This window comes from Panicum virgatum, chromosome 9N, assembly GCF_016808335.1.
Source record: "Panicum virgatum strain AP13 chromosome 9N, P.virgatum_v5, whole genome shotgun sequence".
NCBI lineage: Eukaryota > Viridiplantae > Streptophyta > Magnoliopsida > Poales > Poaceae > Panicum > Panicum virgatum.
In genome coordinates this window covers 12160299-12232387 of record NC_053153.1, presented here as the reverse complement: position 1 = coordinate 12232387, position 72089 = coordinate 12160299, and the positions used below count along the sequence as shown (strand labels likewise).

General features: G+C 44.9%; 4 protein-coding genes and 1 pseudogene across 5 annotated transcripts in view; all 5 read right to left on the bottom strand.

The window, feature by feature from the left end:
- Positions 1 to 4643, bottom strand: part of LOC120690352 (hydroxyproline O-galactosyltransferase GALT5-like) — a 7659-nt gene extending 3016 nt beyond the window's left edge. The window contains exon 1 of the mRNA XM_039972981.1: positions 3919 to 4643. Within this exon, the coding sequence (XP_039828915.1) occupies positions 3919 to 4576 (658 nt within the window). The 5' untranslated portion in view covers positions 4577 to 4643. The remainder of the gene's footprint in view (positions 1 to 3918) is intronic.
- Positions 4644 to 21256: 16613 nt separating this feature from the next.
- Positions 21257 to 25537, bottom strand: LOC120690350 (uncharacterized protein At5g01610-like). Its single transcript, XM_039972980.1, has 2 exons — positions 24950 to 25537; positions 21257 to 21676 (listed from the first exon to the last, which is right to left on the bottom strand). The coding sequence occupies exons 1-2, from the start codon at positions 25460 to 25462 to the stop codon at positions 21671 to 21673; spliced, it is 519 nt and encodes a 172-aa protein (XP_039828914.1). The 5' UTR covers positions 25463 to 25537; the 3' UTR covers positions 21257 to 21670.
- Positions 25538 to 28169: 2632 nt separating this feature from the next.
- On the bottom strand, positions 28170 to 32431 carry LOC120690349 (annotated as a pseudogene).
- Positions 31910 to 33379, bottom strand: LOC120688714 (protein WHAT'S THIS FACTOR 9, mitochondrial-like). Its single transcript, XM_039971099.1, has one exon. The coding sequence runs from the start codon at positions 33377 to 33379 to the stop codon at positions 32234 to 32236; it is 1146 nt and encodes a 381-aa protein (XP_039827033.1). The 3' UTR covers positions 31910 to 32233.
- Positions 33380 to 42102: 8723 nt separating this feature from the next.
- On the bottom strand, positions 42103 to 47235 carry LOC120690348. 2 transcript variants are annotated; one of them, XM_039972978.1, is made up of 9 exons: positions 46731 to 47235; positions 46290 to 46379; positions 45746 to 46147; positions 44927 to 45062; positions 44661 to 44823; positions 43796 to 43924; positions 42936 to 43130; positions 42689 to 42811; positions 42103 to 42608 (listed from the first exon to the last, which is right to left on the bottom strand). In XM_039972978.1, the coding sequence occupies exons 1-9, from the start codon at positions 46987 to 46989 to the stop codon at positions 42507 to 42509; spliced, it is 1599 nt and encodes a 532-aa protein (XP_039828912.1). In that variant the 5' UTR covers positions 46990 to 47235; the 3' UTR covers positions 42103 to 42506. The 2 variants fall into 2 exon arrangements, with proteins under 2 accessions (XP_039828912.1, XP_039828913.1); XM_039972979.1 differs by having other exon boundaries at positions 46290 to 46376; positions 46731 to 47234.
- Between the last annotated feature and the right edge of the window lie 24854 nt (positions 47236 to 72089).

Genomic DNA, 72089 nt, shown 5'->3' with positions numbered 1-72089 from the left:
AGCATACAAATGCTTGATGTGAGATTGAATTATACCATGATATTTTGCCAAGTGAAGAACACAAGCAATGAATGGACACACTAGATCAGAAAAGCATAAAATGTTACATTATCACTTTCATGAGAAGAAAGGAGAAGAAACAATCCATGAATTGCCTATACAAAATGTGCCAACTGCCCTGGTAAAAATGTTGACAGAGAACTCCAGGAAAATATAAGCTGCCCACATGGCTTGGCTATTCTAGAGGAGGCAAGTCCCGATTATCAAAGCATCAATGATAGCGCTAGGGATAGATGGTAGGGTAGCAGGGTAACAAACCCTAGTTCGCCATCCCTTGGAGGCTCTGAACTCTTTGAGGTTTATTATCTGCTTAATTGTCCAATGTGCCGGCTCCTCCTTTATATAGAGCCGGCCCTAACAAACCAACTAACACACCTTAATAATCTGAATTACAGCAAATAAAACATAAATTATCCTAGCCACTAGTAGAGGCCGCCTTCTTGTTACGATGCTGGAACTTGTGACCGAATAATCGGTCCACAACACTTCCCTCCCCGTAAGAAAACAGCTTGTCCTCAAGCTTCCTCAAGCTAGAAATCAGGGAACGACTCCTTGAACTGTTCTAGCGGCTCCCATGTGGCGTCAGCATTGGACTGCCCTTGCCATTGAACGAGGAGGTCCCACGAGGTGCTGGAGGGCCTCGCGCGAAGAACAGCAGCCGGTGCAGGAACAGCCCGGCCATGGACGATAGGAGGAAGAGGCACTGTCGTAGTTGCCGAATCTCCAGTGTACTTCTTGAGGAACACCACATGGAACACGTCATGCAGGCGGGACTTGGGCGGTACCTGCATGCGATAGGCCACCGAACCGATGCGCGCCAGGACTTGGAACGGCCCGTAGTAGCGCGGCGATAGCTTGGAGGAGGACCTGCCCTTGACTGATGCCGCCGCATGATGGTGGAGACGAAGCCAGACCCAGTCGCCCACCTCAAACTCCACGCGGCGATGGGTCTTGTCGTGATGCTCCTTCACGTAGTCCTGAGCTTGGAGAAGGCGCTCCCGAATGTCGGCCAAGAACGCGTCGCGTTCCAGGAGTTGGCAGTCCACAGCGACCACCCGTGCCACGCCAGGCTCGTATGATAGCAGGGTCGGCGGCGGCCGGCCGTAGACCACCTGGAATGGTGTCGTCTGGAGGGCGGACTGGTACGACGAATCGTAGCAGTATTCCGCCCATGGGAGCCAATGCAGCCAACTGCGAGGACGATCACCTGCGAGACAGCGGAGGTAGACGCCCAAAATACAATTAGTAACCTTCGATTGGCGGTCCGTCTGAGGCCGGAACGCCGAGCTGAGGCGGTGCTTGACGCCGGCGAGTGTGAAAAGCTCCGTCCAGAGCTTGTTGGTGAAGACCGAGTCCTGATCGTTCACAATAGAGCAAGGGAGACCGTGTAGCCGTACGATCTGGTCGAAGAAAATCCGCACGATGGACGTAGCAGTGTAGGGGTGTCCGACCGCGATGAAATGAGCGTATTTGGAAAAGCGGTCGACGACGGTGAGGACGACCGATTTCCTGCCAACGCGAGGGAAGCCCTCGACGAAGTCCATGGCGATGTCCGACCAGATCGAGCTCGGGACGTCGAGGGGTTGTAGAAGACCCGCTGGATGTAGATGTTCGGTCTTGTTGCGTTGGCAGACGTCGTAGCCCTTGACGTAGTCACGGACGAGGCGGCTCGCGTGCGGGTTGTAGAAGGAGGCGCAGAGTCGATGGAGCGTCTTTTGGGAGCCCTCATGGCCCACGCCGTGCGCTGTGGCGAGCAGCTGTGGCCACAACGACGACGCAGAGGGGACAAAGACGCGGCCGCGGTGCATGACGAAGCCGTCCACCACGGACCAAGCGGCGCCGGCCGTGCCTTCTGCGATCTCGCGCCGCTTGTCGATGATGTCCTGGAGCGTGTCCGCCTCCTTGCGGAAGTCGTCGAAGATGGCGAACTCCGGGGCGGACAGTGCTAGCGCCTAGGCACTGTCAGAGTCCTCGTCGCGGCGAGACAAGGTGCCTGCAGCCGCGTTCTGGCGACCAGGCCTGTAGATCACAGAGAAGGTGTAGCAAAAAAGCTTACTGACCCACGTGTGCTATGGAATAGTCGAGAGGCGCTTGTCGAGAAGATGCTTCAAGCTGCAGTGGTCGGTTCGGATGGTGAACGACCGCGTCCAGAGGTACGACCTCTAGTGACGGACGGCCTGGACGAGGCCGATAAGCTCCCGCTCGTAAGCGGCCAGCTTGGCGTGTTGTGGTGCCACGGTGCGGCTGAAGAAGGCGATAGGCCCTTGGCCCTGGTGGAGGACCGCTCCGAACCCGGATCCGGAGGCGTCGCAGTCAACGACGAACTCGCTGCTGAAGTCCGGAAGCTGCAGCACTGGTGCGGACGTCAGTGCGGCCTTTAGGGCGTCGAAGGCCGCCGTGGCGTCATCCGACCATCGGAACGCCTCCTTCTTGAGGAGGGCGGTCAGTGGCGCCGCGACGATCCCGTAGTTGTTGATGAAACGCCGGTAGTAGCCCGTGAGGCCGAGAAAGCCTCGTAGTGCCCTGATGGTCTTGGGGATCGGACACGCCTTGACAGCTTCAATCTTCGACTCGTCCATAGCCACGCCGGCGCCAGTGATCACGTGCCCGAGATAGGCTACGGAGCGCTGCGCGAAGAGGCACTTGGAGCGCTTGAGCACCAGGCTGTGTTCACGCAGAAACAGAGAAAACCGCGCGCATGTGCTGGAGGTGCTCGGCCCAGGTCTTGCTGTAGATCAAGATGTCGTCAAAGAAAACAAGAACACATCGGTGCAGGAAGGGGCGGAGGACCTCGTTCATGAGTGCTTGAAACGTAGATGGCGCGTTGGTGAGGCCGAACGGCATCACGAGAAACTCGTAATGGCCATGGTGGGTGCGGAACCCTAGTTCACCCTCCCTTGGAGGCTCTGAACTCTTTGAGGTTTATTATCTGCTTAATTGTCCAATGTGCCGGCTCCTCCTTTATATAGAGCCGGCCCTAACAAACCAACTAACACACCTTAATAATCTGAATTACAGCAAATAAAACATAAATTATCCTAGCCACTAGTAGAGGCCGCCTTCTTGTTACGACGCTGGAACTTGTGACCGAAGAATCGGTCCACAACATCAGGCATGTGAAGAGCACTTATTGTTGGCAAGAACCACAACAGTTGTACCAAAACAACTACACGTTCTTGGGCCAATTCAGTACGTCAATGCTCAAACAGTATGTGAAAGAAGATCAACTAACTTATCTTGTTTCACTCTTTGATGGTACCAGGGCTCATTATATCACTCCTCAAAAGAACAGTCATATTTATACTCTGAATCTCTCAATAATTTTCCAATTTCAAAATGACATGTCATTCCATCAATATAAGTAGCAAAGCTACCAGTAGCTTAACTAGCAGTCAGAATCGAGAAACATGGCCCGCTGTAGCAATTTTCCTTTTGAATAGTTACCTACGACCATTGATGCAATGCAATCACATTGCAAGCAAATAAACACATACTACGTAGGACAAAAGCTAGTATGATAATTAATGGAACATCAAAAAAGGCCCATAGGCGGAGCCTTTTGAGCACCAACTGTACGATCAAGGCCACAATCATATTAACACCTACTGTGAAGGCGCGATCCACGGCTCCCTTAATGCTAGCTAACATGCTAATTTACACGGTCGGGTACCAATACCATCACGTTTGTTTTACTAGAAGCTAGTCCGTCATGCATTTGGGCCACCACTAACACTAATCCTCCAGTTCATATAACAATATGTGCCAGTGTCACCGTGCAATCATAAACCAGACATCAACGGTTAAAAAGGTACTGGTACTAGCCCAGCAAGGAAGCAAGAGATGAGAGCACCGACGCACCGGTCTCCTCGTCCGGGCGCGACCGACGGCCCTCGCACCGGAGTGCGGGTCCCCATTGTCCGCGGAAGCGGGTGTTCTGCTCGATCACCGGCCGGCCGCTCCAGTCCCCGCGGAGCCGCGGGTTGAAGTGGAGGATCCTCGGGGCCACGTCCCCGTCCCCTTCCCCGCGCAGCTCCACCGCGAACCGCGCCACGTCCCCGCGGCGCCGCGGCGAGCCCACCACCGTCACGTGCGACCCCAGGGCCAGCCCGCAGGGCAGGGACAGGACGCCGCCGCCGCCGCCGCCGCCACCCGTGCCCCGGAGCCGCGCGCCCGACACCACGACAGAGGGCGGGCAGCGCGTCGCGCCGGCAGCGGCCGAGGGCGGCGGCGCGGGGGAGGAGAGGACGTCGCGGAGGAGGCGCCCGCCGGACCGGAACGCGCGCGCGGCATCCGCGTGGAGCGGCAGGGCGTCTCCTAGGCCGAGCGCGCGCGCTTCGAGGCTCGAGACGGCCAGCCGGTGCAGGTGGCGGGGCGACGAGGCCGGCCGCCGCGCCGTGATGGTGACGAGGAGGCGGTCGGGGGAGTGGAGGGAGAAGGTGGCGACGGACAGGAGCACAGCGAAGGGGAACAGCAGCAGCAGCGGGCGGAGGCCGCCGCCGCGGCGCGGCCGGCGCATGGGCGGCGCGGTTTTGGATTTTCCGGGAGGGTGGGGGAGGTGGCGAGGCCGGCGAGAGGGAGGGAAAAGCTGCGCGGCGTGCGTTCCGAGCCGCGTTTCGGAAATTTTGCGGGGGTTTAACAGGCTGCTTTTTTGCGTGCACGTCCTTTCGGAGTTGCTTTTTTGCTCTGGTGTAGTCTGGTCATCGCTGGAGGAGTGTACTCCTCGTCCACTCAGAATTCAGAAATCCTTTTTTTTCTTGTGCAGGAGTGTACTCAAAAAACGTTGGCATTCGTTTGGGGAGAAGGATGCGTACAAAAAATGCAGCGGTACAATAAATGAACGGTGATCAGGGAACGCTTAACTCAAATTCAAAGGTGGTATATCTTTTCATGGACAAGTAGAATGCAAATTGCAAAGCAGAAATCATAATCTAAGTTCTTCTGATATCCCATGTTTGTCATTATCTAAAACATCAGGACTGAACCTATTTAAAAACCGAAAACCCGCATCTTATAACTATAGGAATCTCTTATGATACCTCCTTGCAAAAGCAAATCCTTGGGAGCCAACTCTTGTTGCTTCTTAATTGTCCGTGGCATCAGGACAGCATGACGTAGGCAACTCTTGTTGCGTCTCAATTGTCTCAGTAGTATCATTGCTATATTAATTAATTCGGCGTCATATAAGATTTCTTGACGACGTGCCAAAAAGATTAAATAAGAGGAAGAATGATTTTACATCTTATATTCTTATGTTTGGCCACAAAATGTAACGCCTTAGGTCCAAATTCACACAATATATATTTGCCCATTGCCTTTGCCTGTAAATTTAATGAGAACTATATGAGGTGTTAGTCTTTGAGTATAACATCGTATTATACTTTATTGCTAAATTATTAGTTGTTTTGGATTTTTAGATACATGGATTTGGGAACGAAGAGACCACAAGGATTAGGCTATTAGTTAGAACTACTTACTGCGCGTTTAGTTCCAAAAAATTTGGGCAACATACAATACTAATTATGAGTATTAAATATAGACTAATTATAAAATTAATTACACGGATGGTCGGAAAATCGTGAGGTGAATCTATTAAGTCTAATTAATCCATCATTAGATATTGTTTACTATATCACAACATTGTCTAATCATTGCATATTAGGTTCATTAGATTTGTCTCACGATTTTGCTCGGGGGTTACGAAATGAGATTTGTCAATTATCCACATTTAATACTTCTAATTAGTGGTCAAACATTCAAAGTTACCGTAGTGCATGAAAAAATTTGGAAACTAAACAGGATCTTAAAGCTTTATATGAGGCTATGACAAATCTATATACAGCTTACCCAGTTGATAAATTTGGCATTTCATACATGGCAAGTAACTTGTTTGTGGCCTACTTCCTCTATTCTATTAAAAAAATAAGTGTTATTTTAGAAAATTTCAGACACATTATTCATCCTAAGAAACTGTTTTATTACCTCTAATTACTTATAGCAGTTGTGAATAAAGACCATGTTATTTTATTTAGTTTTCTGAATCCTCAACTAATGCATATGTATTGAAACGTTAAAAGTAACATCTACTAATGTATTTAAATGACTCTGTATGTTTTCTTTACAATATTTTCTTATTATTTGGTATTGTTTTAATGAAATGGATCTCGTTACAAAGTAAAACAATATTATTTTTGAATAAAATTTAAATACTAAAATAACACTTATTTTCGAAGAGGGATTATATATATTTTACTCCCCCGAAACAACAGCTTATGTTCAAATTTCTTTTACCTTCGACTCGACGCGTAGATCGTAGCAGTATAGCACCAAGTCATGCATCAATGCCGCTAACACGGCGCACGTACGCGCTCCGCGGACTTTGGGGGCGAGTCTATCTCCGCGCCGCCTGGAAGCTCAAATTTCGCAGCTCGAAGCAGACGTGGATCGGCGGGGCCGGCAGATGGCGACGGCCCCCGACGGACGCGTGTTACGGCGGCGGCGGCCTGTCGTGTACGACGCATGTCACGTCGCCGCTTCGAGGATTCGAGTCCTGCGCTAGCTAGGCGCTGCTGCGGACGGCGGCGCGTCGAGCTGGCCGTGCCGCCGTGTGCGTCTGCCTGATCCGATGAGGCGATGACACGAGTAGATCGAAGCTAGCGCAGCTCAAAGTCAAAGCGCCTGAACTCCGAAAGGACTCTTTCTCTTCTTCTTTAGAGGACGAATATAGGACTCTAGAGAAAGACTCTGAGGAAGAATATGATAGCCCAGAGAACGAATATAAGACCCGAGAGGGAGAGGGTGAATATGAAATCCTAGAAGACAAATATAGGGCTCTAGAGGAAGACTCAGAAGAAGAATATGGGAGGCAAGCGCCTGATCAATTTGATCAGGTCGTGTAGGAACAAGGTTCAAATCGTTCGTTCGTTAGGATACCTCAGCTGCATACATCACTGCACTTCCACTTGACACCTATTTAAATGGCTCGTCTCACCGCTACCTTATCCTATTTCCATACTTCTGTCGCTCCATCCCCGTATGGGTGAAGAACCCGTCGCTGTTGTTATTTGAACAAAAAGATCACAATAAACTTTTGGTAAAAGTTTTGTCTTGGTCGGAGTGGGGATATCATTTCTCTTCTGCATGTCTATGGAGTTTTGCAAAACCCAAACACCTCAGAGATAGATAGAGGTAGGAATTTGTCGAACGAACCACACTCCTTCGTAGACGTTAGGAGTCCATTGATGAAAAGGGGTCATTAGATCTGAATGCTACATGAAGAACATAAGCCTGATGACGGAACGCGGAGACCTAGGATGTAGAAGATCATAACATGAGCGATTCGGCAGATTTGGATTCATTTTCTATATATCCACTCATGTGGTACTTCATCATACGATTCATATAAGATCCATCTGTCTAGAGATCGTCATATACATCTAGAAAGCCGTATGCTTTGGAAGAAGCTTGTACAGTTTGGGAAGGGTTTTTTTGAGAAAAAAGAAGAATCTACTTCAACCGATATGCCCTTAGGCACGGCCATACATAACATAGAAATCACACATGGAAGGGGTGGGCAATTAGCTAGAGCAGCAGGTGCTATAGATCCTCTGTATGAATCGATATTATTCCAATTTCTTCCCGAAACTCCCAAGAAAAATCCCGAATTGGATCCAAAATTGACGGGTTAATGTGAGCTTATCCATGCGGTTAGGCACTCTTCAAATAGGAATCCATTTTCTAACTGCTCTTTGACCGATAGCTACATAAACACATATTACATCTTGCCCTTTTTGATTGAGAATTGTATATGTGGCTACTGCTATTTTGCCAGTCTATCTGTCCCCAATAATTAACTCTCGCTGGCCGTGCCCTATGGGGATCATTGAATCGATAGCAATAAGCCCTGTTTGAAGGGGATGAAAACTTCATTCTCGATTCTACGAGAATTTTTATGAAAGCATTTCATTTGCTTCTCTTCCATGGAAGTCAATTTTGGATCCAATTCGGGATTTTTCTTGGGAGTTTCGGGAAGAAATTGGAATAATATCGATTCATACAGAGGAAAAAGTTCTCTATTGATGCAAACGATGTACCTAGAGGATAGGGATAGAGGAAGAGGGAAAAATCGAAATGAATTCTATTTAATCATTGGTGTTGACTTTGTATACTATTCCGTTGTAGTTGTAAATACACGATCTTTTCATAGATCCATTGTAATCTTGAAATTCTATAAAATGGAAACAGCAACTTTAGTCGCCATCTCCATATCTGGTTTACTTGTAAGCTTTACTGGGTATGCCTTATATACCACGTTTGGGCAACCCTCTCAACAATTAAGAGATCCATTCGAACTAGTTATTTCGGTTTTCTACTGGCTACTTTAACTATAACCCCAGCTCTATTTATTGGCTTGAACAAGATACGTCTTATTTGAAATGAATTGAATGAATAAGTCAGAAAAGAAGAATCTTTTGGATTCCTGGCATTCTAGACTCTTTTCCGCACTAATTACCAATTCTTTTCTTGTCAGGGTACCTCTTTAGTTGAGGTACTTTTGTTGCTTTGGAGAGTGGAAGAGGAATAAAAGATTCTTTTATTTTTTTTTCAATTTAGTTTGATGTTTCTTTGATAGTTGGAAGTTCTCCAATAAGGGGGTCATTTCAAAAAATTTGCCTAGGCAAGATATGCCCTATTTGCAAGATGGAACACCTGTTGATATGGTCTTCAATCCCTTAGGAGTACCCTCGCGAATGAATGTGGGACAAATATTTGAAAGCTCGCTCGGATTAGCAGGGGATCTGCTAAAGAAACATTATAGAATAGCACCCTTTGATGAGAGATATGAGCAAGAGGCTTCAAGAAAAGTTGTGTTTTCGGAATTATACATTCAAAAAAGGAATTGATTCCATAAAAGATGGGATCGACCAGTAAATAGAAAATTACTGATATTTCATCCTTGTGAGATTGTCAATTTTGTACCAAAGGTGTATTTTGAGTATACCGAATTAGTATAGCTATCCTTCCTATGGCACAGCAATCCAGTTTTGCTTGGTCCCGAAACAGAATTCCTTTTTTCTCTTATTTGTTCCTTGTCTATAGGGAAATTACATGTTATTCAAGGCATCAATAGAACCCCACAAGTTTTTGGGTCCTACTTATTTTCATTGTCTTTGGAATAGTAGACATTGAATTTTGAATAGCAGCTAAGATCTTGGTAAAACCTAAGTTAATTGAAAAGAACTGTCTTTTCTGTATACTTTCCCCGTTCTATTTCTACTGCGGGTCTTATGCAATCGATCGGATCATATAGATATCCCTTCAAGACAACATAGGTCATCGAAAGGATCTCGGACGACTCACCAAAGCAGGAAAGCCAGTTAGAAAATGGATTCCTATTTGAAGAGTGCCTAACCGCATGGATAAGCTCACATTAACCCGTCAATTTTGGATCCAATTCGGGATTTTTCTTGGGAGTTTCGGGAAGAAATTGGAATAATATCGATTCATACAGAAAAAATAAAAAAAAATCTAATTAGATCTATCTCGAATTTTTGAGAACCCCTTGAAAAGACGTTCAAGGGGGTTCTCAAATCAAACAAAAAAGGAAAAAACCTGCCCCCCGTGGGAGTCTGGGCCGTGTCTCAGTCCCAATACAAAATTCTTTGTAGTTAATGATGAAATTCTAATGTTCCTAAATTCTATGGCCTCTCCCAGTCTCGACGATTCGCGAGAAAATAACTATTATTCTTTTAAGTTAACTATTATTTGAAGTTAATTCATCTACTGCTGGATTCTGGAATTTGGATTTATTGTATCGATGCAAATTGGATTTGGATAGAAGGGTGCATTCTTTTATTTTAGATAGAAGAAACATTTCTTCTATCTAAAATAAAAAGAATTTTGCTGATTTATTGCTATATCCAATTTCAATTTATTTGTGAAAATGCATGTCTATTTAAATCGCACATAAAAAATCAGGTCAAATTTTCATTATTAATATGGACTCCTTTGTTCTAAGAGCAGCTAAGCCTTATTTGGCCACTATAGGAGCAATTTACATTCTTTTTTTTTGAAGGATCTCGATTGAAGCATCTCGCGCCATTTTTAAGCATGAAAGATTCGTAGGTTTTTTCCTTTTTCTTTTTTTCTTTTACTATATTCTATTCACGTATTATCCCCCCCCTAAAATTTGCCCTTTTTTAATGGATTTACCCTGCGGAACCCGAGGTTTTTGGTGCATACAAGTATTTTTGTTAGAGCGCCGATGGGCAAAATAAATGATCATCAAGCGGTTCTTATTCGAAGAACCCTTGCCTTTTGTTTAGCTTGAGACTCAATCATCATGGCTCTAGTATGAATCTAAGGTTTTAATTGAATTGATTCATAGGATCGCAACAAGATAATTTCTATCAGAAAACCACTATAAATTTTTATTTGATTTTTTACTTGTAAAAATCAAAAAATCAAATAAATAAAAAATAGGGAGGAGAAAAGTCAAGAGGCCTCTAATGATCGACATACGGGAAAGAAAGACAGATGAGCCAACTTGATATTTTTTGGCATTATCATCACAAAGAAGAAATTAGGGATTTTTCTTATTTCATATCTTCACGGCAAATCGATCGAATACCGCGGCTGGTGAAGTTTTGAACTTTTTTTTTCTAATATCCGTTGAAAATTTGTGTGTTTCTGATTGAGCCGTACAAGATGAAATTTTCATATACGGTTCTCGGAGGGGGAGTCGGGCTAGTTACCTATCTCAATAAAGTATATGATTGGTTTGAGGAACATCTTGAGATTCAGGCAATTGCGGATGATATAACTAGTAAATATGTTCCTCCTCATGTCAACATATTTTATTGTTTAGGGGGGATTACACTTACTTGTTTTCTAGTACAAGTTGCTACCGGTTTTGCTATGACTTTTTACTACCGACCAACCGTTACAGAGGCTTTTTCCTCCGTTCAATATATAATGACGGAGGCCAACTTTGGTTGGTTAATCCGATCAGTTCATCGATGGTCAGCAAGTATGATGGTTCTAATGATGATCCTGCACGTATTTCGTGTGTATCTCACAGGTGGATTTAAAAAACCCCGTGAATTAACTTGGGTCACAGGTGTGGTTTTGGCTGTATTGACTGCATCATTTGGCGTAACTGGTTATTCTTTGCCTTGGGATCAAGCTAGAAAGGGTCTCCCCAAAATAATAGGCTCGCTCTTATCCTTCATCTCCAAGACAACAAAATCAACTGGAAATGCGAAGTTACCGACTATCACAGGGACATCAACCAAAATGCCTGCCTGATGGCGATAAGTGCGATTCCCAGAACTGCTACTTTCCTGCTTTTAGTACATTGCTTTTTGTATCATCTATGAGAATTCTCATTTCAGAAACTCAATATAGTCGTTATGGCAATTCTAACCATGTAGATTTCATACATATCCTATGTACCTAACCCATCCAGGGGATTCTATGTCAGAAAGCGTGAATATTTATTTCATTCCATTAAAAATAACAAGCCAATTCTGTTTGTAAGAAGGATTATTTCCTAATAATTGTTGTACCTCGCAAGTCACATTAATTTGCTTATCGGCAGTGTATCGACTCTTGACTATCAAAGCGTTATAAATATAAGGCAACTTGCCCGGGGGAAAAGTGATATATAGCACGGGTCCAATAATTTGATCAATACGCCTTGTGCTTTTTTCTTCAATTGTGGAAACCCCGGCACGCGAAGTAGTAGGATTGGTTCTCATAATTATCACATAATTTTAAAAAAAAAGGAATTTGTCGAAATTTTTCTTTTTTTTGTTGTTGAATAATGCCAAATCAAATCCTTTTTTTTCGGTATGCCGCTCCGCGAGCAAGGAGCGCTGCGAGGAGAGCGAGAGAACGAAGTGGGCTTTGGTGATGTCGGAATTTGCACCTATTTTTATCTATTTAGTGATCAGTCCGCTAGTTTCTTTGATATCCGAATGGAATGATTTTGAATATCGATTTCTTGGTAAAAAACCTTCGCCCAATTTTGAATTATCAAGCAAGAGCTTTATGTAAGAGTAGAAGCTCCAAAAGGTGAATTAGGAATTTATCTGGTAGGAGATGATAGTCTTTTCCCCTGGAGATGGAAAATTCGTCCACCTGGCAACCCAGCGCAAATTCGGTTCGGGACGAATAGAACAGACTATGTCGAGCCAAGAGAATTTTCATTACTATGGAAAATGATGGATAGCAAAATCCACAATCGATCATGTCTGTATTCTTTTTCGAGAATGCCGCCACTCGGACTCGAACCGAGATGCTTGAGCACTGCTTCCTAAGAGCAGCGTGTCTACTAATTTCGCCATGGCGGCTAACTTCAAATAATAGTTAACTTAAAAGAATAATAGTTATTTTCTCGCGAATCGTCGAGACTGGGAGAGGCCATAGAATTTAGGAACATTAGAATTTCATCATTAACTACAAAGAATTTTGTATTTTAGAAAAATTTATAGAATAAAAGCCTTTACGCTCTTATTAATATTATTTACCAGTCCTAAAGTCATTTATATGGGAATTTTGGATAAGATTGGATAAGATAAGTAGAGGTTGTAATTGCAATGTGTCAACCGTCAAATGCTTTGGCAATTTGCCTGGATCGGATGAAGCAATAGAATTTTAAACTAGACGTTTTGATCGTTGGTTATCCTTCGTAGTAATAATATCATGTATAAATGTTTCGCCGTATTATTAAGTATTCTCCTTTAGTTCGTTTGTCTATCTAGAAGTGGAATAGAATAACCCGGTTGAATGAGGACCTTATGAGAATTTAGAAGCCCGACGCTTTAAGAAAGCAAAGAATTCCGAATGGAATGATTTTGAATATCGATTTCTTGGCCAAATAGCGAGAATTAGGATTCTTGATCCCTCTCAATCTCTCTTTCAATTCGAGGACCAGAGAGGTGTTTTCATAGTCATCTCCCGACGACTAGGGAGGCGTCACCCGAGGCTGATTCCTGTGGATCACTATAGAATCTTCTAGAAGCAAGCTAGGCTACCTTCTGGCTAGCTCTGCCATCTTAGAAAAATTCCTCCGCGCTAAGCTTAGTAAGCTAGCTTGGTAAGCTAAGCAAGCCTGGTTCTCGATCTTCTTTCTCCAATCTTGGGTTAGGGAAGAAGGAGATATTCGCGACTACTGGCGGTTTCATTACGGCGACGAAGAATAAAACTATCACTATATTTTTTTCCTTTTCCTAGTTCTTCTTCCAAGCGCAGGATAACCCCAAGGGATTGTGGGTTTTTTTCTACCAATGGGGGCTTTCCCTTCACCGCCCCCATGGGGGTGATCCACAGGGTTCATAACTACCCCTCTTACTACGGGGCGTTTACCTAGCCAACACTTAGATCCGGCTCTACCCAAACTTTTTTGGTTCACCCCAACATTACCCACTTGTCCGACTGTTGCTAAGCAGTTTTGGGATACCAAATGTTAAAATAAGAAGGAATAGGGGAATATTTAACTGTTTTCTCCAAAAAGAGGATGAAATCCATCCTATTGAAAAAGAAATAATCCGAAATAGAAAGAACTTTTTTCAAATTAAATTCTTTATTAATCTTTTATTCCAAAATTCCCCCGAAAATCCAATTTCATTTTTCAATATTTTTCAATGGGGTTAGATGATCAGTTCTTAATATTATTACTTTACTTAAATGACAAATTCCACAACAAATCTCTTGATTCGGCATTAGGGACTCATGTCCCGAACAAATACATTTATTTTTTAAGTAATTCATATCGTCATCGTCAAGTATACCCGTTCCAAATTTCATTCCAATCAACTGATCTGTAGCGGGTTCGTTGTATTCAATATCCTTATGGGGAAAAGGCCCATCCAAAGGAGTTAATAGGGATTTTGTATTATCAACAATGAAGGGTGGAGTTTCTTTTTTTTCTCCAAAAATATACCCCAAATTCCTGGTTATACAAGAAATAAGATAGGATCCTTTAGCACTCCCTTTGAGGCTAAAAACACTTTTGTCTATCCTCATGAAACGGGAAATACTATGCTATTTCCTCTTCTTATATTACTGCTTTTTAATTTGTTCATTGGATCCATAGGAATCCATTTTGATAATGGAATAAAGGGTAATGGAATATCAGTGCTATGCATGGTTCCTTGGTAACCTCTAGTTTGATCAGGGAAACCACTGAAAACGAGTCTGCTAATGAGGGTTACAAATTTGGTCAAGAAGAAGAGACCTATAACATTGTGGCTGCTCACGGTTATTTTGGTCGATTAATCTTCCAATATGCTAGTTTCAACAACTCTCGTTCTTTACACTTCTTCTTGGCTGCCACGATCTTGGCCAACTCACCAAAGCCCGGAAGTTCCATTTTTTAGAGGAGAATAAATATGTATCAATTGTTGAATCGGATACAACAATGGGCCGAAAATGCCAAAGGAGCTATAAGAACTGCTGTTAAAAAAATGATAGACTTTTTTTATCTTTAGGCTATTCACTTTTCACGTGCTCAGAATGTTCGGCAGAATTAGGGACTTTTTTCTTCTATTGTCTGATCTTATAATATGATGAGAACTTTCTCCATTTATGTTTTATTTCCCCTAATTCTAATTGGGTGGAGACCCCTTATTCCCGTGTCTTCCGGCTACTTTATCCCCAACTTTGATTTTACGCTTCTGTAAAATATATACACGAACCATTATGTCAAGGGGGTCCCTCTGGATCCATTTCACATCGATAACGCGCCCTCTTCCACCTATAGGTAGTTTGAGAGAAGTTTCTTTTGAAGTGGATACCTCAAAACCAAAAATAGCGCGTAATAATCCAGCTTCCGCGATATACGCCGATTTTCAGTCCTCTGCTCTACCAACTGAGCTATCCTGACCCTTTCTTGTGCACCATCCTAGTAGAATATTTGCATCTATGTCAATTAAAGAGACTAAAAATCAATAAAGTATTCCATTCTAAATTTGGAAATGGGCGGGGTAATCCTATCAAATAAAAAAGAAATCATCTATTTGATTTTTTTGTTGGATTTCACTCCACCCGCGGTTGGGAACTACTAATTCATTGGGTCTACAACAATGTTGGATAGGCTCCTAATGGGAAGGAGATCCATCATTTTGCAATGAAAACAACATAAAAAACTCTGGACAATTTCGAAATCAGACCAAGCGTCTTAATACATATGCAAAAAAAAATTCATTATTGGCCCACCATTGATTACAAGATTTAGCTTTTATGAATCGTTATTGGTTTATTGTCTAACTCGAATTAGACCGCCTATATTCCTATGAATGTAATCTCAATTACAGATGGACAAATATTCTTATCCGCGGATCTATTCAATGCCGGAATTCGACCCATCTCCCTGAGAAAAGTAGACAGTAAAAGCCAAAATAGACTAAATATAGCCTGAACGATCCTAAAAACCCCTCGAAAGAGATAATAAAGAACCTAAAGCAGACGGTATCCTACTGCAAGGGTGGTCTTAAGAATCCAAAAGAGCATTCTGCCAAAGAAGAAATTAGAAAAACTAGAAAACCTATAGGCTGACGCCAAAGATTCCATCCAAAAAAACCATATTTGGACTGTGCTTCAACTATATCAACTGTACTTGAACTGTTAGATAATCATAGTCAGTGACAACATCACAGTACCCACCGCTATTCCAAAACCGTACATGAAACCTTCTTTTGCATGAGATAGAAATAAGGAATTCCAGAAATCGAGGCTTTTTTCTAACTTGATGGTAAGAAATCCCAGGATCTAGAAATTTTGGTGGAAATGATCAAGTAGTACTTTCTTCGGATTCCGGTCTAGAGTATGTTCCCATTCACTTGTTAAAGAAATGGCTATCGAGAACGAATTAACCCTTTATTCTTTTTAAGTATACCCTTCCCCGGGAAAGAAGAATAGGATCTCCAACTTTTTGGAATGTTCCAAATTCCACTTGAGCATCCAAGTCTGGATCCCCCTCTGAAACTAGAAGTTCTGGCCCGGGAGGTATAATATCAATCACTTGGCGTCCATCCGACGCATCGACTATGGATTTCACTAGCATTATAGGCCGTATTGTTACTCTTGCTACCATCAGGATAGATTTGTCCCCTTCCTCGGTTTCCCCCTACATATATGGGATATTTTAAGAAATGAACGTCTTTTTTCGTAGCGGGATCGGGGGAAAGAATGGGAAAGACAATTTCACTAGCAAGCAGGAAAACAAGTAGGCGAAAGAAGAGAAGTAGTCTACCTTCCGCCAAAGAAAGCTACGGTTACGAATATCCGTCGGAAAGTAAGACTTAAGAAAGCAGGTACGGTTATTGAAACAAGGCAGGAAACAGAGCGGGTAGGCTTATAGGATCTAGGAAGGATTGGGGAGCTAGCCCAGCAGTGGATAGCACTACTTTCTTTCCAGCGGGAGTGAGTCGAAGAGCATCGGCTACTGGTTCTCAGCATAAACGAATGTGCCACACGAGGTTTGGGAATAAGTGATTGTCTGATAATGAGCAAGGAATATACGTCTTTCTGCTAAAGAGGATCTATTAAACCCATAATTCATTAGATCCTTGGACAATACAATAAGAGTAAGAATATTTTCAACACAAAAGTTCTCTCAAACAAGAGAAAGAAACATACCTTTTTCATATATATTTAGAATATGTTCCCTATGCTAACTGGGTTCATTAGTTATGGTCAACAATACGTGCCGCAAGATACATTGGTCAAGGTTTCATAATTACCTTATCCCACACAAATCGTTTACCTATAACGATTCACTACCCTTATGAAAAATCAATTACATCGGAGCATTTCCGGGGGCGAATACACTTTGAATTTGATAAATGCATTGCTTGTGAAGTATGTGTTCGCGTATGCCCAATAGATCTACCTCTTGTGGATTGGAGATTTGAAAAGGATATTAAAAGGAAACAATTGCTTAATTATAGTATTGATTTCGGAGTTTGTACATCCCTTTCTTTTATCGAGGGTTCTAGCAATTGATATCCTTTCGCGAATAATTGAAATGCAATTTCGTGATCTGGATCTTTAATTGACATGCCGCGAATCCTCTTGAAAGAGAGGGGTGCCCTCGGGAACGCGGACATAGGTGGTGCATGGCTGTCATCAGCTCGTGCCGTAAGGTGTTGGGTTAAGTCTCGCAACGAGCGCAACCCTCCTGTTTAGTTGCCACTATAAGTTTGGAACCCTAAACAGACCGCCGGTGTTAAGCCGGAGGAAGGAGAGGATGAGGCCAAGTCATCATGCCCCTTATGCCCTGGGCGAAGCAAATGAAATGCTTTCATAAAAATTCTCGTAGAATCGAGAATGAAGTTTTCATTCTGTACATGCCAGATCATGAATTAGTAACTGCAACCAATCTCCGAATGTTTCGATTTTTGGAATGGGATATTTACGGAATCCCCATGAATAGGATCAAACCTTATTCCATGCTATTTCCATAAGATTCCTCTTTCTTATTCTTAAGCAAGCCCCCGAGAGGGTTTAGTTGATCATGATTTCTGTTTTCTCTTTATTTTCCTTTTTATTTGTTTCGAAAAAGATATCGTCCGATTCTCCTTCTATTGATTCTTTTCCGATCGAGATGTATGGATCCATGTGTCTACATACCTAGATTCTGTTCATGGATTAACGAAAATGTGCAAGAGCTCTATTTGCCTCTGCCATTCTATGAGTCGCTTCCTTTTTGCGTATGGCACCCCCACCAAAAATAGGTTCACGTAAGAAAGTGCGTATTGGTTTGCGTAGGAATGCCCGTTTTAGTTTATGGAAGAGTGCACGTAGAATAACAAAATGTGTTATTCATGTTCAAGCCAGTTTCAACAATACCATTATAACCGTTACAGACCCACAGGGTCGGGTGGTTTTCTGGTCCTCCGCAGGTACTTGTGGATTCAAAAGCTCAAGAAAAGCATCACCCTACGCTGGTCAAAGAACAGCAGTAGATGCTATTCGTACAGTGGGTTTGCAACGAGCAGAAGTTATGGTAAAAGGTGCTGGTAGCGGAAGAGGTGCCGCATTACGAGCCATTGCTAAAAGTGGTGTACGGTTAAGTTGTATACGCGTTCCAGAGCCTATCCCTATTGTTTATCCTTATGAAATATGATATACAATCGAAGGTAGAAGAAAGGGATATAATGAAATTCTTGATTTTATCTTCTTACCTAAATTATTTGATTAATGGATCAACAACCAAACCACCTATTTTATGAAAATATAGAGTGGTCTTATTCAAATTCAAAGCGCTTCGTAATCTTCAACCAGTTCTGTGCTTCAATAGAATTTCCTGGACTTGAACCAGAGACCTCGCCCGTGAAGTAAATCATCGCCCCTACGATCCAACCAATTGGGAGAGAATCAATATACTCCTTTTCGGGAGCGATTCATCCTTCCCCCTTCTGGGGGGGGGGGGGGCGAGCCATCAGTGAGATACCACTCTGGAAGAGCTCGAATTCTAACCTTGTGTCAGACCCGCGGGCCAAGGGACAGTCTCAGGTAGACAGTTTCTATGGGGCGTAGGCCTCCCAAAAGGTAACGGAGGCGTGCAAAGGATTCCTCAGGCCAGACGGATATTGGTCCTCGAGTGCAAAGGCAGAAGGGAGCTTGACTGCAAGACTCACCCGTCGAGCAGAGACGAAAGTCGGCCTTAGTGATCCGACGGTGGTTTCTTTTTTTATATATACATAGGTCGTCGATTCGGCATTGGAAAAAGGGCTGGGCCCTTCTAGTAAATAGTTCAAACTATTTTATCGATATGGGCGTTCTATATCAGATAAATTCCACACTAGCTATTTCCCATTTAAAGAATTTCGAGACTAATACTAATGTAGTTGTAGAAAGAGTACCCCTTTTTGCCCAGACTTCAAGCAGTTTAGCTTTAACCGTGTTAATGGTCTCACATTATTGGTCTATAGAGAATCAAAGTAAATTTACCAATGAGTCGCGAAATGCTATGGTTCTTCCATATGATTTCTGAAGTTATTCAGAAGTAATTCATCGAGATCGTGCACCTTTTCTTATTTATCCAAAAAAATACTAAAAAATATTCTAAAGTGCAGTCCAAAAAGAGAAAAAATATTGCGAGAAATTGACAACGTAAGATTTCCATTTCTTCTTTAAAAGAAGAGTTCCTTTTGATGCAAGAATTGCCTTTCCTTGATATCGAACATAATGTATAAGAGGATCCATAAAGAACCATATGGTTTTCCGAAAAAAACCTGGGCACATTACCCAAAAATGTTCCATCTTCCCAGAAAAGTGGATTCATTCCAGAAAGGTTCCAGAAGAGGTTAATCGTAAGCAAGAAGAGATCTAAATGGAGTGGAATGGAGAAATGCCTTTCATATAAAAATGGAAGAATATTATGCCATATATCTTACTTGTACAAAACAAATTAGAAGCAATTTTCTCTTATCCTCGTTTGTTCCTTCCTTTAGATAAATACTTGAAAATCCCCTTACAATTGCAAAAAATTGTAATTGGCGGAGGGTTTGGTCAGGGGGATGCAAAAATAGTGCTTCAGGATCCATTGCGCGTCCAAGGCCTTTTGTTCTTCTTCGCATCTGTTATTTTGGCACAAGTTTTTTTGGTTCTAAAAAAGAAACAGTTTGAAAAGATTCAATTGTACGAAATGAATTTCTAGATCCTGGGATTTCTTACCATATTTTTCTATTCTATTTCTTTTTTTATTGGGAATCGAAATCTTGGATTGATCTAAAGATTATTTAGATTTCTTTACTATATTTAGTACAATTGTTATATGACACATGGTTTTTTTAATAGAATAACTCCAGAAATAATAGTATCTCCAATTATAGCCCCTGTGGGATGTAAAATATATCTCTTCTCACCATCCCCATAGTGTATGAGACAAATTATGCATTTCGATTAGGATCGTCTATGGTTACGATTCTACCAGATATGTCTTTTTGATTCTGTCGCAAGAGAGGCCATTGAAAAGCTACTAAACATGGTAAAATTTTTTGACATTGGAATAGATATTCCCCCCAGTTCTTCGAGACAAACAAGATGCACTCTATCACAAGCCGTTCCCGCCAAGAAAAAAAATGTAGCACCGATCGCACCGCCACCGCCGCGCCGCGCCGCACCGCCGCCGAGCCGCTTCTCTCGCTCCGCGTCCGCCGCAGTCACCCCCGCCCGCCGCCGTCGCCCCTGGCCGCCGCCGGTCGTCCCGCCTCCCCGGCCACAGCCGTCGCCTCCGGCAGCCACCGTCGCCTCCTGTCCCCGCCTCCCCGGCCACCGGCGTCGCCCCCGCGCAGGCTGCCGCCACCCCCGGCATGGCGTGCTGTCGTGCTCCGGGGCACGGCACGGCACGCCGACGGCCTCATCGGGCCGTGGCTGGGCTGGGGTGCCGGCACGGCGGCACTACGCGGCACGGCATGGCGGTGTCGCCGTGCCCCGGCGTGCCGTGCTTGTGCCGGCCGTGCTCGGGCTGTGCCGTGCCCGGGCGGCCCGGTTGGCCATCTATAACTCTGCCTAACTGCACGCCACGTGCATTGGCTCGATCTCCCCGCGCGGAGTTGGTATTTCTGTTGTCTAGCTTAAGCTTGCTTTGCAGAAATGAGCCGGCGCGACGTCGGGCGCCGCCGCGTCACCGAACCCACAGGAAATGAGCCGCCGGCCAACCACGCCTTCCGACGAAGGCGAGTTGGGCACTGAGCTGCTCTTGTCGTCGTGGGGCTCGCCGTCGCCTCGTCGGCACGTAAAAGCCCCTGCGCGGCGACGGCGACGCTGCGAGCTCCGAGATATAATTAGTCACGGGGCTCGCGACGGCCGAGGGATCATCAGGTGTCCACGGCCCCAAGCCGCAGCCGGAGCGTCCTGATCCGGACCCCCGCCATAGTGGCTCCGAGGGCGGGACGCCGTATGCCTGCATTTCTCCTCCGGCGACGGTTGCTCTTTCGTCGTCGGCCACGGACCACGGAGTCCACGGTAGCACCGCTCTCGCACGAGGTTTACTGGGAATTTTGTTTTGACCATGGGCCGTTCAGGCTAGGGCCATGGGCCATTTGACCATCTCTGGGCTGGGCTGCCAAACCAGTATGTCAAGATCACCTAGTCTTCTTTCCTTAAAAAATGGAGAGGGAGAGCGAGATTCGGATGGAGTAGAAGTGTGTAAAACATCTGGTGATCACACCAGTCAGCAAACATAACAAAATCAAATCCCCCGCCAGACCAAACTTTTCATAGCGAGTTTATTCACACACGGTGAAAAATACCAGCAGCAACAGAGACATCCGAGAAAGACGTCAAACTTAGCAGAACCACGCATCAATTAAAAAGCCGCATCGTCTAGGCGCGCAGTGCCGCGCGCTTCACTTCTGGGGCAGCTCATGGTTCCACACATGATGACATGAAATCCGAGAGAGTACGGGAGATTGAGGACTTCACCTACATCCTACATACAGCATATGGATATACATTTCTACAGAGGATCCATGTCCGTTGGAGATGGGAGCAACAACCAGGTACGGGTACAGGCAGAGCAGAACACAGCTGCACTCAGGCTCGGGCGACAGCGAACTGGAAGGTCCTGGTGTTTGCTGGAAGCGGATTCTCAACTCGAGATTCAGGCCTGGAAGGAGAAAATAAGATACACACCATCAAATTTATTAGGACTGAGGTTGAAATTGCTCAGGAAGTAACTACCACAAATAACCACGCAGACACAACTATTGTACCAACAAGACAAGACTTTCATGCCGATGCCTACTTGGCTGACATCATGAGTGTTCATGGTAAAACAAGCCGCAAAGCAGAGGCAACAGTCCCAACAAAAATATATAGCATCTCAAGACGATGCATCAGCATAGTCTTTGTTTTAAGAACCATTGCACAATCATATCAGTGGCAAATAATATTTTACCAATACGGCAATACCATGACCCCACAAAAAGGAAACAAAACCAAATATCCATGCTGATAGAAGTTGTCCTCTAGTTTCTCTCAATGAACTACTGTACCAGCCTCCCAAGTAGAACCAGAACCGCTAACAACATCAGAGGCATGGCAATAGGGAACTCGGTTTTGGGGGAATGCATGTTGCTAAGTTATTTACGTTAGAAATCTGCGAAGCGTATACATATATTTGTATTTCACAGGTAAATACAGCCCAAGATATGATACTATGTATTAGAAACCGGTTACTCCAGCGGTTCTTATTTATTTGATGTTCCAGACTGGTGCTATTAGAATCGTCTCTTTCTAACTTGTTAGTGCAGATCTGAAAAAATATATATATTTCAGTATTTCGTAGATAGTTGCATCCCAAGATTCCATGTTCTGTGCTAAAGCTATCACATAAAGTCATTGTCCACGGTAGCTGATTTCTGTAAGGATCCAAACCAGGGTAATAAAAGACTTCATAGCTACACCTTATAATAACAGAATCAAAAGCTGAAGGGATTGTTAAAATGCTCTAGTTACTAATCAGTGCCCTTATTGCTACAAATACAATCCAAATAAAATGAAAAACTACTCTAAATCATAGTTCCTTACAAGAAAACTACAATTATTTATTATTATCATTTATGGTTTGAGTAATCGGCTATTCCAAGCAGTCACATCTATTGCATGGGACAAAAATCATGTTCCTATTTATTCCAACAACTTGCATTGTGTGGCACAATTAACTTTCTTGCTTAAATTAAGACACATGACATAAGAAACAAAGTGACAGTGGACATTATTACATGAACTATTAAACAGTCTTCAAATTTCTATAAGCACCAGTTTCACTAAAGCACAAGGTAGTGAAGGTGCAACTTTTCTCTCAGAATTTATCCTACTTCAGTTCAAAAGAATTAATATTCCAAACTAAACCTCCCAGCCCATATTTGCAGACATCAGTGGGAAATCGATAACTTATGATATTCAGAGCAGAACATTAACCCACACCATTAGTTCCTAACTTGGGATTTCTATCACAGATGGAGCTAGAATCCTTACATCTCATCACCAATTGAAGGTATCCTTTCTGTCAATGAGTATTTAGCATGGTGCTCTGTAAACGGTCTAGTGATCCATGATGCTGTCACTGGATCATCATTTTAATATAAGTGAGTTGATATGTCAAAAAAATGGCGCTTTGTCACAGATGCTAGAAGGGCAAATTCAACCTTGAGAACCAACCAACTAGTGGATGCTATGGCCCGGAGTTAATTTAACCATAAAATTCTAGCTTTAGGCTAGAAGGTTGTGATTTAAGATGGCCATGTCACAGCTTGTCGCCATTTGGCAGTACAGTTAACAAGAAAACTGGTGAGGGTATCCTATTCGCCTTATTATAAAGTACCCATGAGGCCGTGACCAACCCTGATGCAGTCACCATATTCGTTGTGAAGCTAAGGTATCATATTTCCGATATGTACTTAACAAATTGGAAAGACAAAAATATGGTTGTAGTTCCATGAATCTACAAAAGTCAATACTTGAGCTGTTTCAGGTTAATGCTAACAATGAGAAGCAAATGCTGAAGTGCACTGCTGGCAAATCGGTGAAAGCTTCAAATGAAAGAAACTAATGACAACAGTACAACACATTAAATAAGTTTTAATTCCCTGGACTGTAATAGCTTTCAAGTAGCAAATTTTATTATTGTCAATTCACAGTCAAATGTGGACAGATAATTATTCAAATCATTTTTCAATAAGTATCACTATCCGAATTCATCCAAAAACAGAGTTTCAACAAGTATGAACTTGTAAAGCACTTGAAAGGATACCCCTGCAACTAATATCTTCATAATTTGCTCTCTTGATATCTTGGCCCCAGAAAAGGTCATGTTAACTAGGTAAGAAAGAGAGTGAATAATACAAATAGGCAGTGCTGTGTTCAGCTGTGTGCAGTATTGCCCCAAAATATATTCATAATAACACTCATTTTTCTTATTCGAAGCATTAGGGGTACTCATGCATCATCCTTGTAACTATTGCAAATGATCCCCATGTTCGCATCTCTGTTGAAGTTGCCTAATGGTGATTGATTGCCGGAATGGAGTGTTTGATGGTTTGATCAAACTTAGTGGATAAGGGATTAGAAAATGCCAGCAGGATCGATTTTCATATTTGATCAAGTGATGTAACTCACACAAAAGAAAATAGTAAAGTTTTTTGGTTTGCCGGATAGGTGACAAAGCAGAGGATGCCTAAAATGAAAAAGAAAATAAACTCTTATGTACCCAAATAACCTCTAGTGTGTCTTCAAAATTTCATAACCAACTGATAAGAAGTTCTATCTGGGCTAAACTCTCATGCAGGAGCAACTAAGCCTAACTCAGTTGGATAAGGGTCTGGCATACAGCCAGATAACCCAACTTCAATTCCTTGTTGAGGTGAATTGGGTTCCTATTTCTTCTTAACATAAAGTCACCTAGTTACCCCTAGGTTGGTCTCGTTTTCTTACACTCTCAGCCAGGTCCCTTGAACTGGGATGCATCTCATGTGACAAACTCAACCACACAGCCAGGCCATAACAAAAAGTAGCCACCTCATAGAAAAAAATAATGCATTACTGAGCCAGTTGATGACTCGTGAGCATGCAACACTAAAACCAATCCATCAAAACAAGTCAACAACTGTTGGTAGAGCTAAAACTAAGCCGGTACAAAGGTCAAATTGGCTCGTTAAGTCAGATCGTGCATCCCGAATACAACGCACCTCTCGAATCAATCTCTCCATCTAATTGAGATGAAAAACTAATTAACATGCGGAGATCAAAATTCAGCTAATAGATTTGAAGCAAACAAAAGTGCGGCACTGCGTCACGAGATCCAGTTCGCATCCATCTCCGAAGTCCGAACTAATTCCGCTCTGGGCAACTCACGAGGCAGAAGAGTAAGAAGGCGTACCTGCGCAACGGGGAGCAGGCCGAGCTCCCCGATCACCCCCGCCGCGCCGCGCAGCTGCGCGCCGACGCTGGCCCCGCAGGTGGGCACCTCGTCGAACATGGACGCGGACAGCGACTCGGAGACGAAGCCGGCCTGGAACTCGATGGTGCCCTTGTCGGGGTGCGCGACCATCCCCGTGACGTAGACCCAGAGGAAGAGCTTCTTGGCCTGGACGCCCGAGAGGTCGGAGATGGCGCCCTTGGAGAGCTTCCCCGTGATGGTCCTCTCGTAGTAGACGAGGTGGGAGCCGAAGTGGACGTAGCAGGTGCTGGCGAGGTGGATCTCGAAGGCGCCCGCGGCCTCGTCGAAGGTGTAGGAGGCGACGGAGTCCGGGATGAGCCCCTTGGGCAGGCCGTACTTGGGGAGCAGGTCGTTCGCCGCCCCGTTCAGCGACACGCCGCCCGCCTGGGCGGCGGCCGCGGTGGCGGCAGCGGCGAGGAGCACGATGGGGAGCAGGCCGGGCAGCGGAGACATGGCCGTTGGGGGGTTTGGGATTTTTTGGGGGTCGGGTGGGTGCTCGCTGGCGTTTCGCGTTTTGGGGATGTGGATTGTGGAAGACCGAGTAGCCTTTAAACTGGGTTTTTGGCTTTTGGATTAGGGATTTTCTTTCTTTTCTTTTTCCTTTTTTTTTTTGAGACTTGAGAGACAAGCAAGTGGGACTGGTACACGTACACCACTCTTTATCAAGGAGAGAAAGTGGTTGGGAGTAGATACGACCCTCTTAGAACATATGTTCCCACAAACACCTCATGACTATCATGCAAAATCATGAAGATAGACCGTCTTAGCATATTTTTTTATTTTTTCATTAGATTGATGTTCATGTTTCAACAGACTAAATGGACGTGATTGAGCTTGAAAGTTGTCCGCAAAAGAAATCACACATCATGTATGCTATTTTGGTGGCATTCATGGTGGCTGAGTTCAACCCATTTTACATGGAGAATTTGCTTGAAGTATCAGAAAATTGGCAAATTAAAATGATGGCCAAGCCCAAGCAGCCAACTCAACCCAATTTGCATGGAGGACCCGTTAGATTGAAGCACGAGAATTCACCTAGTTTCTCTCTACATATACAGTGGTTGATTATCACCTACTTTGACTTGATCATTCAGATTCGGAGACTCACCGGTGAAACAAAATCGAAAAAAAGTCTATATCACCCCCTCAACTATGGGGTGGACTACATAACCCCCAACTTATAAAACGGTCTATATCACTCTCTGAACTTTTCAAAACCGGTCAAATTACCCCCTAAAGCAGTTTTAAATCATAATAAATCACATAAAAATCATAAAATAGAAAATTCAATTGTGTTGGGCTCTAAATGAGTAGATCTACACTGTGAACATATAATATGATATGATTTAATATTTTTTTGCTGCAGTTTTAGATCTATACTTTTCTTCATAGCTGTAAAAAAATGTACTGAAGCATATTATATTATATATTCACTATGTAGCTCTACTCATTTGGAGCCCAACACAATTAGATTTTTTATTTTATGATTTTTCTGTGATTTACTATGATTTTTCAAAATTATTTTAGGGGATAATATGGCCGATTTTATAAAGTTCAGAGGGTGATATAGACCGTTTTATAAGTTTTATAAGTTGGGTGTTACTTAGTCCACCCAAAAAATTAAGAGGGTGATATAGACTTTTTCCAAACAAAATCAGAGGGCTCCATCGTGACTGAACGACGTCGACCAGCTTAACGTTTGGCACGAGGTCGCCTTCTGGAAGTAGCGAGACATCACCCCACGTCGCTATTGTTTCAGCTGGAGGGATCCCTGCCCTCCTAATCCGTTCTTGACCTTTATCACAAAATGAAAAAAGAAAACTGTTCTCATCGGTCGATGGACCCGGTTCGGTTGATTTCGGCCACCAAGATTCGTCCCGAATAAATCCAAGGTATGTAGGCGACAGCGATCAGGTAGCCGACCTTGATCGCTGATCCTGTCCTTGCATCCTCACTGAGACACTGACTGACAGGTTGCCAATTCTGACAAGTGGCAAGTATAGAATTGAAGTACGCACAGGCAGAGATTTCTTCTCACACACGACCAGTTTGCACACTGAATCCTTCTCACACGCGATCAGTTTGCACCCTTAATTCGTAAGAGATCGTAATTCGAACAAGTGGTTGCCATAGAGTTGAGCTGATGCCTGATGAGTTACAGGCAAGTGTATTTGAACCTTCTCAGTGTCGGTGGAAGACAATCATGCGAGCCGGTACGCCGAGTCGCCACACGTTTGCCCTTTTCCATACCTTCGGCATCACTTTGCATTTTGCATTTTTATATTTTTAGAAGGAAATCTTCAACATTTGAAATATTAAATGTAGACTAATTACAAAACTAATTACAGATCTCGTCTATAAACCACGAGACGAATCTAATAAGCCTAATTAATTCATCAGCAGAACATATTTACTGTAGTATTACTGTAGTAATTTAGTGTCTAATCATATCCTAATTAGGCTCATTAGATTCGTCTCGCGATTTACAGTCCATTTGTGTAATGTGATTTATTTTTCGACTACATTTATTATACGATGCAAGCGATTTACAAAAATTTTATATTTTGTATTTTTAGATCTAAACAGAGCCTTCGTCCCTTGCTTCCTACCAAAGCATCGGTGCTGAGTCCGCTGACAACGAATTATTAGCCCTGATCGTGATCATGCCTGCAAACAACTAGAAAGTGCAGGCAAGCCGGGCAGCCGCCGATAATAAAGCATCTAACTAATCTCTGAAACTCATGCGAACGATGTTTATCTCAACAGTTGGTGAGAAGTCAGAAGAACGCGTCAACAGAATACGATGGTAGCAAAAACTCCTGCGTTCGATCGGTTCCGAGTTAAAGTCAATGCCAAGACGTGTTCTGGCCATCTCCAGAAATGTTAGTCCTCTTGGTCGTCGAATGCTAATCTCATTGCTGACGCAGTTAGCAGCCCATGATATAAAAATCCGAAGCAGCAATAGGACTGCTCTCGATCGACAGATGAACAGAAAGTTATAGGCAAATTATGCTATGGATTAGGTTTGGGGAGCAAGAAAAAGACGAATCCATGTGACTGTTAATCTGGTTTGGTACAGAGACGCTATTATAATTGCTGACGCAGTTAAGTACTTAAGTTAACCACCAAAACTAGTGTACTCACTCCAGGATCCATCAGATAACCAAGCATTCACATTTTTCTCGCGAGAACCGAGTACCTCAAATCCTCAGCTGCAGCAAGCACGTGCCCAGCGGGGGGCCACGGGATGGTTGCCCTGTAGCTTGTTGGCAAACCTCATGGTACAAACACAATTCATCCACCAAGCGATTGGTGGCTTTCCTAAAGCAAATAGTAAAGCAACAGCCGCAAAGCACACGTGCAATAGCAGAGAACTGGCATTTTTTTTATATAATCCTTGGATCATCTTAACAAGCTTGATCCATGCTACTTCGGTACCAAACGGTCCACGACACAGAAATCAAAACATCGCCAAGGCAGGGTCGACATACCATAAGAGTCAATTGTAGGTGAAACTAGAAGCGACCAAGACCCACTACTGCTTGATCTCGGCCTTCCTCTTCTGCCACAGCCCACAGCCTGTCAGCATCACCCTGTCAACCAAAACGAGAAATCGGAACCAGCGATATAGACTAGCAACTAGGATGGCATACTTCTACATTTCACAGAGGATAGGATGTAGTCACAGAGCAAAAAAGTTTGGTCCATTACAACATCAGCCTGAACTCCAGCAGCTAGCATGCTTATTGGTAGATAAACAAAAAAAAGCAAGTCTAAATTGATGTGAGCTAATTGTAATCAACCAAATGAGGGCACCTTGACAAGTGACAACAGAAAAAGTACATAATTCCAAAAGCCCATCTAACTGCAAATACAATTTCTCATTTCAAATGCAACTACAAAGGAAATTTGCATATTCTTAGCACAGCAAGGCTTTACTCAGTACTACGGGGCACAACAAAATCAATCAAGAACTAGATGAAGCATAGAAAGTGAAACAGATGTCAAACTCGGCCGGGTGGGGAAAGACCGCCCCACTGGTATTAGCTTAAGAAGAAGCCTCGGCTTCCCCGACCGAGAAAATCCCCGAACCCTGGCCCCGCCCTGACACTGGGAGACGTAACCCCTGGGAACTACCTGCCTGGGCCATGTAAGGGTCCTCAGGCCGACCTGGGTCGTCTCACAACCAGTGCTTTGGCACACGGGGCCAGCGAGGGGATTTTTTTACCCTCAGCCTGAAATTCGCTCCCACGGGGAGTCGAACTCAGGACCTGAGGGGTGCCGCCGGAGTGACTAACCAACTGGGCTAGCATCCTTTGGCAAAGTGAAACAGATGTCGAACAATTTTTTTTTTGGCATTGTGGGTGCCTGCCCACTAGATTTCCTTACAGTGGATTTGCATAATTGCATGCCAATATTATTGATGTGCACCCGCCTACCTGATTTCTTTGCAGTGTGTTTGCTTGCCAATATACCATGAGTCGATATAAATAAAGTGAAACAGATGTCGAACAATTTATTTATATCGACTCATGGTATATTGGCAAGCAAACACACTGCAAAGAAATCAGGTAGGCGGGTGCACATCAATAATATTGGCATGCAATTATGCAAATCCACTGTAAGGAAATCTAGTGGGCAGGCACCCACAATGCAAAACTAGTAACCTATGCACACTTACGATTAAATGTTGCATATGCAAAACTACCATCTTTTAGTTGAATTGGGCAGGCTAATCATACTGCAATCTGCAACAAGGATAATTACCTGAGCACGGGCAAACCGAGAGAGGCCAAACGTGGTGAAGCGGCCATCGAACAGACCATTCTCATCCAAGTGCCCGATGTTGATCTGCACGGACGCATGCATGGTCCCTGGCAGTGATGATTCTGTTCGTGGCAGAGCTACAGGAACAAAAAGAAAACACAGCTCAGCAACCACAACAGCATAAATACCAATAAATGCAGAAGCAAACGAAAAAGTTGGGGTAAGACTTACCACGGGGGGACATAGAGGTCCACCATCTTATTCTTACCCTCCTCTTTCTGCATGGTGACGGCTGGGGGAGCTACTGCAGCAGTGACTGCAAGCGCTGAAGCAAACAATCAGGCCCATAACAGTTCAATTACAACTTCCATACGTAATATATTGAATCGATTCAGCACAGAATGAGGGAACAGTAAATCAGAAGGCTAAACTACAGTCAAATGGCTCCTTAAGGCATTACGTTCTAGCACCTTATTTACACGCAAAGCTACCTGGATCCCTCATAAAACGCTTTTCCCTACTGATTTGGCTCGCAAATTTCAGGATTCAAGGTGAATACTCTGAAACCAGGAGATCCTAGAGGGATCCCTTGCATTTCAGGATTCAGATTACAGGCCCTCTCAGAAGCAAAAACATTGGAGAAAATGCAAAAGCAAGTTTTGCTAAAAAAAAATGTTCTGAGAGGGGCCTGTGGTTGCAATTTGCAAGTAAATAGAAAGGAAAAATGGTATCAGCGCATATCAATACTGTAATTTAGATGAAAAGAGAACATTAGTTGGATTAGAAAACACACGCAAAATTAGATCCACAAAAGGTAACCAAATTACAATACAATGACCATTGTGTACATATGTTGCCAATATCTTGTTTTCTATAATAAAATAAACATGGCACCATATTTGTACCACAGGGAACACAAGACTACTAGCATTATGCTTTAATACATCAAGATAGATCGGATTGTTATCTTTGTCTGATCTGCATGTATAGGATTTAACTAAGCACCTAAATAATTTGTCTATTTGCATCTGATACAATTTTAATCTATATCTTTCTTTGGGGGGTTTCACTTACCGCCAAAAGGTATCAGTCTATCTACAACAACACAGCCAACTAATCATCAATCAATCATCATGAATGTGAATGAGCATGGAGATAAAAAATTACTAGTTTGAAATAGGCTGACAAATTCAAGCGCAATCATCCAATGCTACATGATAAACATAAACAAAACTGAGTAGCTAACCATGGCCCACAAATAAAGAGGTATACTCCACTGGCCGCTTTGCCAACTATTAGAACCTACACAATAACAAATTATGTGATCTGTTTAGCAGTTTTTCTATTCCACAATCCACATGCCAGGTAAATATGAGAAAGATATCTTCAATTGAGGCAGGAATTTTATAACTTTGTCAAACTTGAGCGGGCCGAAAATTCAAGGGCTGTCTCGCAAAACCAATAATAGAATAACAACTTGTTCAGACCAAGATAACTTGCATATGAATCTAAATTGCTTAGACTTGTGGTGAGCTTCAGGTTCAACATAATATTTCTAGTTACTTGACTTACTTACAAGAAACACAACAACAAAGTTTGGTTAGGCATCACAAATAACCTCAGTAAATGCTAGCTCGATTGCATCATAGAACCATACTCCCAACTTTGAGGTATCATCAAATTTCACTTGCACTTATGTACTGTGAGAAAGAAGATATAGTTTCTTTTAACACTTTAAAACCTAAGCTTTTGCAGAAACAAAAGCAAAACCGTAAGGAGAACAAATGTCATATGTGAGGTTGGCATCTACCAACTTAAGTTCAATCATTCTCCTATTCATGCATCTCCAGCATACCAACACATCTACAGTGGCATTGCTCCTCTTTTATACATACCACATTCAAGAATGGCACTTGGATACTTGAGTAAATAATTTTTTTCAGGACTGCTTGTTTTATTTTAGAAGCAATCACATCAATGTGCAAAAAAAAAAAGAGTGACGTCCAAGAAATACATTGGAGACTAGGAAGAGAATATTTCATGACATCCACAAAACAATGTAGAGTAATTTATCAAACATATTTCTACAGCCACCAGCTGCTAAATCTCCTGGACAGAACAGAACACACAGTCAAATTCAAAGTACACTATTCATTAACTTCCGTTACCAGCAAATTAAATACAGATGGATACATTAAATCAGAAATCTCTGGCAAAACTATACGACTTTTTGTGTGGTTGAGACATATAAAAAATAAATCAGCTAAGTACAGAATAGCTTGGAGGATGCAGCTTAAATTTCTCGTAGTCACTAACCTGTTTCTACAGTTGATGAATTTCTCAGCAAATAATGAGCAACAAACTGGCTCCTACCAAGAGTAGGGTTCCTCATTCTTCCAGTAGAAGCCATATTTGCACATGATTCCCATCCTCCATCTCAGCTAAAAACATGGCTTGTTATGATAAAATTTCAATGCAATCCTCAATATCCCCAGAACCAGATACATTGGACTCCAGTTCAATAGGTTTCCCGCTCCGTCGGCCCCTTATGATTTCCTGTGACTCCTCCATCAGCTCAACATACTTCTTGCGCACTTCCAGCATGGGGTGTTCCTCAATTGCAGTATCTCCCCTAGCCATGTACGCCTCTTTGAGGACAACAAAGCATGTCTTTTCCTTTAACAACAAGTAGAATACATGCGGGTGCCGCTCAAACACAAGATGGAACTTCTGTGGCAGACCCAGGTGCTGCCTAAGGCAGAGTAGCCGCCGCCTCTCAGCAGAGCACGTCACAAACAGACTAAGCAGCTCATGGAGCACCCCGACTGCCCGCTTCTCTGAAACATCAGTACCCGGACGGATGTCGCTGAAATCCTCATATGGAGACACGTAATGCAGCCTCTGGAACCCTTCCAACCAGTCCTTAATCTTCTGCTTCAACCGGAGACCCTTTGACTGGAAGAGTGGGATAGGCACATCTGCCACCGATCCGAACTTCCTCATAGCATTCATCTGGAGAACCGAGAGAGGCATTTCTTGAAGCTTCCCATCGTCAATTAGCCCCAACTCCGTCTCCCTCCCATCGCCGTCATCATCCCGGCAAACAGATCCATCTCCTGAAGTTAAAATCCGAAATCCATCCTGTGCGATGCCGTGATCCGGATCCTTAAAGTAGTCCTCTGGGATGCCGAGATGCCACAGCATGCCCTGCGCGACGCGGAGCGGGAGGCGGCGGCGCGGGCACATGAGGACGAGGCGGCGCAGGCGGCCCGTGACATCCGCGCGGCGGGCGGCGAAGACGTCCCGCTCCTTCCGCAGGAGCCCGGCGGCGGCGTCGGAGAGCCGGAACCAGGGGAGGTTGTGGTGCGGCCCCACGGACTCGACGAAGGCGGCGGGGAAGCGGCGGAGGAAGGAGGTGACCCGGCGATCGGGGACCTCGAGCGAGCGGCCGCGCTTGGAGACCGCCGATACGGGGGCGGGCGACGGGGAGAGGAGGCGCGCCATGGAGACCAGCGGGCGAAGGTCGCGGGCGTGGGAGAGCACGGGGACGGCGTCGAACGACGCGTCCTTCTTCCACCGCATCTTGACGTCCACGTACGACATGGACTTGAGGTAGACGGCGAGGGGAGGGAGGGGCCGGAGCGCCCGAGGTTTCGCCAGGGGGCTGCATGGTGCGGGGTTTTGAGAGGGGTCGGCTCGGGGCGCGACGATCCCAGCGGGGGAGGGCAGCGGGGAACGCCGGAACGGGGAGCGGGAGGAGCACAAACACAAGCAATAGTGGAGAAACACCAAAAAGGATAAAAGCTTATCATCGACAGCTCCGCCAGTAAAAACTCTAACCTTACACTAGATAAAACTATTCTAATAGAAAAGATATATACATCACCCATCGGATCCGCTGTTTTCCAAGCACATCGGTGCCATAAAGGCCACCGATGGCGAGAAAAAGCAGCGAATCCGGTGGGGAGTCAAGGAATTGCCGGCGCGTCGGCTCTCTGAACTGTTGGGGAACAGATGCTTCGAGAGAGGATCTTTTGCGGGGGGTCTCAACATCGATAGGTTTGCCATCGATTTTATCTTCTGCATCGATGTTTGGTTTCCCTGTGTTTCTCTTGGTGCCGTTGCTGCCCATGGTTCCAAAGATAGTGCTAGATTTGTAAACCAGAATAGGGCAATGAATATGTTTAGAAATTTCGGAAGGTTTGTTTGCCAACTCATAGAGAATACGAGTTGGATTACCTACAAACACGAAGTGGATTCGGGTTGGTTGTTAGTTCCCACATCTGGTGGTTCAGTTCCCTTTCGGGATTCTTCGTCGCTAGGCGATTTGGGGTTTCTGGAGGTCCTTGGGGAGTCGGATCCCTCGTTGCCTGACGATGCGACGGTCTCTGGCTATCATCTTTAGCCGGTTCGTTCAGCATTTGTAGTGCATGTCGGTTCTGATGTGCTGCTCAAGACGGCGTAAAAAATGTATGTTCTTCGCCAGGGAGGAGGTCGGCTTCAAGCTGGGAGCTCCGGCCGCCGGTGGCGACGACAACTGGGAGTTTACAAAAACTTGAATGTAATTTCTTTGTCCTTTAAGGATGTCTTTGTAATTTGGGCTGTAATCATCAGATGCTATAAATAAAATGAAAACCCGGTTCTTCTCAAAAAAAAAAAGAAGAAGCAGAAATCGGATATTTACATGCGAAGCTACCGGGATCCCTCATGTAACGCTTCGTCCTACCGATTGGCTCACAAACAGAGATATCTCTTCGTCCTACCGATTGGCGGCGGAGAGAGTCGGCATCAACCGTGAAGGAAGCAGGAGAGGACGAGCCGAGCGCTGGTAAACCTTAGCGTTTAGTTCTGAGCCCACCAGCAGCCACACCAGTTGGGCCGCGATCATGCCCCTTCCGAGCGGTTTTTTCTTTTTTGTATTTAAAAAAAATTAAAATTTCAAAAATATATGTCCGTTTTGAAATATTTCAAAAATATACCCCGGTCGCCCTCCCATAGGGCGACAGGTCCAAAGTGTAATTTTTTTTCTTCAAATTTGCAACGAAGTCCCTGGAGAAAAAAAAGGGGGGGCCTGTCGCCCCCCCAACGGGCGACAGGGGCCTGTCGCCCACCCCTCGGGCGACAGGGGCCTGTCGCCTGTTGGGGGGCGACAGCCCCCCTTTTTTTCCAGGGACCTATTTTGAGCTATTCGAGCGTGTATTCGTTATCATCGTCGGCAGGATCTCGGCTGCTGACTCCTACCGCACCTAACTTGTCCTTCATTAAATCACGGGAAAAAATCGCAAGAACTTCCCTTATTTCACGAGCATTATGGAACCCACAAACATAATAAGTTCACATCAATAGTATCTATAGAAACAAATGACAAGTAACCTACCACAATCATAAACATCGGATACAAATAAACGGTCCACAGCTATCTCATTACAAATAAACATCAGAGATACAAACATCAGATACATCTAACCACCCCTAGGGCGTCGGACCCTCTTAGCCCTCTGCTGGGCACGGACATGGCCCTCGGAGTAGGTGAGAACATCCGGAGACCTCACCTGTCGCTCAGGACGCGCAAGGGGCTGCGGTGTCTGCTGCTGAGAGATCCCAAGTGGTGCTCCTCCTAGCTGTGAATACCCCAAGACATCGGGGTCACCTTGCGCGGCAGGCTCTTCTGGACTCAAGCTGTCGAAGTCGTCTAAGGTGAAGGTCTCGTTATCTGGTCGAAAGGAGGAAGAAGAAGGTCCGGCGCACGCATGGGGGTAGAATCCTACGCAAAAAATGTGGATGTTAGCGTACGCTCGTATATTTTGTCATGCCATGTAGAAACCGAAATACGAAACATAAACTAACCTGTGTAGGCCGGTATCTGTGGCCTCGGTACCATCCCTGGATACGGTCCGCCAACTGGTGCTGTCCCTCTAAACATTCCAGTATGGCCGAACGCAGTAGCTGGATCGTATCCTGTATGTGATATTAGTAAATATGTAGGAACACTTGATGTAATTTTAAAGAGATATGTACGTTACCTGCACTTGGGAAGAACTGCGATGTCGGCCCGTGCATGTTCGACGGACACGGGAACGACGACGAGGCCTGAGACGACCCGTGGCTGTCTTCGTACTGCACACGGCTTCCGAAGTTGTGCATTACCTGACGCAACTGATCACGCTGCCTCGACCATGCCTCTGTCTGCTCAAACTGGGTCATTGGGGATCCGGCACGTACCCTCGTCAAGTAAGTCGAGCAGTCTGTCTCCATCATGTTGCAAAGGCGAAGCTGCATCAATTCAGTAAAGGTACAGTTACAAACACATGAATTATCTTATGAATATGATTATATATATATATATATATATATATATATATATATATATATATATATATATATATATATATATATATATATATATATATATATATATATATATATATATATATATATGCAAATATGATCAAGAGACTCACCGCGCCAACTAGTGCCTCCACGTGGTGCCGGCCATAGCCATCCTGAGGCCTCGCCTGGTGTGGCTGCGGGTGAGTGTCAACAAAAACCAGACGAGCCCGAGTCCGGGGTAAGTACCAAATGAGGTAAGCCCTAAAAAAGCTGTCTGTGTGTGGTCCTGTTGGATGGACCAAGAGCTCGTCTGCCTGTTCCCATTGGTCCACCCACGGCTGGATCTTGGTGAGCCAATCATCAGAGCACGGCAAGCCACTACTTGACAACCTACAAAGTGGACCACGAAGAATCGTTAGATTCGACACGAATGTATGAGCCAAGTTCATTCATAATTACTTGTGGTCCTGGCGACTGACACGCTCCAACGCGGTGGGCACCGGAAACTCCTGGCGCTGCCCAAACTGTCTCCTGACTCTCCAGGGGCAATATGCCTCAACCGCGATGTCATAAACCAGGACGGCGGAAGTAAGCCACAGGCTCGCATTCGCGGAGCAGTGCGAAGACAGACCTGCTGGTGCATGGGTAGCCACAGCCTCTGGGCTGTAAGGCTCCCAGACAACGTCCTCGGGCGTCAGCATGTCGAGCTCCGAAACAAACTCAGGATATGCGCGTCTAACCCGCGCATGTGCCCAGGACCTCTGCATTCCGAATAAGTAAAATTAAAAGTGCGCTAATACATCATGTAACAATGAATAACAAAATTAGATTTGTTGCGATCGTACCTGACGCCAGATCCAGATAGTTCCCATAGTGGGCCTCTCGTCCTCCTCGTCGCCGTACATGCCCCCGTGGTAAGGCTCGTGGCTGACAAAGGGCCGACCAACGGCTAGCCTCTCGTACGACCAAAGCTGTAGCAGTAGTGGGCACCCTGACAGGATAGCGTTCCCTTGTATCTTCATGCAGCCGTCACAGAGTCCACGGTAAGTGGCTGCAAGTACCGCCTCACCCCAGCTGTAGGGCGGTACGTCCTCGTCCCCATCCGCAATCTCCCGTGCATACGGAAGGAGAATCCTATTGACCGAGTTGCCATGAGTGTTGTTGAACATGATGTAACCAAACAACCAAAGTAGGTACGCCTCCAGCGATCTAGTCACACTGTACTCGTCGGCATCCGCAGCCAACAGGGCAGGCTGCATAAACAATTAAGATTAATGGTTTCAACTATCAATGGAACATGTGAATTGTAACAATTAAATTTATATATGGAATGAATATGTACTGTAAACTGTAGGAACCAGGTCTTCGAAGGACCTGCTGCTCGCGGGTGCGGGTTGATCGGACCTGCTTCTTCCACGCGGTCAACCAGGGCAAAACGGGCCTCCAGCTCATCCTTCCATGAGGCCGCCACCACACGCGGACCTACAGCCTCCCCGACGATAGGGGGGCCGAGGAGGTAGGCCACGTCCTGCAGCGTAGGAGTCATCTCCCCACACGGGAGGTGGAACGTGTGTGTCTCCGGCCTCCATCTGTCAACGAGCGCCGTCAGGAGGGATCGGTCGAGCTGAATAGGCCCAACCTCGACAAGACGGCTCAGAGTCAGTAGGCCGGCCTCACGTAACCTGCAAAAAAACAAAAAATGTCGAAACAAAGGAATACCGGCGAATACATAAATGATAAACAATAATATTTCATTACATACCGGCCACACCAATCGTGGTGTATAGAGATCGCCTCGCCGGGTGGACGAGGACGTAGCACCTCTAGGGCTCGGTGCTCAACAGCTGCAAAGTAAGACCTGTGGCTCGAGTCGATCACTGGGTCTAGCAAGGAGTCCATCTCCATACCTGCATTCAAAAATATATGAGAACACATAGGTAAATATATATTTCATACAAACTGGACACATAAATACAATAATACTTCATTACATACCTGCCATATTTCATTACTATATATTACAAATAATGAAATACAATTGTGGATCATGACACCGAATGACTTCCACGAGCAATTCTCGCCGATGCTCGTCTGAACGTAGGAGGTGCTCCATCTCTGGGATTTTCGGAAGGACTGACGTCAGCAGCATCGTGAAGTGCATTCTGAGGACACTTCTTGTAGTTGTGACTCAATACTCCACATTGGCTGCAACGCTTTTGTGCCTTGCTTGCTTCCGACTCGTCCATACCATTCCGAATACGACGTGTCTGACGGCGGCCTTTGCCTTTCTTAGTGGCTGGATCAGGAATAAACATCTTATTCTCATTATCCTGAGTGAAAAGCCCCACAATTCCAATCCCGTATACCTCATGTCCCCATGTGGATACAGCTGCTTCCTTGCTGAAGTACGGTGAAACAAATAGTCCTGGCTGTAACGCGACTCTGCACATGCCGCAATGAGATGGGAGCATGGCATATGCAATAACTTAGGCTTCATGCAAGAGCAGAAGGCTTTGCCATCAATTGTAATCAAACTCTCCTGTACCACCCTATCTCTACGGATACCACGACCACTTCTATCCTTGCATAGAACCTCAAATCTATGCTCCATTGTACCTGTGGATATGACGCGGTGCAGTTTGGCCTTTTCAATCTTCTCTTGCATATATTGTGTCACTCTTTTGCAAAACTGAATTTGGGGGTTGCTGATGGTTATGCTTGCAGCCGTGTAACGCTCTCTGAAATACTTCATGCACCCATACATGATGAACTCAACAATCCCCACAAGTGGAAAGGCACGACAAGAACGCATAACCATATTGAAACACTCTGCATGGTTCGTTGTCTGAATACCATACCGTATTCCGTTAGTATCATAAAGGAATGACCATTTCTCCTTAGGTGCACCTCGAATCCAGTGTGAAAATGGCTTCTCAATTGAATCCCTAGCCTCTGCAGCCTGACTCGTGCCTGCTCCTGATGCCCTTACCTTCACTAGCTCTGCAGTCAACTGATCAAGCATCTGCCATAATGCATTGAATTTTCTCTGTTGATTTTGGGTGCACAACCTCTTAAACAGGTTCTTAAGATCCTTGTTCTTGAAGTGTTCATAGAAGTTTGCACCCATATGCTTAATGCACCACCTGTTTTGGACATCAGACCATAATGGAGGCGTTGTCGCAGTTCCACGTTGCAATTTCAGTATTGATTGCAGGATACCTGCATGCCTATCACTAATAAGGCACACATCTGGACGTGCAGCAACAACATGAATCTTCACTCGTTCAAGGAACCAATACCAACTGTCTATGTTCTCATTCTCAATAAATGCAAATGCGAGCGGAACAATTTGGTTGTTGCAATCTACACCGATTGCGGTGAGTATCTGACCTTTATACTTTCCAGTCAAAAATGTGCCATCAATGCAGATCACCGGAAGACAAAACTGAAATGCTCTAACACAAGCACCTATGCAAAAGAAGGCTCGTTGCATAATTCTTTGTCCCCTAGTCACGGCTGGTACAAAGTATGTGTCATAAAAGCTTTCAGGATTTCTAGCAGCAACCTGGGATAACATACGAGGTAGGTTATCATATGATGCCTCGTATGTGCCGAACCGCATCTCGAACACCCTTTGTTTAGCCCACCATGCCTTCAAATAACTGATGGTGTACTGGTAAGTCTGCTCAATGTGTCGAACAATTATTTTTGGCTCATAATTTAGGTTGTCCATAATAAACACATACATTTGCTTTGCAACAAAGTCGCATGATATATTGCGATGCGAGGGAAGAACTTCTGACAGCAAACAAGTGTGCTCTATGACAATGGAACATTTACAGTTTGACTTTCATTTCCCCTTGAATGCATGTACTCGCCATGGACATCCAGCATTCACACACTTCACCTCATATTCTTTACTGCTAGACTTTACGACTCTGAATTCTCGTTTCAATGAGATTGCCATAGTCTCACAGCATCTTTTACGGCTTCAATGTTTGGATATGTTGCACCTTGCACTACCTCATTCCCTCTGTACTCCCACTCCTGATTTCGTACATCTTCTGCGACATGACTGCCAAAACCATGCTCTTTCCACTCTTTTGGCAATGAGTACTGCTCGTCATCAGATGAGTCCTCATATTCTTCCATCTCTATTGCGGTTTGGTCTTCTGCCTCCATCTCGTCCACAATGCTATGTATCCTTTCTCCCTCATCAGCAAGGTCCTGTGGTCCCATGTTTTGGTTCTCTGTCTCTTCTGACTCATCTTGCTCAACATAATTGGTCTCTCTTCGAATACTCGGAGTTCCTTGATATGCACAATATTGGATTTCATTTTGTGTCTTCTCCTGAATTTGAACAAGAATGGCCAGAGGCCACCCACGCTCTAGAGCTGCTTGCATGTACTTCTGCCAGTCATCAGTGCTGTGTATCATCATTAATTCCCATAATTCACTTTCTACCTCCCAATTAACAAGAGACTGGATAGTGATCACATGTGTCAACGGATCAACATGGAACCCACGCTGCAGCCACTTACATATGGAACCAAAACTCCTTTCCAGAGGTTTATCTATGCCGCTAGATGTACGCTTAAAGGCAGAAAGATCTACTCCATTTGGCCCATACATAACATTGTATTCACCATAAAATACTTGAAACTGCATCTTGCTCGACATATCTGTATATCACATAATACTTATCGAGTTATACTCTTTACTTCACTACCTTATTCAATAATCCGTAAAAACTAAGTATGAAATTCAACTACAACGTATAAGTATTCATAAGTACGTGATGACACTCAAATTCTATACTGCATATGCCAAATTCTATTCTAAATCATAAATAATTTATAAACACGTCTCTAATAGTACTGCAATTGTAATAATAAATGCGTAGAACTAATTTTCTAAACTAATTTACTACTACGTAACTACAAACTAAAGTATCATTGAACTCCTACTTAAATGGTTCTACTATAGCACTAATTAAATTAAATTACTCACCCCTACTTAAATTACTCATATTTAAATACGTAGTACTTAAATCTAACAATATATAAACTAAATGTACTAAACTGCAGATCACAAGTGCTGAATCCGGCAGGGCTTCGCCGCTTTCCTTCTCCTCACTCCTCTCTTTTTTTCTGGATTTTTGGTGGAATTTTCGGGCTCAAATGAGGAGGGAAGGGGAGGGCTGGATCTTTTATAGGGGGTGGTACCCCGGTCGCCCGGGGGGGGGACAGGCCCCCCCTGTTGCCCGCGTGGGGGGCGACAGGCCCCCCTGCCGCGCTGCCGCGCCCGTGGGCTGGGCCCAGCGGCGGTCGCCCGTGGGCCGGGCGACAGGGCCCTGTCGCCCGTTGGGGGGGGCAACAGGGCCTTTTTTTTCTTTTTTTTCCAGAGACCTCATTGCGAATTTGAAAAAAAAAATTTACACTTAAGGCCTGTCGCCCTATGGGGGGGCGACCGGGGGTATTTTTGAAATATTTCAAAACGGATATATATTTTTGAAATTTTAATTTTTTTAAATATAAAAAAGAAAAAACCGTCCCTTCCGATGGGTCCTGACGGCCCATTTGTGATGCTACAAATATGCTTGGGCCTATTTGGTTTGGTACAGCTTGAGCTCTTATGGCCTCTTAAAAAGTGTTTTTTTTTGCGAGAAAAAGTGAACTCCAGCTCCAGATGTTCGATGCAAATAAGAACAGCAATCACACAAATATTTAAACCGCCAAACAGGCCACTATAATAAACAGCATTGCCTTTATTCTAACCTGTTCAGCACAACCCACTGAACGAACAGCAACTATGTTCCGCATTCACAACCTCTCATACGGTTGCCATATCATTTTCTTGCACCGGGACCATACTCTATTCCTTCTTTTTTTTTGCAAGATTACTAGCCAGCTACTGTCAGGATTTGAGTGACACGAGCCACAATCCTATGTAATGTATATCCTACAACATTGCTCTACATTAAACAGATTGCAGACTGAGAGGATTTCAGGGTACATTTTACTCAATCATACGCCAATTTAGTGATATTTACTAAATCTAGAATGTTGAATAGCAACAAGAAAGGCGACCGGAGCTCTCGAGCAATGATTTACAAATTTACATGTACCGCAGTCTCCATTTTTTTTACACATTTTCAGAAAGAAACCTCTATATTAGCACCACGGATTCTGACGGGGCCAGCAAGTGGTCACCGAGTCACACCCTCGCCCCTATGTTAGTGTTACTTGTATGTCACGCTCACAGTTGCTTGACTCGGATGAGGGCGTTTCAACAGCAGTGGTGCTTGTCAGACTGCGGCTCCTGGTCTGAAATCCCCAGGAGCCTGGTGCTGCCATGCTGGCATGGTTACATTTCAGTATCCAGCCATCGCTTAGCTGGTTCAAGCACCGTGTGTCAAAAGCGGATGGTATTTGGTGTAATCTATCCCATTCAACCTGACACAGCACAAGATCTGCTCGGGCAGCTCTTCAGCTTTATTTCCCTGCAGTCAGGAGTGAGCACATTAAGGTGACTGGTTTTTTCTGGGAAAGTAAAATACTATGTATTTTACAATTGAGGTACCTGGATAGTCAGCCCAACGTCTAGGACACATGCTTTTAGCCTGTCCAAAAATGTTTCGAAACCTTTCCTTGAGATGTAGCTAAATCTGTGCATGTCAATGTCGATCTCGAAGTAGCTATCACCCTGCAGAGAAGCAAAGCATAAGTATATGGTCCAAACAAGATACTTTTTATAACATTGCATTTCTTTCTAAAGAACATAGATGAATACTACAAAACAACAATTTCAAGAGATAAACAATACTAACCAAGTAAAATTCGTGCTGTGGCCTAGAAAGGACAGGTTTCTCATTGTATGCATGCATTAGCTTCCTCTCCGCTGCACTCAAAGGAAGATCCTCCAGATTAGCCACCCGGCCAAGTATCTTTAGCCGCTCTCGGAATGGTATACTTGTTTCCATTGGAAATGCCTTTATCTTCTCTACATGATCATCAACCAACCTCTGTTTGGGGAGGGGGAAAGTATTATTTACTGATTGATAAGTAGAACAGGAATTGCTTTCAGCTTTTCACAATTGACAGATCATTGAGCACATAAAAATACTGATTAACAAATAAATTCATGTATCAATGATATAAAGAGAGACTACATTTCCTAAACAGAATTAGGTAACTGAAACCAAATTTTGACATGCACAAATACCTAATCTTTTCTCATGTGCATGTGAAACAGTCAGTGCGACATAGGTGGTATGCATCTTTTCTACCTTCATCAACTAAGATGCCTAAGGGATTAAATGGTAGAATGCTTTAGTTAAAAGAATGGCAAAATCCCAAAGGATCTTAGCTGTAATCCACCCTAAATTATGCAATGCTATATCTCCCCACCAATAGTTCTGAGCTCAACTGCTGAGAAAAACATAATAATGTCTCTACATAACCTATTAGTTTGTAAATCAATCATTGAAACCAGAAATAAGTACAATCCACTATAGTTTTGCATCACCTGCATGAATTTGATGCTAAATATGTATTTACCAATAATTCTTTTTCACTCTTAATCATTTTCATTGACTAAATGTGGACACCAGTATTATTACATATAAAATAAAAGTAGTAACCACATAGATTAGTGAAAAACAATATTTAAGACCAGTCCAGCTCTTACTCTGATATTTTCTATGAACAAAGGTGGAAGCTCTTTTGAGTAACCATCAGAAAGCCTAAAATACAAAACAAAGCTCACCCCTTCCCCATCAGTTTCACTCTGAAATAATGAAGCTGGATATAATGGGACCTGAGAAAAGCATATAAATGTCAATACACTAATTGGGTACTGACAGGAGAATACAACTTTCACTGAAAAATATTGATAATGCATATATTTAACTGAATTCATGTTTTCTTTTTGAAAAGATTGCTATGCTGGCACAATCCTATAACTTTTTCCTTTTTTTGAGAGGAAGACAATGCTACAACTTACTTCAGGGAAAACGAAAGTGTAATACAGAGCTCACCAATTGCTTCAGCCTAATCCTTTGCACTAGTGTCACTAACATGAAATTATTTGGTGGTAAACAAAGGCGTTAGCTGGTACCTGTCTAAAGTAATACTTCCTCCAATCAGAGATACAAGTCAATTATGACATTGATAGGATCTCTAATATGACAATTTGACTACCAATATTTATAGAAATATATTATCTTATAAGGAAAGAGTTATATATTACGAAAGTGTTTTTCATAATGAATCTGATAGTAATGGGTAAAATGTTTGACTTAGGATTAAGCTAGATGGCCAGGAAGTCCGTTCAGTGTCAATAGACATACATTTCATCAACACCACCTTGACGACTAATTAGACCGATGTCTCCAAGTGTAACAAACTAACAATCAGAGATATTCAACATGATGAGAAAGAAAAAAGTGTTCCACATCTGATGCTTTAATGAATTCAAAGTTTGTGAATAAAAAACTTAATACCAATCTTTCACCTAAAAAAAGTGTAATGACTTCGGTATACTTATGACTTACCTGTACATTGACCACCAGAAGAGGCGGGAGTTTGCTGGAGAGTTGAATATCAGGAAGTTGAACAAATCGTGATATATGATTGAGTTTCTGTGACGATAAGTACACATCAACTCCGAATGGATAATATGCAGCAAAATTCGGAGCAAGTTCTTTCTTCTTATCTCTGGAAAAGTGCATTTGAAACTAAGATCGCTCCCATAAAGACATCCACAAGTTTCAAACAAAACAGCGATGTATGAACACGATACTCAAAGAAAGACATTTACCTAAAATAGTTTGCTCCACGAACGCGGAAAGTACCAGGATCAACATGAGACCAGCTGTTGAGTATTTTCGAATCCAACAAGAATAACTGTACTTGAGAACCTGCTAGAGGCCTTTCAAGGAAATCCTTCGTAGATACTGAAAAAAAATGTCAATTTTAATAGTTTTAGTGTTTGCTAGCAAAATTGACATGTTTGACATATTTACCTTTAAGGGAAAGAAAATACTCCCAGCACTTGTTGGGTATTAACACGCCTCAACAAATCTACTAGAATTTAATGCCAAGTTATTTGAATTTTCTTAAAAACTATGACTCGCAGCTAAAAAAAAATTTCAGGAAGCTGGAAAGATCTTCTAAGATTATGTTTTACATAATCATGGTGTACAACCTTGTTTCAATAAGCATATCCTTTAGATTCTCTTATGTTCCTGCTGCTCTGCAGACCGGCAATAAGTACAACTATGGAATCTTAACTTTTTGGTATGTGCCAATCCAACAGTCTTATCAATACAATGCTAACACTAAATGAAAGATGATTGATTTGATAAGGGAGAACCGTGCAAGCAATGAATATATTGTCACTACTTGAAAGCATCAATTCTCTGTGCTACCTTTTGCCTTTTCTCTTCTTTGTTGCTTACCGAACTGTCCTATGGATACTCACAATTTGACTACCAATATGTCATGAAAGGAGCCAAGCAAGTTGCTGTCTCATCAAACATAATAATGTGGAAAAGTGTGCCATGTTAGCAAAAACTGGTACAAACTGCGGTTCAGCTTTTGAGATTCTTAATCAAATGTCTTATGAACAAATGCTTACATAGTGTGGAAGATGGATGAGCTTCCCCAGACTTCTTCTTGAACGAGAGCTTCAAAGAAGGCATCTTCATTGAATGAGTAGGGCTCGAGGAAAGAGCTCGCTTCTTCTCGTTTACTCCAACAGCAGAGGCAATACAAGGAAGGCAATTACTTGGCAGAAGCCCGCAATCATCCAGTATCCTTCCTCCACCTTGTGTGCCATCCTCACCAGAAACACTCACCACATCATCATGGCTCACGGAGATCCTCGTACCATTCTCCGAGCTTCCCTTGGACAGTTCACTAGACTTCGGTTTTCTATGGTGATGCTCGCCTGATTGTGCAGCTCCATTGAAGCTCCCACCGTTGCCATCTCGCGAGCTCAATGCGGCTTCATTCTCAAAGCCATTCAATGAAAAGGCATCTGCAAGATTAAAAAAAAAACTGAAATCTGATAAACAAGCAAGTGTAAAAGGAAAAGAAGCCCAGCACGATCACCCAACCACTGAAAATCATGCTGCGAGGGGGCCGCTACCAGGCTACTGTCACATTATGGAAAGTCTTACCATCCTGCACGCTATGGAAGTCGTCCTCGGCATCCGATTCGCTCATCGCCAAGGAGTCGTACCATGCCTCCTCAATGCTCCCGGACGCTGCTGCACGAGAGGCCCCGGGAATCACGTCAGGTCAAACTGGACTAGCGAGTACGAATTGACGCAACAAACTGCGATGCGTACTGCCAGGGATACGAGCTGCAACCCCACTCTACAGAACAGGGTGATACAAGCTCCCGCGAGCTACGAATTAAAAAAGCGAGTAGCTGTTGCTGGACGCGCACGATCCCCAGATGCAGTAATTTAATTTAACCCCCAGGAGCGCGCAATCTTGCGCCGATGGTCCCCCGGAGATCAGAATCCAACCCCGAACGAAACGAGCAGCGGGCGGAAGCGGAAGGCGCACGGGGTAGAGGAGAAAGCAACCCATCCGCTCGCGGCCCACCCACCCACCTTGGAACGCGGGGTTGCTGTACGTCCGGTGATCGGCGGCGACGGCGGCGAGCCCGGACGGCGAGCCGGGCACCTCGGCCTCCTGGATGGTCTCCATCGACGCGGCGCGCGACGGCGCCTTCCTCCGCCCCTTCCCCGCGCGGCGGCTGCGCCTGCGCCGCGCGCCGCCCCCGCCGCCCGACCGGCCGGCGGCGTCGCCCGACCGCGGCGTGTGGGGTTTCCCCACGCACGCGCTGGGCCGCGACACGCACGCCCCCATCCCCCCACCTCCGCGACGCGCTGGGCACGAGATCGGCGCCCCGGGCGGGGTTGGGTGGGCGGTGGTGGTGTGCCCGCGCGGCGGCGGGCGGTTGCTGCGCGGGAGGAGGATCTCTCCGAGAGGAGAGGGGGCGCGGCGTGGCGGGGCGTCGCGCGGCGCAACGCGAACTTTGTGGTGGTGGAGGTGGGGGGCGAGGGAACGAGGAGGACCGTGGACGAGGTGGTGGCGTGGGCTGGCTGCGCTGCGGCGCGGTGCGGTGCGGCGCCTCCTCCTCCGTGGCTCCGTCTCGTTACGTCTGGGTCTGGCTCTCGCAGTTCCCCCTTCCCACACGAGTGGGGTGGGGTGCGGGCTGCGCGGCGGGGGTAGGCGGCGAAGGCGAGGCGTCGTCGCGACGCGCATCCGCATGGACGCGGTCCGTGGTAGGCGGCTGGTCGTTTCTGCCCGTGGTGGCTTTTCTGGTTGGGTGGGGCCCGCGCTTTCGCCCCTGCCGGTGGGGGTTGGGGACGGCTCGGGGAAACCTGTGACGCGATGCTTGTGGTCGTAGCCTCGTAGCGGGGGTACGTGAAGCACTGTTTGACCGGTCCAGGTGAGGTTAGATTTGAGGTGGCGTGGGCGTGGCAGGCGGCCCGAGTGAATGGGCGCTGCCACGCTGCCAGGGCACGTACAGGGCTGCTTGGCTCAATCGAGGTGCTTTTGTTTTGTCTACTCAATGCAAGGGAAGAGAGGAGAGAGAAAAAAATATTTCGATCTAGTCGAGATACTGTATGTCGAGTTATTGAAGTGTAGGTTTAAAAAAAATGAGTTATTGAAGTGTAATTTTTATCGAGTGATTTAATCAAGGCAGCTCTCTCTTGTGAAAGTTAGGGCGCATTTAAAAGAGGGGGAATGGCGGCAGATAACATTTTTTTCGCAAATTAGGTTTGTTAAAGTACTACCAGTGGTACTAGATCTATTTCGTTTTCATAAAAAACCGTGAAGATAAAAATTTATATGTGTGTACGATGAAATGGAAGGTGCTCACTTTTTGAATGGGGTCACCTAATTTGTGTGTTGGCTATTCACTTGACAGAATTGTACTGTATCATGTGCGATGTCAAAAGCATGGATGGTCGAATCGCGCGTGCACCACGATCCATGCACCACATGGCCCCCACCATCCCTCCATGCCCATGGACGCCTCGCGTAGTTCGAAACTTTACCGTGCTTCTCCTTTCTCGTGTCCCTAATCAACTGAGGTACTAAACGCAAAGTCGCAAATAAACACCAGTCCTAGTGGAATTCGAAATTTCAAAAGTATGCGGCCAATCTTTTGTTTAAAAAAGAAAATGGCCAGCTTTAAATTTGAAACCGACGTGACATCAATTGAATGCCACGAATTGTACCGGTGGACGCATCGCATCACATCACGGCCGATACGTGTGTTCGCCGGTCTGCTCCCGTAGTCCGTGCCTTTTTTCCCGTAGGCGCGGTGTACATAGACGCGGTCCACGGCGGCCGGTTGGTGCGCACAGCCAGGACGTCACCATTTCGTGCGGGGAATATTAAACAAACAAATACTTTTCCTCCCGCCTCGATATTCTAATTGCAGTACGTAATAATAAGTCCATGTTGGTGAATAAGTATTTTCTTTGGTTCAAGGAATACTGAATTTTCTTTTCCTTTTGTTATCGTGAGATTTCTGGTGGGTCACCTCACTTTTTTTTTGAGCATATGGGTCACCTCACGCTGGAAAGGTTTGCAGCGTGTTTGGTTGAGACGCCGATTTTTTTTCAAAAAACACGAATGCATGTATGGAGTACTAAACGAAATTTATTTGTGATTTTTTTTACGGATGAATATAACTTTTCGAGACGAATCTAATGACGGTAATTAATTTATGATTTGCTACAGTGATGCTACAGTTCCATCCTTTAATCGTGCGGTCAAAGACCTCATTAGATTGGTCTCGCAAATTTACTAAGGGTCTTACAGGTGGTTTTGTAATTAGACTTTATTTAATACTCTAAAAAGTTTTCGCGAACTTTATTTAATGCTCTGTTCAGGACTCGCTTCTTCTCGATGAGGACTTTTTTCCCCCAACTTTTCTGTTGTTATTCTGGGCTAGGAATAATCAGAAGATATATGATAGATACTACTAGGTAGGCATTACCTATGCATGATAGGCTCATTTGGAAGCTGCTAAGTACTACTCCGTAACAAAAGAGTCAATACCCCCACGGGGCTCAAGTAGTGAAGTTGACGTACTGGCACGAGAGAATCTGCAGGCGTTCCCATCGTGAGCTCGTGGCAAGGGAACTCCGAACGCGATCCGGATCCCCTACGTTCTTGGACACACCAAAATCCACGCACCTGCTGCCTCCCGATTACTTACTGCGACGCTATTTCTGTAAGACTTAGAATTTTTAAGTTATTAGCTCAAATATGGATTTGTTCATGGAAAAAATGTAATGTTGAAATTCAAGGTTGACAATACAAAGTATGGCAAGACTAAAATGATTCAAAACTCAAATAGTTGAATTGTGTTTCATATTTGATCTTGAGTATATATATGCCGTACTATCATAGATCACCCAAGTGAAGATCTTGAGAGAAAACCTCTAAAAACTAACTTAGAAATACTTGAATGATTAAGTCTTGACTTGATGAACTAAATAGGGTCTTCTAAATAGGGGGTTTGGGGTTTTCTGGCCCAGACTGACCGGTCAGGGGGAGCAACGGCTAGTTTTAGCCAGACCGGTCTTGTCTGACAGTCTCAACGACTAGTTTTTGAAGTGTGGGTATTTATACCCCTTGGCCCTCTCTTGCGGGGGCTGCTGGTTCCTTGCATATTTCTGAGATTTTTGAGGCATTTTCTTGACCAACTAGCTCTCCCCAACACTCTTTGTGAGTTGTGCTAACTAGATTGCATATCATTAGATTGGGTTGAAAGATTGATTGTTTGTGAGCAAAGTGACCATTCTAAGAGCTGCATTTCGAGCAACTGAGAGCAACCATAGCTTGAGCACTCTTGGTTCTATCAAAGATTCAATTTGCCTTTGTTACTCTTGGAGGTGAGCCTCCTAGACTGCTAGGCGTCGCTGGCTAGCTCCCAACAGTGTGGTGAGCAGCGGCAAGTCTGTGCGGGCGTGATCTTGCCCCCTTGTGGAAAGGATCAAGATAATGTAGAGCAGGAGTGGTTGAAAAAGACCCAACTCAAGAGATCGAGTTGCAAGAGATCAAGCCCTACGAGTTCCTCAACGGAGACGTAGGATTCACTTTGGTGAATCTGAACTTCGGGAAACAAATCCTTGTGTCTCCTTGTGATTTGTCTCACTACTCATTTCTCTAGCTATTACTTTGTGCTTCCGCTTCGATCTATTTGGTTGTGTTGTTTCTGTGTGTGCAGGGACTAGAAATATATTTGATATAACCAGCAGAGGCACTACAACAAGTTATATTTGTGCTAGAGTCAAAGAGGTGAGAAACTTTGATATTGGGAAGGTTCTGCATAGGACTGGTCTGACCGGTCCCTACAAACGGTCTGACCGGTTGCCTATTTTATTTCAGCGGCTAAGTTTTAGACCGGTCTGCCTGGTCGGTCTGACCGGTCTCTGTGCTAACAGTGTTTTTAAGTGCTGATTTGTGCAGAATTTTTAGAACGCCTATTCACCCCTTTTAGGCGACATCTAAAGATCCTTTCAATGTGGACAGTGGAAATTTTTAGAATGAATTTAGAGAGTTCATGTGATTTACTTGTATATATGACCATATATGGTAATTAATTTTTTATAATGAATTATTGAAAGAAGTATAATAAAAATTTTTATTATGAAAAGATTATTTTGACACTCTAGTGATATATTTATTCAGGCTCACATTGAAATCATCTAGAAGCTTAAAAAATCTTTATTTCGAAACAAGTATACGTCGTTAATCTCCATTCAACGGTGATTGTTAGACCCGGGACAGCGGGACTGCTTATAGACATAGAATGTTCTAGAGTAAGGAATAGCTCATGGATGTACCTTACCTCTCTTGTAAACTACCCGAATAGGTGTAGAACTAGCTGCAGTACAAAGGAAACTATCCGATCGTGCTGTAGTAGGACTCCAACTGTACTCGGCTAGGACTTTCCATGTAATTCCGTCCCCCAGATATATAAGGGCGGATAGGGACCCCCTCGAAAGACATCAACACCTAAAGCAATACAAACCACCACACAGGATGTAGGGTATTACGCAACTCGCGGCCCGAATCTGTCTAAATCTTTGTGTTCCTTGCACTATCGAGTTCTAGAGCCGTCGAACCCTACCTACAAACTTTACTGCTAAGGATATCCCTGAGCAGGCTTGGCGGTAAACACCGACAACTGGCGCGCCAGGTAAGGGAGTCGGCGAGTTCATCGACGAGTTCGATGGCCACCTTCGCTTTCAGCACCATGGCGCCTCCTCAAGGCGCCACCTTCATCTTCGGCTCGTGGGTCTGCGTCGCCAATGGTTCGGGTGGCTTCGACAGCCACCTAACCAACTCTCCTGCACCGAAGATCACCACGTCGGAAGATTCCAACAAACTCGTCGGATCAAATGATCACGACATCATGTTGCTTCCGGACCTCGCCAAGGAGATCGAGGCGAAACTCGAAGACAACTCGAGTTCCACTCGAACTTTGATCAATCTCAAACCGAAATCTACTCGGATTGGGACTCTTTTTGCTCAACCCGTTTTCGGCTTGCGCAATTCATCATCTGCTTATAAACAGATGATTAAATCCATCTATGAAAATAGTTTGGATCATCTACTCCGCGTCGAAAACTATTTGGTCACCGCTAGCCGGGAGGCACCCGTTTTCGACGTATACCCAGATCCAGTCAAGTCACCTCAAGGCAGCCTGGATCGCATCACCAATGCGTTTGCAAAGATGCAACTCTAATCTTGCCGAAGTCATACTCTCGCGGAACTACTCGACAACCTTCGGGAAGTCGCAAGTATTGATGATCTTCCATTCCAACACGGTACTCCTCTCGCAACCGAGAGGGAAACTGGCTCCGAAGAAACTGTTCTAACTGACTACGACTCAGATTTGGAAAGCTTCTCGCCTGAACGTTTGGTTCCAATCATCACCCAACAACCTGAATCTAGTCAGCATGATCCAAACGAAGCCTTGGATCAGATTTCAGCAGATAATCTGACCCAAGATGCTCCACCAGATGAAGATGAAGCTACTCGCACAGCTCGCAGGGCAAGAAATCGACGTAAAGAGGAGCGCAGGGTTCATGTAGCTGAACGTGCCCGTCTTCCTTCGCGTAACCTCAACAATGAATTCAACAACGTCGCAGACTCGGTCTTCAGAACACCAATCGCTGCGATGACAGAAGCAACCTTGCGACTCATGACGATGCCCCGCAATCCAAAGATAGAACGAGTCATAAATCTCGCCAAGAACGCTGTTGCACAACTCGAGAGACAGAACCCGCTGGCCTCACTCCACGGTACGCGATCAAGGGCTACTGCAACAGTCATACCTCAGGCAAGCCGTACCTCTGGAGGCCACCAGCGTCAACAACAACAGGAGCAGGAAAACCAAAGAAATCAAGAGGATCAAGAAGCCGCAAGCAGCCATCGCCCCAGGGGCGGCCAACCACCAGTAAACCAAGCCCCTGAGCCTCAGCCAAACCACAACAACAATAATCGCGGGAACAACAGAGAAGAGGTAGCCGATTCCATCATGGACGCACGGGATATCATCAATGCAAGACGCAGAGCACAGCTTGCGGACAACTCCGATCGCTTCCCCGCCCTCAGCAGAGTCTTCGACAACATCGAGTACCCAAAGGATTTCAAGCCGACAAACATCTAGAAGTACGACGGTAAGCAAGACCCTGCTCAATGGTTAAGTTTATACTCGACCACTGTTAGTGTTGCAGGGGGAGACACCAACACCAAGGTCCTCTACTTTCCGATGGCCCTGGAGCCCGCACCCCTCACGTGGCTTGAAAGCTTGGCGCGCGAGTCCATACACTCGTGGGATGACCTCAAGAAGGCCTTCATCGACAACTTCCAAGAGTTGCTACACCGAGTAGCTACTCGACACGCCCTATCCATGTGCAAACAGGAGCAAGACGAGTCGATCAGATCCTACATCAAGCGCTTCTTCGACACAAGAGCCACCATCTGCAACGTCGCAGACGACGACATCATCGACTACTTCCAGAGCGGCATCACCGTCCAATCCCTATACCGCGACTTCAGGCGTAATCGCGCTCAAAACAGTGGTAGATTTACGGAATATGATGCAGAGCTGGGCTGACAAAGAGGAGCAAGAACGCAGTCGCTTCCCCCACTGCAATAACGACAACAATTGGAAGCGCTACAACGATCGTGGAGGCCCTAGCAACCAGTGGGATCTTGCGCGCAAGCGCAAGCCTGACGATACAGTCGGCACTATGGATTACACCCCGCGTGGTAAGAAGGGCGACAAGCCGCAGGATCAGTTCGACAAAATTCTCCACAACAAGAGATGCCCAATCCACCCCAAGAGCAACCACTCGATGTGGGAGTGCACGATCCTGCGCAAATCCTTCCAATCGGCACCTGCAGACGCTCCTAAGAAAAAACAAGATAAAGATAATGAAGATGACAAGAAAGACCATGATGGTTTCCAACACAACAAAACGTCGTCAACGTCATATTTGGAGGAGATCCTAGCTTCTCCAAAAGAGCTCAGAAGCTCCTACTCAGAGAGATCCTCTCAATTGAGCCAGCAATTCAGAGGCCACTCAAATACAGTGAGGTCCCTATTACCTTCAGCAGGGAAGATCAATGGACCAGCTTTTCTGAACCTAGAAAGTTCCCGCTAGTACTCAATCCAGTCGTCCAGGGCTCCAAGCTTACTCGAGTACTCATCGACGGTGGAAGTGGGCTCAACCTGATCTTTGCAAGCACATTGGTAAAGATGGGCCGCAACTACATGAGTCTGCTTACTCCAAGCAAGGCTCCGTTCTACGGCATCGTCCTCAGAAATTTCTCTACTCCAATTGTCTCGGTTACTCTCCCAGTCACATTTGGTACAGAACAAAACTTCCGGACAGAATACATCAAATTCGAAGTAGCCGACTTCGAATCTTCCTACCATGCTATTTTGGGAAGACCTGCACTAGCCAAATTCATGGCAGTACTGCACTTTATTTACCTGCTCCTCAAGATGCCAGGCAACACAGGAGTCCTTTCACTACGTGGAGACCTCCTTAAGTCTTTCGTGTGCGACAAGGAAGCAATTGATCATGCTGCCACAATCCGGGTCCCTAGCTCTGTCAGCGAAATACTTGCTGCTGCTAAGTAACTCTCACTCAAGGAGTCAATGCCTTCCAAGAAGCCAAGCCAATCATCGGTTAAACCGACTAGTGATGTGGGCACCAAGACTATCCAGCTACAAGAGGGAGACGACTCCAAAACAGCCATCATCGGAGCAGGACTGGGTGACAAATAGAAACTCGAGCTCGTCAACTTCCTTAGGGCCAACTGAGACGTATTCGCGTGGAAACTAGCGGATATGCCAGGGGTGCCCAAGGAGTTGATCGAGCATGCCTTGAAGGTCGACCCTAAAGCCACACCAAAAAAGCAACGGTTACGGCGGTTCTCACCGGACAAGCGAGAAGCCATCAAGAAAGAGCTGGCAAAACTACTCGCAGCAGGGTTCATCAAGGAAGTCTACCATCCTGATTGGTTAGCCAACCCTGTGCTCATCCAGAAGAAGAACAACAATGAGTGGAGGATGTGCGTCGACTACACTGATCTAAACAAGCACTGCCCAAAGGATTCTTTCGGGCTACCACGTATTGATCAAGTAATCGACTCGACAGCAGGATGTGTCCTGTTATCCTTCCTTGATTGCTTCTCAGGGTATCATCAGATAGCCCTGAAAGACGAAGACCAAATCAAGACGGCCTTCATCACCCCTTACGGGGCATACGCCTACAAGACCATGTCGTTCAGGTTGAAGAACGCTGGCGCTACCTACCAGCGTGTGATACAGCTGTGCTTCTCCGATCAGCTACATCGCAATATTGAAGCCTATGTTGACGACGTCATTATCAAAACCAAGACCCAGGATCAATTCATTACTGACCTAGAAGAGACCTTCAACAGCCTTCGAAAATTCTGCTAGAAGCTCAACCCAACCAAGTGCGTCTTTGGTGTACCTGTCAGACCCGGGACAGCGGGACTGCTTATAGACATAGAATGTTCTAGAGTTAGGAATAACTCATGGATGTACCTTACCTCTTTTGTAACTACCCGAATATGCATAGAACTAGCTGCAGTACAAAGGAAACTACCCGATCGTGTTGTAGTAGGACTCCAACTGTACTCGTCTAGGACTTTCCATGTAACCCTGTCCCCCCAGATATATAAGGGCGGGCAGGGACCCCTCCAAACAATTTATCAACACCTAAGGCAATACAAACCACACAGGACGTAGGGTATTACGCAAACTCGCGGCCCGAACCTGTCTAAATCTTTATGTTCCTTGCACCATCGAGTTCTAGAGCAGTCGATCCCTACCTACAAACCCTACTGCTAAGGGTATCCCTGAGCAGGCTTGGCGGTAAACACTGACAGCTGGCGCGCTAGGTAAGGGATTCGGCGAGTTCACCAACGAATTCGATGGCCGGATCAAGCGACGCCAACAACGTGCCGGAAGGCACAACCTTCGTTTTCGGTTCCTGGGCTTGCACGGCTGACGGAACGGGAGGCTTCTCTATCCACCTTGTCATGCCTAAATCGAAAACCTGCTCCCAACTCGTCGACATCCGCAAGACTGCGGATCCCGACAAGAAAAGAGTTCCACCCGAACTCGACTCGGACAACCCAGGAAACATGACAACTCAAAACCGAACTCTTGGTTTGGTCGAGTTCGACACAAATTCTAACTCCGAAAAGCCTTACTTTTCCAAAACTCTTGGAAAATACCTGGCTCATCTGAAGACAATCAAACGCCCCAAGATCAAAAGCTCAGAACTACTCGCTGGAGTAGATCAAGTTTCATGATTGATAGAGAGCTGCATCAAACTTGCAGAAACCGCTCTCAGCTCATCTGCGCCTCAGCAGAATCCTAAAGCACTAAACCCGCCACAGAAGAGGTCGGGCGACATGCTCTCAGGGATCGATCGGGTAAATTCAAAGCTTGCTAACTGCATTAAGGTGGCTGAAAGCACTCTGCAAAACAAAGAGCAGAAATCGGGAGGAGGAATCTGCGGGGGAGGTGGTGAGACAAACCCCCGGCTTGTTCGGATGGAACCGTCTATCTCCAGGATACCTCAGAGCCCTTCACCGAAACCTGCTCACACTCGGACTCCGAAACCAGTCGAGTCCAAGTTCGATCAAGACTTTGATTGCTTCATGAACAGTCTCGAGAACTTTGAACCATTTGACGATCTTGAAGAGTGGTCAGATAATGTCGAGCTGTTCATGGACGCCATGGCCAAACCAACCGAGCATGCCGGCGCTCTTTGGGAACTGACCAAACTTAAAAAAGGAAAAGCCAAGGCCCCAGAACAATCCAGTGACTCAATCTATGATAAACCCTGGATTAAAGAGCCTGAGGGGCTAACTCCTACTACACTGGATGAACGAGAACGCCCTCTATGTAGAGGTGGGCATACCGCTTCTCGCTCACCCAAAGTATACATACTCAAAAATCGGTGGCATAGCCGACTCCGAATCCGAGTACTCCTCCGACCCGGAGGAACAACTGGACGACCTAATCCAGTATAGTAAACAAGTCGAGTCCAACTCGGCTAAGAAACCCGCGTCCGATCAGGATTCTCTTCCTAACCTGATTATATATGCAACACCGCAAGGACGGACAGTGCATCTCAGGAAAGCACAAGATCCCAACGCCTTCGGCTCACAGCCAGCGGATCTGCCCTACCAACAGAGCACTCCTCTAGACACGTCCTCAGGCAAACAAAACCAAGAAATTCAAGACCTTTGCCATGAAATCCTCATGGTTCGTATCGCCGAAGAACCTGAGGGTGATCCCACGGAGCGTCTTAACCTTGATGACTACAATTCTGATGATTTCAACGAGTACCTTTCCGACAGCATGGAAACTACTCCTCCTACAATCACAGAAGCCCAAGTCACTACCAAGGAGGACCTACTTGCTCCTCCTCCTCCCCCAGCTGTGACCGTCACCGTCCAACTGGACAAACAACATCCAGCAGAAGATCTCTATGTACGTCATTGCCTGCTCAACCAGAAGAGGGCGTTCAGGCGTCAGCGCCTCGCCAACACCCTACAAGAACAACAAGGCGACAACTACGACTACTCCAACTGCGACCTCCGCAGTGTGATCAACATTGGGCGTGATGCGCACAACGTCATCATCTCAAGAAGAAAGGAACGGGAGGAAATCGAGGCATACAACCCTTCTTCCAACTAGCTACCGCATTCCGCCAAGGGCTTCCGCTCCCTTCAAGAAGCACAAGCCGGCAACCATCAGTACCCGCCCTCAGGGTAAACCACACACCCAACATCAAGGTGAATCACCTCAGAGCGGAAACAGGATCAACAAAGTACTGCTACGCAAGTGCTTTATCCACCCAAAGAGCTCTCACACGATCTTCCAATGTGACTCACTCCGCAAGGCCCTTGGAGCACCTCTCCTGAAGGAGACCCCACCAATAAATCTAGTCGACCTCTGCATCGACTAGCTCTACTCCAAATCTAGTCGACCCCCATATCGACTAGTACTATCTTCGAATAAGTTTTATTCAATTATATAAACCATTGCTCACGTCCAACGAGCAAGGGGTAGGTCTTAAGAGTTAGAGTCTGTCACTTTACAGTTATTGTAATTTCGACAAATCCAAATAAAGTTGATTTCTCCTATATCGACTACTTGGCTCTCGCTCACACGACTAGTACCCATCTCGAAAGCCTTGCTCGGCTCGAGCAGCTATCGAGCAGTTTTTATGGTTCATACTTGAGTGCTTTTTGGCCATTTACGTCTTGGGCAACCCGACGGGGTTCGTACCGAATAGTTCTGTCCTAAAAAACACTCTAGTCCTCTGATAGGACACCCTATTCGCCCCGCCCAAGTAGGTTTTGGATACTCTTTTAGCACCTTCATCTTGGGCAACCCGACAGGGTTAGTACCTAACAGACTTGCCCTAAGAGTTAATCCAGTCCTTGGTTAAAACGACACCCTACTTGCCTCGCTCGAGTAGGTTTTGGATATCTTTCTAACATTTACATCTTGGGCAATCCGACGGTGTTCGTACCTAACAGTTCTGTCTTAAAGATTACTCCAGTTTCTAGTTAAAGGGACACCTTACTCGCCTCGCTCGAGTAAGCTTTGGATATCCTTTCGACATTTACGTCTTGGGCAACCTGATGGGGTTCGTACCTAACAGTTATGTCTTAAGAATTACTCCAGTCCTTGGTTAAAGGACACCCTACTCGCTGGCTCGAGTAGGTCTTGGATACTCTTTCGGCACCTTCATCTTGGACAACCCGATGGGGTTAGTACCTAACAGACTTGCCTTAGAGTTACTCCAGTCCTCAGGTAGGACACCTTACTCGCTTTGCTCGAGTAAGTTTGGGATGTTTCTAGAATATTCACGTCTTGGTTAACTCGACGGAGTTCAATCCTAACAGTCCTATTCCTAGAAACCAATCCAGTCCATTAATAGGACATACTACTCGATACGATCGAGTAGTTTGGGCCATTTTCGTAAACAGCTGCATACTATCTGGGTAACCAAACAAGGTCTATCCTAAATGGTCAACTACGAAAACCCCTCAAGGAGTATAGATAAGTTCTTGATACTCTAAAATAAGTTGACACAAGTTTCCCACTTGCTTAGCTTACTATGGGAATGTCCATTACAGAATCTTTTTGCCTCGAGTACTTGACGAGTATTACTCGTTTGCTCGAGATACAAAAAGAACTCCTGTTTTCCCTTAGTGCTCTGAGTAGTTTTCGAGAGCTGCATGTCTTCTTATCTATCAAGAAACCCCTTATACCTCCTAGATACTCTAAATGAGATCTCCCCCCGATTTGGACAACAAAGTCCACAATAGCTACGCGCTAATAAAATATTTCCTTTGAAAAGGAAACCCATACTAAGCTACGGCTTTGAACACCCCTATAGTGCTATTACCACTTGGTCAATCCCGAGGGATTCAATCCTAACCGGTTAGCACCATGGTTTCGGAACCATACAGATTTGATTCTATTCGAGAATGCCTCCCGAGGCACTTACGGATACAATGCATCGTATCTACTGTTATAACTGAGTGGGCACGATGCCGCCTACACTCAGGACCGTCGAGTGCAGCTACTCGACACAACAAAGGATTCCATAATCCTACCTCCAAGTACTTAACATTACATCCAATATTTGTTCAAAGTACTTCTGGCTCACACGCCAATTCGATTACAAGACAAGCTTAAGGAGACTCTGCCCTACTCAAGGCTTCTACAATCTGATCAGCCACCCCGGAGGTTTCCGCCAAATACTCACGGAACTTATCTTCCGTACAGTCAGCCTTGGCACCTTGTCAAAGGACGTCCAGACGAGTGGTTGGCCAATAAGACTTCAGCAGCCCAAGCACGTGACCTATGTACTGACGGGTGATGTCGGAGACAAACCTCTCGAAGGCTCCAGGCACCCTGCGAAGCCTCCCAGCCAGCGTGAGCGATTCATCTCCATCCTCTTGTGGGATATCCATGGCCTCCGCCACCTCCAGGGAGGCATCTCTGATTTCTCTCAGCTCCACGAGTTCTCGCTACATCAAGTCTCGAGACTCTGACAAAGTCTTGTGTTGTTGCAACACCGTCGCTGCCTCACGGTCAGAGTCCTCCTTGATGTTCTTAAGCCTCTCTATTTCATCTGCGTTGCGGTACATAAGAATCTTTAAATCCAGTACCAAGCTTTCCTGAATCTCTAAAGATTTGGCACAAGCTGTGTACTCGATAGAAAAAAAAATATTATAAACACTAAGCAGATCTACCAGTCGAGTGCACATTAAATGCCAAAGACTAATCTTTTTTAGATTGGGAAAGCTTCTTCAGCTTCTCCTCAAAAGCAGTCTTCTCAGACGAGAGAGTTTTAACCCTCTCTTTGAGAGCATTTAGCTCTATCTCATTTGGAGACTGGACACTCATTCGTCCCAGTGCTTCTTGCAAAACAAAAAGATCAAAATACTACTCAATCTACTCCAAAAGTACTCGAAGTATTCGACTACTTACTTCTAGCAGCTTGACATCTAGCTCCACATTCTCTCTTGCCAAATTGCTTCCCGATGTGACCTAGGAAGCACTCGCCACCACCTCTGTAACAGCCCTCTTGGGCACTTCTTCAATTTTTCCTACAGTATTCCCTGTGACTTGGGAATCTAAAGGAAGAACATGCTACTTAAATTACAATAAGGGCAAATAAAAGGATACTTTTCCTACAAGGCACTACAAGCTTACCTGCAGGGGTCTCCGCAGGCTGCTTATTATCGCCTCCCTCAGGAAGCTTCTCGCCTTCTCCTTCTTCCGGAAGCTTGCCACTTCCACCACCTTTCGGGATCTCCTCGTTGGCCCTCTCAGAATGGGGTGAAGGAGAATCTAGAAGCATGGAGTCGACCATAGCCTCCGCATGACGAGCACTCATATCGGGAGTACTCGGGGGCTTCCCCCAGCTCCGGCTGAGAATCCAAGTGGCTCTCTGCCCCCTTGTCCTCTCCCAGGACTGCATCTCTGCAAAGACAAAGTAGTTACAAACTACTAGATTCAAGACAGATCCTACATATATAAGTTCTAAAGAACTTACGCAGGAGCTCTTATGAGGGCAAACTTCTTAATGCCAAATTTGCGGGCAGGCTTTGCGATCATGGCCATCTTACCCGCATCGACGGTCTTATTTATATCGGAACTACTCGCTGAATGAGTAGCCCCGATCCCACTTGATGGGTCCACTGTGGTGGAGGGGACAGTTTGTACCACCGCAGTATCATCCCCAGATGATGAGGTCCGTGACATCTTAGCCGCCGGACTTGGAAAAGCAAAAACACAAATCAAAATTTGCAATTCGACAACTAGAAAGTACTCGATTGCAAATATAACTAGCTACTCACCTGTCGCTAGTAGTTTTGGAGGAGCTGCTATGCTTCCACGCCACTGATCGAGTAATCCTTTGGCGCTCGGTCGGGGCATCAGCACTTGGTGTGGGGCTGTGCTCTCCATCGCTCCTTTCCCCAGACGTTGCCTCATCTGCACAACCAAATCTGGATATCAGTACTGTTTATATGAAATCTCATATGAGCATACCAAGATTTGATTAACAGATCGAGGAAATTAGAATAACAAAAGGGCGAATAAATGCCTGGTAGCGAAGGACTACTCTTAAAGCAATCCATGTCCTCCTACAGAAAGCAAATCCTATCAGATTTACACTATGGTAAAGTACTCGATTTCTATGAATCGACTACTCTTATCAAGTACCTGCTTTGGCGGATTCGCAGCAGAAAATGTACCAGGAACAACTGAGATTTTCTTTATATTCTTCAGAAGTCGTTGTACTCGACTAAAAACTACATCATTCGAGATCTCTTCCTTCGAGCATCTCGATGGATCAGTTGTCCCTTGGTACTGAAATCCAAGCGATTCCCGAGCCTGTAATGGCTAGATCCTTCGCTTCATCCAGTCAAACATGACTGCCTCCCCAGTCAACTTATTTTGCCTTAGAACGGCAATTCGCTCGAGAAGTTGGGGGATCTGACTCTCGTCGACTGGTTTTTTATTCCATTCAGGCCACCGAATTGGAGCGCCTGGAGTAATTGATGGAAAGCTTCCTAATCGGTTCTCGATAAAGAACCACTTGAGCTTCCACTCGATTACTTTATTGCTCAGTTTATAAGAAATATATTCTCTATCTTTCCATTGCCTAATTTGGAGACCCGCACCTCCTACTACATCTAAAACAAAGGAGTCGGGTTGCGGCTTCAAATGGAAAAGGTAGCGGAAGAGTTCAAAATGGTGCTCGATGCCCAGAAAAGCTTCGCATAAATGCACGAAGATAGACATATGAACAAAGGAATTTGGGGTCAGATGATGCAACTAGATCCTATAGTAAGCGCAGGTGCCCAGAAAAGAAAGAAGAATAAGGAAACCCCAATCCTCGTTCCAAGTATGAGGTGAAAGCAACAACTTCCCCCGTATTTTGATACGGATGATCCGAACCCAAGGCAGGACACCATTGGATAACAGATCGGGGAACTAAAAGACCTTGCGATACTAGATATTCCAAAATAGATTTGGAACACTTACTGGTGTTCCACTCCTCATCGCGGATTGGCTCCGCAGCCGCACCCTTCCCCTTGGTTGATTTCTTGGGCGCCATCCAAAAATCCACAGATCGCTTCACGCGCATAAACTGGTGGAAACCCTAAGAGGAGGATGGGGAATGACAAGGAACAGGAACTTTGGATCTGGGAGCTTGAGAGTGGAAAGACAGATCTAAAGCAGTAAAAACTAGTGGCGGCCGGTGGGGTAAAACCTAAGTCACCATTTCATTTTATAATGACGGTGGCAAACATGGTAAAAACACTCAACAGGCCAACAATCCGTTGCAAATCGAGAAAATAAGGGGATTTAAAAGAGACATTCCTTTTTTTGAGATTACATTCTGGAAAAGAAAACACTCACATCCCTAGTCGACTACTCGACATCCTTTCCCTTAACTGGGATTACATTCCAAAACAAGGATAAGTACTCGACACAGTACAACTACTCGACATTACAACTCGAGTACTTTTTATTACATAACTTTACAAATGACTCGGGTCTGCAGGCACACTTCTTGGCTTCCTGAGAAGCATGCTGTAGCTAGATTGGCCCGAGGCCGTGACAAAGTACAAACTTGTTATTCCCATTTCAGGAATAAAGACATTTGTATTCAGGGAGATAAGCTACAAGAGTATGGAGGCAGATTACAGTAATCACCTCGCAAGTCCTCTTGTAGCATCTTGCAGAGAAATTTCTCCTTCTCCCTGAACACTTTGTAACAAGATTAAGTCTCCCTACCAGAGATGCTGTTCTTGGGCACCTAGAAACAGGCAACCCCAAGGATGCGACACAACAAGACTCAACCCAGCAACCCCAAATCTGCCTCATTGGAATATGCAAGGACATGATGTCCAGCATGGATCTGATGAGAACATTAGGGATGCAGGAGGAGGCAGCAGAGACTTCTCTTGCTACTCGCAAGTTCTCTTCTAGCATCTTTTGCTGTGAAGAACTACACAAATCTCAGGAGGGCGAGAGCAAGAACACCAAGCAAATGCCATGGCTGCTATACTTCGGTGCTTCTACTAAGGGGCTCTCCCCTACCTTTTATAGCCACAAAGGGGCTTACTAAGGAGAACCCGTGAATCAACAGTGCAGGTTTCACGGATGCATTCATGACAGCATTCACGGACGCAGTCAAAGCTACAATAATGTAGATTCTCCAAACAGTAACATCTCATGTGAGTACTGAATAAAGAGCCGTACATCCCGGATTTTATTCCTGAAATTATTTCGGGTGCAATCAGTGTGGCGGATCCAATTGTATCATTTTCTGGGATTTTACCCGAAAAAGAGGTCTTTTCGGATTCCGGATCTGATGAATCCTGCAAAGGATAAAATCTGATGCCACGACTTAAATCCTTAATTCCAAATCTATGCTCGGGGGCTACTCGCAGTAAAAGGGATTTTGATTTAAGGCTCGGGGGCTGCTGGATATATGCATCAGAGATTTATTTTTCAATTTTTTTGGAAAATAGACTGAAGTGACCCTTAGTCTGATTCTGCGATTCAACCTAAGGCTCGAGGGCTACTCCATATGGAGTGCGAGTACTTCGCGCACCATATATGATCAAGATTTTAGGGCTTGAGCACCTCATAGCCTCGAAGCAAATGGAAGTACTTGAAGGACTACTCAACGTATCTAAAGGAAGGACCAGAAGCAACCAGAAGGATGTTCTGACTACTTGAAGTACTCGAAGATGCCCAACCAAGTACTCGACGCCTGCAGGACTCAGCTACGAAGAGCTCGGGGGCTTGTCAGACTCGGGACAGTGGGACTGCTTATAGACAAAGAATGTTCTAGAGTAAGGGATAGCTCATGGATGTATCTTACCTCTTTTGTAACTACCCGAATAGGCATAGAACTAGCTGCAGTACAAAGGAAACTACCCGATCGTGTTGTAGTAGGACTCCAACTGTACTCGGCTAGGACTTTCCATGTAACCCTATCTCCCCAGATATATAAGGGCAGGCAGGGACCCCCTCCAAACAATTTATCAACACCTAAGGCAATACAAACCACACAGGATGTAGGGTATTACGCAAACTCGCGGCCCGAACCTGTCTAAATCTTTGTGTTCCTTGCACCATCGAGTTCTAGAGCAGTCGATCCCTACCTACAAACCCTACTGCTAAGGGTATCCCTGAGCAGGCTTGGTGATAAAACCGACAGTACCCTCTGGAAAACTACTCGGATTCATCGTCAGTAACCGAGAAATTGAGGTTAATCCAGAGAAGATCAATGCCATCATGGCCATGGATGCTCCAGCAACCATCAAGGACATCCAGAAGCTTACAGGCTGCATGGCAGCCTTGAATCGATTCTTGTCCAGGCTTGGTGAACGGGGATTACCCTTCTTCAAACTCCAAAAGCGACAAGATAAATTCGAGTGGACGACAGAAGCCGCGGAAGCACTCGAGAATCTCAAGCATCATCTCCAGTCACCGCTTATTCTAACAGCTCAACTACCTTGTGAGGAATTACTCCTCTACATCGCTACGACTACCCATGTAGTCAGTACGGCGATAGTAGTTGAACGCCCGGAGGAAGGCCACGCTTACGGCATTCAGAGATCAGTCTACTTCATCATGGAAGTACTCTCTGAATCAAAGGTTAGATATCCATCAATTCAGAAACTTCTGTATGGAATTCTAATCACCTCCAGGAAGCTCCGGCATTACTTCGATGAATATAAGATCTCAGTCATAACTGACTTCCTATTGGGGGATATACTCCACAATCGAGATGCCACTGGACGAATCTCAAAGTGGGCAGTTGAACTGGGAGCCTTGGAAATCAACTTCAAGCCAAGAACAGCAATCAAGTCATAGGCACTAGTCGACTTCTTGGCTGAATGGCGGGAAAATCAAATTCCAGCACCCCAGAACATTCCAGAGCATTGGGTGATGTACTTCGATGGCTCACTCAAGCTCGACGGAGGCGGCACGGGAGTTTTGTTCATCTCCTCCAAGGGAGAACAATTGAAGTATGTGTTCCAAATCTTGTTCAAGGTCTCCAACAATAAAGCTGAATACGAGGCATTGCTACACGGCCTCCGACTAGCAGTATCTCTCGGCATCAAGCGACTACTTGTCTACGGCGACTCTCTACTCGTCGTTCAACAAGTCAATAAAAAATGGGACATCAACAAGGATACAATGGACGCATACGTTGAAGAAATCAGAAAGCTCGAAAATAAGTTCTTAGGATTGGAAATCCACCACGTCAATCGCAACAACAACGTGGGAGCCGATGTCCTCTCCAAACTTGGGTCCACTCAAGCAAATGTTCCACTGGGAGTTTTTGTCCATGAACTTCACCACCCATCAGTCAAGGAACAAAGCCAACAAGCCATTGACACGGAGGCCCCGGCCACAGTCAGAGAAGTGCTGATGATTGAAGAAGATTGGCAGACACAACTTATCGACTTCATCAAGGAGTTCAAGCTTCCACCACATGTCGATCCTAAAAGCGCAAAAGCTGCCCGCATCATCAGGTGTAACAAGGGCTTCGTCCTGGTTGGTGATAACCTATACAAGCGCTCTGCTTCAGGCATCCTCATGAAGTGTGTTACCCTTGAAGAAGGCAAAGACATCCTCAGAGAAATACACGAAGGAGTTTGCGACAATCACGCCGCATCAAGGACACTAGTCGGCAAGGCGTATAGGTCAGGTTTCTTCTGGCCAACAGCTATTTCAGACGTACAAGACCTTGTCAGACGATGCCCTAACTGCCAATTTTTCGGCAAAAAGACTCATGTCCTAGCACACAACCTGATAACAATTCCTCCATCATGGCCATTCGCATGATGGAGTTTGGATATGATCGGACCTTTAACCGTAGCTCCAGGAGGATTCAATCCTATGCTGGTAGCAGTCGACAAGTTCACCAAGTGGATCGAGTACAAGCCCATTGTCAAGATTTCATCCGACAGAGCAGTGGATTTCATCTCTGACATTATCCACTGATTCGGCTTTCCTCATACCATCATTACAGATCTTGGCTCTAATTTCACGTCACAATCTTTTTGGGATTTCTATGACAACTCCTGCATCGAGGTCAAATATGCTTCAGTGGCTCATCCTCGGGCAAATGATCAAGTTGAGCGCATCAATGGTTTAGTACTTGATGTCTTGAAGAAAAGACTCTACGACACCAACGCCAAGAAATGTGGCAAGTGGATTCAAAAATTACCTCATGTAGTCTGGAGGCTGCGAACCCAGCCAAGAAAAGCAACTGGACAATCTCCTTTCTTCCTCACTTAAGGGTCAGAGGCTATACTACCCGCTGATATCATTTGGAAATATCCAAAAGTAGAAACCTACCAAGAAGGAGAAGTAGATGAAGCTCGACAACTCGAGCTGGATTCAGTCGAAGAAGCCAAAGTCAATGCTCTAACTCAATCGGCTAGATATCTTCAAGGGATCAGACGCTATCATGACCGCAATGTCCAGCAAAGATCTTTCAATATCGGAGATCTAGTATTATGAAGGATCCAAGACGAGACGTGACTGCACAAGTTATATTCCAGATGGGAAGGTCCTTTCATCGTAACCAAGGTTACAAGACCAGGATCATACAGAATCACTGATGCAGATGGCAATGAAGTACCGAATTCCTGGAATATTGAGCACTTGCGCAAGTTCTATCCTTGATCCAAGCAATATGGTGATGTCAGCTGATTTCTTTAATAAAGCAAGGGTCTTTTCCAGTATATCGACTACATTAAAGACAATTTCTTTATTTGACGGCATCACCAGTCCAGGATAGCTTACACTATTCTCCATCAGGATTACTACACAAGCCGCATCCTTGTCCTTAATATAGGGGCGCAACCTACTCGCCTAGCTCGAGAAGGTGTATGGATACCTTTACTAGTTGTCCATCTTGGGTAACTCGACGGAGTTCATCCTAACAGGTCAACTATAAGGAACTCCAGCCTTGCTGTAAAGGCAAAACTACTCTCTCGCTCGAGTATGTTATGGATACTACTACATTTTGTCCATCTTGGGCAACCCGACGGGGTTCGCCCTAACAGGTCAATCTTAGTAGTTACTCTAGTCTACAAGTAAGACACCTTACTCGCCTCGCTTGAGTAAGTTTTGGATATCTTTCTGGCATTTATGTCTTGGATAGCCCGACGGGGTTCATACCTAACAGTTTTGCCTTGAGGATTATTCCAGTCCTTGATTAAAGGACACCTTACTCGCTTTGCTTGAGTAATTTTTGGATATCCCTTTGACATTTACATCTTGGGCAACCCGACGGGGTTCGTACCTAATAGTTTTGTCTTACAGATTACTCCAGTCCTTGGTTGGGACACACTATTCACTTGCTCGAGTAGTTTATGGATACCTCTGCAAGTTTCTCTACTTGGGTAGTCTGACGGAACTCACCCTAAATGATTAACTTCAAAGGGTAACTCTTTTCGAGTATTCTACTTGCTTGATCAATTAGTTCATACTTATCCTACGGTTTCAGATCATGCTTCTGAAGACACACCAACAGGATACAAATTATGAACAATGACAAAAATCCAATGAAGATTACAAGAGTTGTTACAAACTGTCTACTCTGCCATGTTCTTCAGAATCTCGTCAGCAATCACTTCTGATTCCTTACAATAGTCCCGAAATTTGTCATCGGAACAAGTGGGAGATATTCCTTTAGCTATGGGAGCTAAGTTGAAGTGAGGCAAGTAAGATTTGACAACTCCTATCATGTGGGTTAGGTAATTCTTGGAGGTAGTTGTCAGGACATAAAAAATCCTCTGGGGAGCTTCCTCTAAACGCTCCACCAAGGACTTGTTATTCGACGACTCCTCTTCAGAATCAACGACATCAACAAGAGCTTGAGCTGCTGCTACTAGTCGAGTATGGTCTTCTGGAGAACTTGATGCAAGGATATTTCAGTAATCATTATTGACAAAGCAAAGTCAAGCCAAAAGATTGAAAATTTACAGGCTTGGGCAGTCTGCAATTGCTTTTGAAGCCTGGAGTTTTCCTCTTGAAGCTTTGATCTTACTTCTTCGAGGCTCTTGATTTGGCGCTTCATGTCACAAACCTCTAGATGATGCTGCTGACTTGCTTCATAAATTTTATTCCGAGCAGCAAGGGCTTCATCTAGTCGTTTGGCAATCATGGCTTTCTGCTCCTCCAAGATCTTTCGGTTGTCTACAATCTTATACAGAACATGAGATGTTAGGAAAGATCGATTGGCTACATCCTATAACATACAAGGCAAGTCTGATTAGACATCGATTACTACTCGACGATGACAAGTAGTGGAAGAAGACTCACCTTGGTGAATTTAAAGCTCCATTGCATACAATCTGCGAGCTTCTTCATATTGTCTACAGTCAACAAAGGATCATCGAACAATTCTTTCCCCCAACTCTTCCTGGGCTGAGTGAGGCATAGACTGGAAGGGTACCAGTCGAACGGAAGGACCTTTCGACCCTTCAGCTACACTACTTCCAGACCCACCAGCATTCGAGGCTCCTTCAGCAGCCGCAGGAGTATGTTCAGGTGTTGGCACGTTTGGTTTGCTCGATTTTTCAGCTGTGTCTACATTTACCAAACTGGCAGCTGGGGTCTCGATCAACCCAATTACAGGTGACTCGGGGGCTGTTCGGCTAGTTCCTTCAGAACCACTCGACATCCAGTTGCGAAAGTCTTGAACTTGATCTTTCTCATGCACCGGAAGATGATGGATCTTAGCCAAGCAAGATTCTGAATAAGAAAGTTGAGGCAAATAGGATAAACATAATAGAATATTATATACTTACTGGCCTGCATCAAGACAAGAAACTTTTCTCTGTAACAAAGATCCGGGAGTTGCCTTCCGTTTCTTGCTATTACTATAGTCAACATCTGCAGAGGTTGGAGGCATACAATACCAGGACTTATAATTTTTCTGCAGAATAAAGCAAAAGAAATCGTTAGAAGATCAGAAATGTTAACTACAAGTACTCTACATGGTTTTCAAAACACATACACATGCATTCTCGGGAGGATTTTGTGCCCAGAAGAGCGTTGGAAGTGTCAAAGACATGTCGAAGTTGTCGAGTACTTTGTAGCATCTCTTGATTACTTCAGACTGAGCCATTGGTTCTGGAGACATCCTAGTGGGGTCCTACGTGCCTTCATATCTAAATGCAGGATGCTTTCGAAGCTGGAGAGGTTGGACTCGACGACTAACAAAAGAGTAGACCACATGATCTCTAGTGACTCCTTTGCTCTTGATAGTGGCAATAACACGCAGAATGATTTCAACTTGCCTGCCACCAGGTCCTTTACTCGACCAGCTTTCCTGGACTTGGGGGGTGCCAGCAACCCTTTCTGGAAGCGGGGATTCAAAGTTCCCAACATGGAACCAAAACTTCTTCCATTCGGCTCCTTTACCCGCTGGATCATAAGCCAAGTACTCGTTTCGGGTCTCAAGACGGAGCACCAATTCACAACCCCAACGATTGCAGGATTGGTGGGATTGGGAATGGGAACAAGGTAGAAGAAATGTTGAAAAAGATGAAAATGGGAAAGAATTCCAAGGAACGCTTCACAGAAATGAGTAAAGATGGAAAGATGCAAGATGGTGTAATTGGATTTCCCAAAACTGAAGCAGTCTATAAAAAAACTCTAAGACGGGAAGAGTGAGACCACATTCTATGAAATCTCGGGACATAACGGTCTCAAGGGTACCTTCCATGGGGTAATCTTCTCCTTCACTAGCGCGCAATTGGCTCTCGCCCTGCTCTTGGAGGAGACCCATATTCTCCAATTCTTGGACCAATGATTCAGACATTTTGCTTTTACACCAGTCCGTGGACATATTGGCGACAGTTTCCTCTTCAACCTTGGATTTGTTCTTCTTGGGAGCCATCTCAAAGTCACGAGTTTTGGCTCGCGGGCTATGAGAGGGGCTTTTGGAATCTGACTGAGAAGAAGCAAAGGTGAATCTGAGGTTGACGGCAGCCAGGAGTTCAACGGGTAAAACCCTCGGAAGTTTTCAACCGGCTTTATACGGTCTCTAGAGGCAATTTCGTGAATATTTGGGATGCCAACGGATTCTTTCCTTTTCAAGGAAGTTTTTATTTTACTACGAGTTCACATTGATTCTTAAATCTAAATGAAGAGATTTAAATTCAAGACTCGGGGGCTGCGGGATAAATGTATTAGAGATTTATTTTTCAATTTTTTTTGGAAAATAAAGAAGAAAAGACTGAAATAACCCTCAGCCTGATTCTGCGATTCAACCTAAGGCCCGGGGGCTACTCTATATATAATCAACATTTCGGGGCTTGAACACCTCACAGCCTCAGAGCAACCAGAAGTACTTGGAAGACTACTCGATGTATCTGAAAGATGGCCTAGAAGCAACCAGAAGGATGTTCTGACTACATGAAGTACTTGAAGATGCCCAGCCAAGTACTCGACGCCTGCATGACTCGGCTACAAAGAGCTCGGGGGCTTGTCAGACCCGGGACAGCGGGACTGCTTATAGGCATAGAATGTTCTAGAGTAAGGGATAGCTCATGGATGTTCCTTACCTCTCTTGTAAACTACCCGAATAGGCATAGAACTAGCTGGAGTACAAAGAAAACTACCCGATCGTGCTGTAGTAGGACTCCAACTGTACTCGGCTAGGACTTTCCATGTAACCCTGTCCCCCCGGATATATAAGGGCAGACAAGGACCCCCTCGAAAGACATCAACACCTAAGGCAATACAAACCACCACACAGGACATAGGGTATTACGCAACTCGCGGCCCGAACCTGTCTAAATCTTTGTGTTCCATGCACCATCGAGTTTCAGAGCCGTCGATCCCTACCTACAAACCTTACTGCTAAGGATATCCCTGAGCAGGCTTGGCGGTAAACACCGACAGTGATGGCACTATATTTCGGGGATACACGATGCGCTATAAGAACGTTGCCAATAGGTTGGACGCAACACCAGCATTTTCTATTAATTCGAACACAGCATTTGGCACAGTCAGTGTGGCCGTTGTTGCAATGAGAGCATATCAATGAGCATGCTGCCTGTGCCAAGTGCTGTGTTCCTATTAACCGAAAATGTTGGTGTTGCGACTGGCCTATTGTCGACGTACTTCTACCGCACCGTGTCCCCCCAAAAGGCAGTGTCATCACCGCAGGGTCGAGGTTACCGACATATACAGTTTCCGAAATAAAGTTTTTTTTTCTTCTAGATGGTTTCTGGATATTGACCAAAAGAATGTTCGCCTGAAACTGAAGGGTGTTAAAATAATTAGGAGATGTAGAGATTTATTTTAATTAATTATATATTTATTTTAATTAATTTATTCAGTTTTTTCTGATTGAGAATTAATGTAATTTATTCAGTGTATTTTGTATGTAAGTGTACTTCGTCATACCATTTGTATATAGTACCATAGCTCTACTAATTATGTGTTTTCTCATCATCTTCCTTCTTTTTTAATTGTGTAGGATGAAGGTTCAAGAATACCAGAGAAAAGGGTACTATCACGTCGGCTTCATAGACCCATATAATATACATGAGGAGAGTGTCAGGAAATGGCCTAATCGGACCGAGAACAACATACTCAGGGCCTTGCATAAGCAGAATACTTGTCAATACATTCTGTTTCCGTACAACTTCAAGTGAGTTCTTTATCTTTTTTCTTGACTTCACTATATATATGTGTACATATATCCAACATTTCTTTTATATATATATATATATATATATATATGTGTGTGTGTGTGTGTGTGTGTGTGTGTATGAAACAGGTTCCACTGGAT

Bases quoted from the DNA above. Each gene is read 5' to 3' on its own strand.
- LOC120690350 (XM_039972980.1), bottom strand. From the start codon at position 25,462: ATGTCTCCGCTGCCCGGCCTGCTCCCCATCGTGCTCCTCGCCGCTGCC.
- LOC120688714 (XM_039971099.1), bottom strand. From the start codon at position 33,379: ATGTCGTACGTGGACGTCAAGATGCGGTGGAAGAAGGACGCGTCGTTC.
- LOC120690348 (XM_039972978.1), bottom strand. From the start codon at position 46,989: ATGGGGGCGTGCGTGTCGCGGCCCAGCGCGTGCGTGGGGAAACCCCAC. The intron at 44,824-44,926 runs GTAAATGTCTTT...GCACTTTTCCAG, and splicing joins CGTGGAGCAAACTATTTTAG to AGATAAGAAGAAAGAACTTG. The intron at 42,609-42,688 runs GTACCTCAATTG...TCCTGACTGCAG, and splicing joins ACGTTGGGCTGACTATCCAG to GGAAATAAAGCTGAAGAGCT.